This window comes from Thermobia domestica, chromosome 5 (genome assembly GCF_964235325.1).
Source record: "Thermobia domestica chromosome 5, izTheDome1.hap1.1, whole genome shotgun sequence".
NCBI lineage: Eukaryota > Metazoa > Arthropoda > Insecta > Zygentoma > Lepismatidae > Thermobia > Thermobia domestica.
This window is the reverse complement of record NC_137458.1, coordinates 233,357,166-233,429,254: the sequence shown is the minus strand read 5'-3', so window position 1 is coordinate 233,429,254 and position 72,089 is coordinate 233,357,166. Positions and strand designations below refer to the sequence as shown.

Genomic DNA, 72,089 nt, shown 5'->3' with positions numbered 1-72,089 from the left:
AACCACTGTTATGTTTTGTCTGTGTAATTTATGGTGGCTATGGAAGTTCAGTAAATTGTAGGCACTTCTTTTAACCAAAACTAAAGAGCCGTAAAGTAAGGCTCTTTTCAGAAAACACGAAGAAACAAATCTCTGAAGAGGAAGAAAACTTTAGTGTAAAATGATACATGCGATGATCATTCTAATGAGAAGTTTAAAGTTAAGAAATGTTAAACAAGAAAAAAGTAGAAATCGCATGAAATAAGTGAAACTTAGTACCATATTTCCAAATTTACTACCGTATCTCACAATGCGCCTTACGTGTCCCTTCCCGCATCACCCGGAATACCCACTTATTCCATCTTGTCCGTCCTAGGTTGGCTGTTATACAGAGGTCTCTTTTTTATAGAATACCAAACTGTTATAATCAAATAACAACTGATGTGGACATTTTTTCGAGCTACCCAGTGTTTGAAAGAGCAATTAAACGAGCTTTGACGGAATAGTTTTACTTTTACACTCTTTTTTCTATGTTGTTGTTATTGTTGTCTTGTTTTTTTTCTTTCTTTTGTTAGCATGTCCCTGTGTAAAATGGCAAAGTTATGCTGTATCTGGGAATTTGTTCAATAAATAAATAAATAAATAAATAAAGCAGGAACTCGTTGGTTGGTTGAGTAGAACCTCTTTCAGCAGCGAGTTTAAGTTAAACATGTACTTACAACTGAACGTTGGATTCGAACCACATGAACTCCCATTAGGAATTGAGTCCTGATCTTATACACCAGGGAGAAAAACAAACTCATCTCTAATTGAAGGACAGTCATTACTGAATTGAATCTAAAAGAAGTCTATTCTTACAAGCTGAAAAAAGTTAACCTGACTCTTTTGTTGTAAAGCTATCAGTGTCAAGTACCTATGTCTTACTTCTACAAAGTCGAACACACACTATCACAATGAAGCACTTGTGACCATGGAAACAACTGAAAAGGAAATTTTGAAAAAATAACTTTTTTTAAAGAACAGAACAGATAATTCTACCCAATTACAGTGTTCATATCAGAGTTACATAGAATACCTGTAATATATTTGCGAAATCTATTCTGACTCATCCGTGTATATCCCGAACATTTTTACATTTACTTAGTTTGTTGTACACTGCACCCATCCTCCATGTTGGTGACTGTTTTACTGCATTTATTCGAGATTTCTTACAATGAAAGAAATTTCTATTGCCCACACGTAGATTTGCATTGGGTACCCAGAGATGAAAGGCAGATACCAAATCCTTTCTATTAATTTGTTACTTAATATTTTGTACAAGAATATCAAGTCATTTAACATTCTTCTGTGATTGAGAGACATTGTGTTAAAATTTTCATTGAGGGAAGTACTATTTTCATATCTGCAGAAGATGTCTGTTGTATACCAGAAACCACAGAAATTTATTTTGAACTCTTTCTATTCAAATAGAGTCTTTCTTCGTGTGGAAGTCCCATATAAGAGAAGTATATTCTAATTTTGATCTAATAACTGAAAAATATTATTTCAGTAAAGCATTCGACTTATAAAATTTCCTTCCCATTCTCAAAATGAATCCAAGATTTCTGTTTGCGTTTACAATTTGATTTATATGATGCTCAAATGATAGTTTGCTATTATATATTACACCCAAATCTTGACAGTTTGCTCCCCCTTTAATTGTTTACCATCTATCTTATATTGAAATTTAACAACGTTCCGTTTCTTAGTGAAGGACACGGTTTTGCATTTATCTGAATTTATGTTTAACAAGTTGCCTTTGATTCATTTATGGGAATCGTGGATGATTTTAAAAAGTTTATTTCCTGCTCAAACTTGCTTTTACATGCATTATTTACTCTGTGTATATGCGTGTTTACTTTTTTAAAACATTCGTTTGCTTAATAGAACGCACGGAATATTTAATGAAACAATAAAATATGCAGATGATCTAAGTTAATTAGGGAAGAAACCACATTTGTGCCGAAATAACCGTAGTAAAATATAGGGCTCTTTCAATTTTGTCAACCGTTTTCCAAACATAATTGAGTTTAAAATAATTTCTAACGTTTGTGCTGTACATCCTTACACACAACATGTGAAACAGAGAGATAACCAATAGCCAATTTTGTGGACTTATGTAACCATTAAAAGGGAAATCAACGCAAATAAATTCAATCAAAAATATATCAAGAAAATTAAATATTATATGATTTTTCATAATTGCTAACGAGCAGGTAATGACGATATGTTTACCATAATTTGATAATGTTGACCACAGTTGTTGCTGTAATAGAAATAATTATTTACATTTTAATTGATTTTAAGAAATTCTTAATCTTATTTATACAAATTGGAAATTATACTCTAGGCCTACCCGAAGTATGAGTTCAAGTACGCAGTGAGTGATCATCACACAGGCGACCAGAAAAGTCAGCATGAAATCCGAGATGGAGATGTGGTGAAGGGAGAATACAGCCTTGTTGAACCTGATGGCAGTCTTCGCTCTGTGCAATACTACGCTGACGATCACAATGGATTTAATGCTATTGTCAAGAAACATGGACATAACGTGCATCCTGCACATCATGGTGGGATCTAAAATAGAATATAAGACGAATGAGCAGTTGAGCTTTGTATGTGTAATGTGGTTATAGCAAGCAATAAACCCTATTTTTATTTTAATGTATGTTCTTGATTCGGGTTACCATACTCCTGTTATTCCAAACTGAAACACTTTTGGGAAAGCTTTGCTTCATTCCTTCCATCGGTGGAAAGTACGTTACATTCATTTAATTTCATTCCTGTTTAATGTATCAGTTACAATGGTTACGAAGGTATCATACATCTTAGATCCAAAGATTGTATCTATACGAGGATGGCAAAACATATGCCGGCCATCTTCTGGTGTATCATTCTGGTAATTGGTCACACGGATATATATATATATATATATATATATATATATATATATATATATATATATATATATAGATATATATATAGTGGGAAGAGTTGATAATGACTTAATTTAAAACTCCTATTTAGCAGTATATAATGCAGGAATGAAAGTAACCGCTCGCCCACTCGCCCGGGGCGAGTGGTTCATTGCTGCGGGAGAGTATTTAATATCATATCGGAGGTAAGTAAACGACTTCTATTGTGGGATGTGGACTAGTAGCTTTTTCCTTGGGCGAGTAAAATTTCGTTGCTTATTTGCATCCCTGATATAATGTGTATTTTGTTTCCACCAGTGAACTGAAAGTATTTAAAATTTAGTTCAAAATGCTGTTTTGATTAGAAGTCAAATATACTTTCTCAAATATTTATATCATATTTTATCATCCTTGTATGGGTAGGCCTATAATGTCCTTGATATTCAGGAAAAATAATTGAAATTCACGAAAATGAATTCGATGTTGTGTGTTACTAACGTACTAACGGCTTAACTGTTTTAAATGTATTTTTGAGCATAGTTAGTACCTATCTTGAATGTTTTATATATATTTCTACATGAAGAATATTAAACATATGCATTTAATTCATAATGTAGTAATTTGATTTTCAATAAAAATGACGTATCATATTTTGCCATTCTCCTATAGATATGTGAACTGTATGCCGTGCTGAAGAGCGCTTTACAAACGCTCAAATGTACTATAAATTAAGTTTACATATTTGTAAAGATAATTATTGAAAAATAATAACGTAGAATACTTCAATGAGGATAGAACAGATAAGAAAGGAGTGAAAAGACCGTCAGTTCTAAAGACTGAGTCAAAACGTAAGCCGGTGTAGTACAGCAGGACAAGGTCTTAAATCCAGTACTGTTTCCGTGAAACGGATAGGGATGCGCACGAATCGAGACAAGTCTCGAATTTCGGCTCGAATCGACTCGAATTCGAGTCGAGATTCGCGTCGAGACACTCGTTGTAAAATTCAAGACGAGTCGAGACAAACGTATTTCTCGACTCGAATTTTCGAGTCGAGACACGAGTCGACTCAAGATTGCTCGTAAAAATCTCGACTCGACTCGAATGTCTCAAAAATCTTTCTATAATTTTAATATTATTTTGAAAAAAGTATTAACCCAAACAGCCTTGAAACCAAACAAGTGAGCATCCTTGCATAGGTGTAACTTAGGTGGGGCAAGGGGGCGGGTGCCCCCAATTTTTGAAGTTTATTAGGGTAGTCATCCAGTGTTATCTATGGATTGAGCTGAAGCGAACACGACACCGTTTTGCTTAATTTTATGTTTTTGTTTTACTGTATTAAGGTCTTTAGGCGACTAACCAGGGCAAGAGAAGGGAAGACCAAAGAAGCGAAAAGACAGCGACCCTGGCCTGACAAAAGGTGCCAGGTAAAACTTCAGTCACTCAGTCAGGATGTCCGGTCGGAACAGAGTTCGTGGCCGTGCTCCACCTTTGAAATGATGCTCGTTAGGCATGCACACTGCCCAGGGATTCAAGTGGCTTCAGTGAATAGCTGCCTTGCCAGAATGCTTATCCACAGTGATTTGCGAGAAAACAGTTAACAATGAAAGTAAATAATCCCTGATCCATGTTCCTGATCTGGTTTGATAAATCATATTAATAGTCGTTTCATAGACGAAACCAAAATATTAATTAAAAATTAATGCACAATGTTTGTGAAGTTACAAGTGTTACACACGAACTAAATTCCGACAGTAGGCTGACTTGCCGTACTGCAGTGCCAGCGCGTTCCGGTTTACTTTAAGCCCTTGCAATGCCTCTCTACTACTAGCTGGGTAATTGTCACTCACTTTCGATGCATTTGATCTGAATTGGTTCATACTTCACTTTATTGCTTTTTTCGGTTTTAGACATTACATTGTTCCTTTACGACGGTAATAGTAATTTATAAACTGTATTTTCAAATTCAGGATTTCTTTATTTTTCTGTTACATTAGAAATGCTTGTAATTTGAATAAAGATAGGACTTATTCTGAACATTTTTTTTTTGGGAGGGGGATCACAGAGCTAGTGTAAATTGTGATTGAACTATATCTAAAAATAATTTGCTCATTTTCAGAGATGTTCATATACCTTCTCCCTTACTGATTCTGATTGTTTCTTAGGCAATGGACAGTTATTAAAAATTTTGTTTTATCTATGGTGATATTAAAAAATGTTCCACTGTAAACTGTTTTTAAGTCTGAAAAAAGTTCTAGAACGGGAATGGAACTCTGATTTTAACCATAACCAGCTCGTGCCGTGTGGACTTTGTGGTGGACAAACACCGTACTCGTGGGTTTTGTCGGGGATTTACCTTTTCCTCTCACTTTCTTCATTCCACCGTTTCACTTATCTCTCATCATCACCGTCTCCTTTAGCCTAACCGGTAAATACGTGGGACGTAAAACTTCATTTCATTTTTTCTGATTTTAACTATATTTGGTAATGTCTTGCAATAAATGTTTTGCTACATCCATCTTAATAAAGTTCAGTGAACTTTGAGCGTGCTGGAGAAAGGGGATGCGGTGTACTCCCATGCGCAAAAAATATTGCGCATATACTGTAACTCACGATTTTTCGCAATTATTTCATTTTCCATATGTTTATTGGTAAAATTCAGTTATTAGTAGTTGGAGATAATAGAAAGCAATCCATCTAAGGAGATATTTCCAAAAAATATAATAAAATAATAAAAATATGAGCAAAAAACAAAATTATGTTCGGTTTTGTGTATACTGGCAATAATGTTTTCGAGGGAATTTTTGGAGTCGCACAGCACGATTGCAGAGGGAATAACAAGATTAGTAGGAGAAGAGCTGAATGAAGGAACTGGAAATTGGAGTAAAATATTGCATTTTTTGGCTTAAATCTAGGGTGTAAATTGTCTGGCAAATATAAATTAGCTTCTGTAAGCAAGATGTTATAAGGAAATATATAAACAAAGAGAAAAACTGTTGTCTTAAGTTTGGAAGTGACAGCTCTATAGCCATGAGCATTTATTCCTTAAGAAAAAGATAGGCAACAAAAGAAAATGTGTGTGGTCAAGTGGGTGACAGTTCAGCGCTCGCAACGAGGCGAGTAACATCGTCTCTGCCGTCGCTCTAGTTTCGAGTGTTTGTTTACATCGCTATTTTTTTGTGAGAACTTGAAGTTTCAGTGTGACTTATTTTCAGTTTAAACGTTCTAACTTTATAAGCATTTTCAGTGCATATTTATTTGTTCATAGTTTGGTGACGTTTATCGTCGAATTACTGCAATGAGTTGCATACGAGCTAATACATTGCGTATCAACGTTGTTACGGTGAGTCAAACAAAAGAAACTCTTTGTGGTCAAATGGGCAGAGTGACGGACTAGTAATTCTTATACTGTTTTGACACCAGATCGAATCCCATCCGGTCCTGTTCAATTTTTTTCTTTACAAAACATTGTAGAAAGTGTATAATTTTTATGTTAATAAGAAACGAAATAATATAGTAATGAAATAACTTTTTGTTTTTCTGATGACGTATTTATTCAGAATTAGCTTACTATTTATTACTAATAGCGATTGTTTTTAGTTTATGGTATGGTATGCTTAACCGTTCCCTCTCCGTTTTTACACAGCTTCAACTCACTGCGAGTGTCTGTGAGTCAGGAACTGAAAAAAACAAAACAAGAGCAACCTGCAGCTTTACACACAGCGTGAGGAACACAGTCACAGCGATAGCTCGTTGTCATAAAAAAAACTGTTCTAGTGTTTCTTTGTGTGTGTTTCTTTGACTCTCTCTCTGACTCTCTCTCTCTCTCTCTCCTTTTGTTTCATATTCACAAGTGCAACAAATGCAAGTCTGTGTGAAAAAAAAAAATCAAGAGTGCTTTCTATAAACAAAACTAAATTTTACAGCTCTCTTTGTGAGGAACGCGAAAGCTTCCAAAAGATGCCATGAATATTAACTATAATCGTACCGAACTATACAGTAGCGTGAAAACCTGATAATAAAATGATGTAACATGCATAAGCTTTTTTTCCTAGAGTAACCACACATTAAACATAACAAATTAAATTTTTGGGATTACAAATTATCACATTACGTGTCGGTGTAGGCCTATTCGTTTTCACATTCGAGCGACGAAAGAAGAAAGTGTGGTGATAGTTATGAAAACCGAATACCAGATTTCAATAAATTCAAGTTACATGGCTCCTACATATCGAAAAAAAATGATTTTTCGATGTCTGTCCATCTATTTGTCTCTCGGTTCGTCACGCTTTTACACGCACTCAAATAGAGGCCATACTGTTCAACGTATCTGCACCGAATTCTAGACATAACGTTTTAATAACATAATATCTTTCGAATTTTATGTCCTTCGACACCTAAAAGCAATGGTAATTTACTGAAGGATTAAAATTTAAAATAATTCAATTTTCTCAAATAAAAAAAAGCTGTGATGATTTTATTTACTTTTGATAAATATATATTTTATTAACAAATCTCCACCAAATATGAATAATTTTTCTGAAAAAAATATATATGGTGTAATTTACTGTATGGTATGCGTTCTTTTTGCACAATTTTCTCAACCACATTTCATAAATAAACGTATCATTAATTACCTAACAATATGACAACTCGTTCGAAGGAGTAGCTTAATCTTAGGGTGAGCTTTCCCCAGGTGGTTTTCCCATTAACGCCTCAGGCAATTTTGTTCATATTTCGTAAAGAAATATTTCATTAATAAACTAACATAGAGCATAAATAGTTTATTCCGATAACATACAGAAGAAGTGGTTTTCTCAAGGGTTGTTTTTTTGGACAATTGTCTCAGTAATAACTGAGACAAATTTGTTCTAATTTCAGTAAAAATATTTTCTGTAATAATCTTACAATATGGTATAACTCGCTTGTTCCGAAAAGAAAAATCCAAAAGAAATAGTTTACTTTGACAGTGAAATTTTCCCCGACGATTTGCTTACAAATTACTCAATATACTGTCAAAATTACAGATAGAAGAGTTTACCTTTGGGGGTAAGCTTTTCCCGATGACCTTCCTAAAAACAACTCAGGATATGTTTGTTGTTCATATTTTATAAATACGTGTTTCATAAATAACCTAGCTATATGGTATAATTCCCTCATCCGGAAAATCTAGAAATGGTATATTACTTTTGACAGTAAGTTTTACCCTGCGATTTTCTCAAGAACGACTCAGGCGATTGTGTTCGTATTTCATAAATAAATGTTTTATGAAAACACTAACAATATAGCATAGCTCGTTTGTACTGAAAAGATCCACACGGGATAATTTATTCTTGGAGGTGACTTTTTGCATAATTTTCTCAGAAATTACTCAGACGCTTTTGCTTATAGTTCACATACAATTATATCCTTTATAATTCTAATATATGGATCAAGTTATTTCTAACGGAAATATGACCAATGGGTACTTTACTTTTGGGCCTGAAGTTTCTTCTAGCAAAGTTTTCCAAAACATTATTTTATTCGCAATTTCCCAAATAAAAGTTTCAATAACAGTTGCAGCCTAACATAAGTCAGTGTAAAAAATTCGAGCGAGAAAGTACAGTGCGTTTACTCCGTACCCTTTCTTAAATATATTTTTAAATGTTACACCTAATCACAATTTTCCGAACAAAATCGAAACTTCTTTTTAAATGTGCCTTGTTGTGGTCAAATGGTTCAAGTGCATTGGTTCTGGATTAGATTTCCAGTGAGAGCTAGTGTATCTTCATCCAAGAGATGTGACACGTCGGTGCAAAGAAGAAAGTGTTTAAATAAGCCTAACCAACCTAATCAACAAAAGAAAAAATACAATGTTACGAAATTATCGTAGAAACGTTGTTAATATTAGGTAGGTTCTACTGGAATGTCCAAACAATTGTCAATTCCGAAGGTCTTTGTTTTCGTCCGGCGGGAGCTCATGTGGTTCGGATTTCACGTTAATCAGTAGGTCCACGTCTCATATAGCCTCGCTGCTGAAAGGGACGATAAATTCAAAATCACATCACACATCTTTGTTTTCGCCTTTGTTTTAGCTCATAAATGTCTCTGTTCATAAGCTCCTTAGTGGTTAGCGTACGCGCCTTTGGTGTGGAAGACCCGGCTTCGATTCCCGGCGAGAGCTCACGTGGTTCGGAGTCCACGTTAATCAGTAAGCCGACGTCTCATATAGCTTCGTTGCTGAACGAGACGTTAAACTCAAACTCAATGTCTTTGTTCATAAATGTCTTTGTCTATGGTTTTGCATATACGTGGCATGGGCATTAAATTTTGATTTCTACGCCATATGTATCTAATTACATACACACCTATAGAACGAACACAACAAACTTGGAATATCTACATTGTTTGCGTATGGAAAATAATCACGTTCTACTGTACAGGACAGCCGTGTGTATGGAATTCCATACACATGGCAATCAACGTATTAAGAAATGTATAATAATAAGAATTATTATTATTATTATTATTATTATTAATAATAATAACAATAATAATAATAACAATAATAATAATAATAAACAGAAAACGATACGATCACTTACATAATTGATAAATATAAGTTAACATTTAATAAGCATATAACTGCAATGGAATTAAGTTGTTTCTCTCTCTCCCTGAACGCTACAGCCCTTATTGTTCTAAGGCTTAGAAGAGAACTTGTGGCACCCACGATTTGGGGCGGTGTGTGGTCACAACTTCGGATCCCTTTGTTGTTAGTCCTAGCTTTCTAGACGGATGCAGTTATTACCGGTAGAATATACAAGCAACTAGACTTTTGTATTGCTATTAAAGTAAATAATTACACTCATTCCTTCAATGTGACACTTGTGGTTGCTTAACCGTATACAGACAGCTGATTCATGGAAAAATCGTTAATAATAATAATAATAATAATAATAATAATAATAATAATAATAATAATAATAATAATAATAATAATAATAATAATAATAAATACCAGGAACTCGACAAATATTCTTGCAAATAATAGGAAAAAGTTTGCGTCACATTGTTCACTTTGCTGGACACACCAGTGTGGCGCGTTATACCGATTGTGGCACACTGGAATATAGGGTGTTTTTTTTTATTTTTTTCAAAATATTCCAACTGCTTCAATTGAAATGGATCTATAATAATAAGAGAATGAATTTAGTCTTCTTACCCTTCAATTTAGAAATAAGGTTCGCGAGAATTTCATAAAAGAATAATATACTCAGAATTGTATATAGTAGTTTGTTTTATTCGAAATTACATACTTCCTGCAACTGTTTTTTGATTGAAATGATTTGAAATGAAATTTTTAAGTTTTACGTCCCACGATTATGCCGGATAGGCTAAAGGAGACAGTGATGATAAGAAATTAATGAAATGGTGGAATGAAAAACGTGGGATAAAACGGGAGAACCTCGAGAAAACCCACACACAGTGTTTGTCCAGCACAAGGTTCACTTGGCGCGAGCATAGATCGAACCAAGGACTCCATGCACCAAAGGTGAACGCTCTCCCACTGAAACACTGTGGCCTCTGAAATTACTTACGGAACTACCGAGAACTATGCTGTAATATTTGAATGTGTTCCAAGTTTACAATAATTAGTTTAGTTAAATTCATTATTAACAATTAAATAATTGCATTCATTATTAACAGTTAAATGCTGCTGATGCAAAGACTTAAATCTAGCGATCCCGCGAGCGTAAGTATTAAACAGAGGGATTTTAAAGAGCCCCCTGAGCTGGGGGCCCTGGGCTCCATTGGCTCCGCCCTTAATCCGCTAATGCCTATAGATTATAAATTAAAGGGGCCGGGCCGGGTCCGTTCTAAAAAATTCCGGCCCGTGCAGACCTCTAGCTCCTGTGTATATGCTATCTGAAAATACAGTAGAGTTTCGCTTATCCGACATAAAACAGGCAGGCAGAACGAAGAATAATATGGATGTGTTAAGGAAAGACCTATAAAAATACAAACTATGATATAATTTTACACATTACGCATCTAATTATCATCTTTGCAAGAAACAAATATAATGCATTGACTCAGTGACGTATCCAGCGTGAGGTCCTGGAAGCTGTCCCTTACCAAACCTCAAGCACTTTTTTAATAAACCTACTTTTTCCCTTTTGAGTTTTTTTTTATGTCAGATTACTTTGAGTCAGTGTCCAAACTGTGGACAATGCGTTGTTTTTATAATTCTAACAAGTAACACTTCCCAAGTGTAACACTCCGATTTTGATAAAATTTGGCAGGTAGATACTATACATAAAATAAACAAATAAGTGCTTTTTTATTTATTTATTTATTTATTTATTTTTTTTTTGCTGAAAAATGGTTTTAGGGGGCAAAAGCACTCACCCAAAATTTGAAAGTTGACGCTCGAAAGGCAAAAACAAGTGGACCAAAGTGAACGAAATTGTGAACAGATATTGCGGACATAAAATTAGGGAATACGTGTTTTGTATTTTCCTGGAAAACACGGTTAGGTGGGGCACAGATCCCTCCAAACCTTTGATCATGAAATATCAAAAGTGCTAATAACAGTATGTCAGAAGTGCCTAAATTTACATGAAGAATTGGAACAAAACTTTGTGTTAGGACAATAAGCAAAAAATAAACAAATTCGGCTTTTTTATTTCCTGCGAAAAAACTGTTTTAGAGGACAAAAGGTCCCCCAAATGAATTTTGAAATTTGACGCAAGAAAGGCAACAAGAAAAAATGTACCGAACTGAATGAAATTGTTCACAAATGTTGTAGAGGTAAGATGAGGAAATACGTGCTTCGTATTTTCCTGAAAAGAGAAAAAAACCTTTTGAGTGGACCGAGGCGTTGAGTGTCGGAAGGATTGGACCGAAGCGAATGAAATTGTCTGTAAATATTGGATATGAAAAATAAAGCCTCTCGTGTTTCACAAGTGTCTCCATCAGATTTCTTCAAATTTGGCAGATCAACAACAAGCACAAACAGTATAGCGTATTTTGTAGTATTTCACGAGGCAACTTTAACCCTTACAATGTTTTTCCGCATAAACAAAAACACGTGGCGATTAATTTCCTGTTTGCTGTTGATGTGCCAAAATTGATAGGGACATCTTTAAAACACGAAAGTCCTTATTTTACATACAGTCTATACAATATCTACACAGAATTTCATTTGCTTCGGTCTACTCCTTCCTTTTACCGTAATATTAACTTTTTTTTTGGAGGGGCTCTAGGCCCCAACTCTGTTTTTCATACAAATTAAAATGCATTTCATTTATTGTTTTGCAAAGTGTCCCTATACGAAGTTTCGTTGCAATTCTCCATACTCTTTAGGAACTTCTGACGTATACATACTTATTTGCACTTTTGTTATTTCCTAATCAACAGCTTAGAAGGTCCGTGGCCCACTCAATCGCTTTTTTCCAGGAAAATAAGAAACACAATTACCTCAATTTACGTCTAGAATATCTGTGCACGATTTCAAAATTTTGGGTGGGGAATTCTGCCTCCTAAAACCATTTTTTCGCAGAAAATAAACCCGTATTTTTTTATTTTTTTTTTTTTTGTCCTTACACAATGTGTCGTTCCAATTCTTCATGTCCTTTAAGCACTTCTGACATACTGTTATTAGCACTTTTGATATTTCACGATCAAAGTTTTGGAGGGGTCTGTGTCCCACCCAAACGTTTTTCTTTTTTTTCAGGAAAATACGGAACCCATATTCCCTCATTTTTCGTCTACAATATCTGTGCACAATTTCATTCATTTCGGTTCACTTCTTCTTGCCTTTCGGGCGTCAACTTTCATCATTTTGGATGGGGGATTTTGTACCCTAAAACAGGCATTCGTTTAGTTTTTGCGTATTGTCCATACACAAAGTGTCATCGGAATTCTTCGTCCTTTACACACATCAGACATATTGTTACTAGCACTTTTGATATTTCATGATCAAAGGTTTGGAGGAGTCTGCGTCCCACCTAACCGTTTTTTCCAGGAAAATACAAAACACGTATTCCTTCATTTTACGTCTGCCATATCTGTGCACAATTTCGTACACTTTGGTCCACTTGTTTTTGTCTTTCGGGCGTCAACTTTCAAAATTTTGGATGAGTGCTTTTGCCCCTGTAAAACAGTTTTACCGCAGAAAATAAAAAAACATGTATTCGTTTATTTTATGTGTAGTATCTGCCTGTCAAATTTTATCAAAATCAGAGTGTTGCCATTGATACCAGGTGGAATTAAAGAACACTTTTAAATGGGAGTACAATTTCGTTTCCGGTCTGTTTATAACATTACTGTATTAGAACGATACACTCATTGCCATTTGCTATTTTTGTTATGTGATATACGTAGCAGACAGTTTTCCTTACATGTCTCTAGAAAATATTTCTTGATTTCATGTGAGTTAGAATTAAGTTTGACCGGTTCATAAATGACAAGTAAGAAACGTTTAAGAGAAATACAGAACTGTTGCATTATTATTATTGTTATTCTTATTCTTATTCTTATTCTTCTTCTTCTTATTATTATTATTATTATTGTTATTGTTATTATTGATATTTTTGAAACATTAGAATTACGTGCTTACGAGGATTCGTGTTGGGCCCCCTCCGAAAAGAAAAGCTGGATATGTGCCTGCACTGAATGATAGACGTATGAGTCAAGGTATAGACGAGCGTGCTAGGCGATCGAGTCCGGAGCATGAAAAACAGACTAAGACCACAACTTGCAGTTCTTCTTGCCGATTGATGCTGCTTTTTACCTGCTATGATATGTCGGATAATAATGTGAAATAAACGAAGGTTAAGACCATGGCGTATTGGTGTTTCATGCACCTAAACCTGTAAAATATTTGTGCCGAAAACATCTTTCACTCACTAGCTAAATTTGAAGGTATGATCGCTCATCTTGACTTATAAAGTATAGTCTTATAAAGAATATATATAGCATAATAAAAACCTTAAGACCAAATTCAATGATTTTCTATAGTTTTCTTTTTTAATAACGGGAAACTTGTTTATTTCATCACGATAAATCACGTTTGATACTAAGATGTCTGTTTCTGACTATATATATTTTTCATACTTTATTGGAGACATTTTTTTTTCAAGAAAAGAGGATGATAAAGGAAGCTATACAACACCATAAACTGAAAGCAATCGGTATTACTAATAGTACACTAATTCTAAATAAATACGTCATCAGAGGAATCAAAAAGTTATTTCCTAATTGTATTGTTTCAGTTTTATTAACATAAAAATTATACACTTTCTACAATGTTTTGTAAAGAAAAAAAATTGAACAGGACCGGATGGGATTCGATCTGGTGTCAAAACAGTATAAGAATTACTAGTCCGTCACTATACCCACTTTTTTTTTAAACCTTCTTTATTGAGAAGAACAAACAAAGTACATGAACATATTAAGAATTAAAAAAAAGTGAATTAATACATTTGTAAAAAAAATATGGTAAAATAAAAATATGGTAAAATAAAAAAAAAACGAAAAGAAAAAAACTGACATAATGAACAAAGACAAACCAAATATACATAGGTGTCTGCACGGGGCAGGCAGGTTACATTATTATTAGTAGATTTACCACGAGTTATTCCTACATTATCATGGGCTGATGTGATAAAAGTGTGTTACAGATTTGTCATCTTTCTTTTTTTTTTTTTTATAACATTACATACATGGACAAAGACTCTGTAAGAACAGTTAAATAGTTAGCAAAAAATTTCCTTTTTCGTGCAGGTGAGAGAAGGCCGGCCTGATATTGCAAATATTGCTTGTATAATTCTATATGATAAGGCCGATTAGTATGCACAAGAAACATAATTGTCTTTGTAGTTATCCAGATAACAGCATTGTTTTTAAATGTCGGAAAATAATTAAAAGCAGGCCACAAAATAAGTTCTGTTACAGTAAAGCTATGAGGTGAAAGACGACAAATTTTGCTAATTAAAATACAAAAATACGTCCAAATGATTGGTACATTGGAACAGGCATGAAACTTATGTGCTAGTGTATCAAGATTGTTGCAGTATGGGCATATATTACTATTTACATTACCTATATTGTGAAGTTTTTCCAATGTTTCGTATACATTATTGACTATGAAATACCAGGTTGTACGTTGGTGGTGGGTGAGAAAGGAAGCGTTGATGTTTTTCCATATAGCATTCCAATTTTTGTGTGGGTGCTTTGAGACAACAGTCGGTATACTAGTAACCCACAAGCGAACATAGCGCCAGTAAAGGTTGTTGACCGAACCAGTTTCAATTGGATCTTTTGCTAGCAAGGCGTATATCATATCAAGTATGACATCACGTAAATGAGGAAATTTGTAGCTCCAAGGAAACACGTGTGCTGGCGCCTGAAGGTCTAAACAGTGGAAGCAGACATTGATAACAGCAGCCGTAATCGAAGTCTCGTGTTCACAGACCAGCTTACAACTTCTGTGCATAAGAAGGGCACGTGCCTGTGCTTCTATGTGCAAAAACCCTATGCCTCCTTCACGTGAGGGGAGGTAGAGTTAATTCTTAGCCACGCGTAAGATTTTGGAATGCCATAAGAAAAACAAAGCTTGACTGGTTAACTGGTTAGATATTTTAACTGGCATTGGTAAAATCTGTGCAATGTGGCTGAAAATACTAAAAACAGACGTTTTGAGAAATAAGTTTCTACTAAAAATGTTCATGTTTCGCTGTCTATGAATAATAAGAAGACTTCGGATTTTATTTGCTGTAAGATTATATGACTGTTCTACTGTTTGATTGATATTATTGTACCACCATACACCAAGTATTTTGACACTTTGAACCGTATCATAGTAGTTGCTATATGAAGCATTGTATTCTGGATGAATACATAATATTTTTGTTTTTCTGTGATTGAGTTGCGCTCCAGAAGCCTGTTGATATAAGGTTAATAACCGTTGTAGGCAATTCATGTCGGCCGGATTTTGTAAACAATAGTAGTAATCATCTATATAACTTTGTACAGTTAGTTCGGTATTGTAGACAGACACACCAGGGAGTAAACGTTCAGTCGCGTATATAAGTGGTGCAAGGGACAAACTGAATAATAAACTTGACATTGGGTCACCTTGCAAAATACCATTATTAATGTTCATTGGGTTACTTAAGCCACCATTAACTTTAATTTTTGACAATCTATGCGTATAAATTCCTCGTACAAGAGAAATAAAGGAGGACCCAAAACCATATTTCTCAAGTACTTTGAATAAGTAGTCATGGTTAATCCTATCAAAAGCTTGAGAATAATCTGTGGCTAAAACAGCAACGGGTGAAGGAGCAGTGGATTCGTGGTAGGAAATGAAATCTCTAAGATTTGATAAAGCCTTATAGATCGGGTTCTTTTGGCCTATTCCATATTGATGTGCACTTAGCAGTTTGTCACTAAACACTTTTATTCGTGCACTAAGACAGCGTGTTAAAATTTTTAAATCCGTACACAGAAGGGAAATAGGTCTTAAATCATTAACACTGGTAGTGCGAGAATGTTTAGGTACTAAAACTGTAACACCTGTGCGGAGAGATTCACCTAGAACTAGAGTCTGCCTATATTCATTGAAAAGGTTCGTAAGAAAGGGTGCTAAAATATCGATAAAGGTTATATAGAATTCTAGAGGTAGGGAATCAATCCCCGTAGATTTTCCTCGACGGCCGGAAGCAATGGCTGATTTAACCTCTTCTACTGTAAATGGACTAGATAGATATTCTTGATCCTGTTTCTGTAAGACTGTAGGAAGATAGCTGAGAAGCTCGGGACTGTCACAGAAGGAAGTAGGCTTAACATACAGCTGTTTATAATGATTTGTGACACAATGTATTACTTGCTCACCTACATACACGTGACCGGTGGCATCTTTAAGCTGAGATATAAATTTCTGCTTTCCACGCATGAATTCTTTGTTGATTTGTACAATTCCGGGAGTTTCTAAGTTGTCATATTGATGTATTTTACTGCGAGTTGTGAAACCTTGGATGCGGCGTTTGTGCATGGCTAATAGATGGGCTTTAATTTCTTGAATTTGAGGTCGAAAATTGCTACCTTGAAGTTGTTCTTTCATGTAGTCTCTTAAGAGAGTGGTGTAATATTGATACTGAGTACAATATGAAGCATTCCGATTCCGACAATATTGTTGAGTAATCACTCGAAACTTCGGTTTGACTCTCTTTTCCCAGAAATGCATAAGGGATCCTTTGTAATATTGATGACGGTGTAAAAGATCTGCCCATCCTTCGTGAATAAGATGGATGTAGTCAGGCTCCTGTAGGATGGAGGTATTAAAATACCACAAGCCGCTTCGTTTTAAAAATTTTGAGACGGGTAGATCAATGGTCATTGTAACTGCCAGGTGGTCACTAAAGCAGATGGGTGTAATTTGTACATCTCGAACCCCATGAAGAAGATATTTACTGATATAGAATCTGTCCAATCGAGAGGAAGACGATCCAGACGTGAAGAATGTATGTCCTGGTTCATTAGGATGAAAATGGCCCCACACATCCACTAAGTCATAAGTTGTTATTAGTTGACGGAGAGCAGACGAATCACTGAAATGAGGATAAGCATCGAGGGGAAAAAGTGTGCAGTTATAATCCCCGGCAAGAATGCATGGGGAGTGACCATTATAGAAAGCCGGGGGGAGTTCAGTAGCAAAGAAATTATTTCGTTCTCTTTTATACGAAGAACCAGATTTAGCATAGACACTGCACAAACGAATATTTTGTAAATCTCCGGTGGTAATACGCTCACTGGGATGTTGTAAAGGTGCCAAAAAATTGAGATCACTGCGGTAAATAATGGCGGTTCCTGAAGCTGTTTCACTAACACTGGTAACATGAGAATGATTCGGTAGGTAATGGAATTCCGTGACTGCGACTTCCTGAGCGAACAAAACATCGATTTCTTCTTGGTGTATAAAGTCACTTAGGGCATGGTGCTTAACTAAAGAAGTGAACTTATTGAGATTAACAGTCGCTAAACGGAACGTAAACATAAAAACGAGGAGGGACAAGAAATATAAGCGAGCGTTGCAACACATGATAAATAGTAGGTTATATCACTGCAGAAAGAAGAAAGAAAAGTACCACAATGCAGTATTATGATGCCACTACAATTTTAGGTACCCCCTTTTTCGGAATTAACCACTGATTTCAACTTTTTTGTGGAAGCTCGCGTTTGGCGTGCATGATTGACAGAAAGATCGTGTATAGGACGCAGGTCCTTACTACAGACACTACTGAGTACTTTTTCTTTACTAAGTTTGCGTTTGTCACTATGAGTAATTTCTGTATCTGAGTCACTTGTGGAGTCACTACCGCGAGAGCGTGATGTTAAGTTGAGAGTGAATTCTGGTGGAACAGCTAAAGGTACGGTCTGAGAGACGGAACAAGTCTCTTCGACTAAATCAGTATCACTTACCGTAGAAACTGATGTGACGACTGTTGAAACAGCTGGTGCGGTGCTGGGTGTTATGGGTACTGGAATAATTTTAGTATCCTGAGTTTCTTCCACTTCCATGGTATTAGATGGTACAGGCTCTGCAGGAGCCGATTCGGAGTGAATGGGGGGATCTGCAGGCTGGTTGTCTGATTCGTTCGGTGGATTTGAAGAAGGTGATTCCAGAACATTCTTACGAAGCACGGGAAAAACACTGTAACTACCTGTATCAGGAGCTGATGGATCCACTGGTAAATTATGAGGTATTCGCACAATGGGAGAAATGGAACTGGTTGATGAAGATGGCACAGTAAGACGTGAATTCCTCTTCTTGGGACATCCCTGAACAAAATGGTCGGGGGAGTTGTAGATGGCGCAAGTTCGAATTTGACCAGGAAAGCTGGTAAACAAACGTAAACCACAGACCGTGATAAACGAAGGAATGTTTCGTTTAATAATCATTTTAACAAGCTTACGACCCGTTCGGGTAGCATAAACATGTTTCTTTGAATATTGTTCGTCGACAATACTAGTAACATCGCCATATTGGGAGAGCACACGCGTTAATTCTATGTCACTAAGTTCCATGGGGCATAAGGACACCTTGACTATTACCACAGAATTATCCTCCAAATCAATAGGTAACACATGTTCCCCATTATTATCTGAGTAGGTCACTACTCCATTAGTACTAGCTAGGATTTGTTCACATAACAATTTGTTAATTAATTTCAGATATGAGTTCTTACGTAGAAAGTCCATTTCAATGGACAACACCTGATCAAGGGTTAACTTAAATACCTTACGTATCCATTCATGAACAGCAATAGACGTGGGCTTTTGACTCACCGTAACAACGTTGATACGCAATGTATTAGCTCGTATGCAACTCATTGCAGTAATTCGACGATAAACGTCACCAAACTATGAACAAATAAATATGCACTGAAAATGCTTATAAAGTTAGAACGTTTAAACTGAAAATAAGTCACACTGAAACTTCAAGTTCTCACAAAAAAATAGCGATGTAAACAAACACTCGAAACTAGAGCGACGGCAGAGACGATGTTACTCGCCTCGTTGCGAGCGCTGAACTGTCACCCACTTGACCACACACATTTTCTTTTGTTGCCTATCTTTTTCTTAAGAAATAAATGCTCATGGCTATAGAGCATGTCACTTCCAAACTTAAGACAACAGTTTTTCTCTTTGCTTATATATTTCCTTATAACATCTTGCTTACAGAAGCTAATTTATATTTGCCAGACAATTTACACACTAGATTTAAGCCAATAAATGCAATATTTTACTCCAATTTCCAGTTCCTTCATTCAGCTCTTCTCCTACTAATCTTGTTATTCCCTCTGCAATCGTGCTGTGCTACTCCAAAAATTCCCTCGAAAACATTATTGCCGGTATACACAAAACCGAACATAATTTTGTTTTTTGCTTATATTTTTATTATTTTATTATATTGTTTGGAAATACCTCCTTAGATGGATTGCTTTCTATTATCTCCACTTACTAATAACTAAATTTTACCCGTAAACATATGGAAAATGAAATAATTGCGAAAAATCGTGAGTTACAGTATACGCGCAATTTTTTTTTTTTTGCGCATGGGAGTACATTTTTGGTCAAAGCAAGTACAGGTCAGTCTGTTGTCTGGGATACAGGATGTGTTTTATAAGGATAAGCAGAGACATACAGAACTCGGCTCTTTGTCGGAAATCTTGTGGTCCTAAATACAAAAAATATTTTATTGCTTTCCCTATAATTCACAAAAATAACAACATCTGGTATTGTTGTAAAATCAAAAGGGAGAACTGTACGGTTAAAACAACGAGTTATGTTTACTAATAGCCACCCTGGCACCCAAACCAAAATTAATACACTTGATTTATTCTGAAGTTTGTGTTTGCAGTGAACAATTCGTTTGATGTTTTTTTCTTCTGTATATATAGCTGTCACGTGTATCGGTATATAGTGGTTTCATTTTTTATATTTTATCTGTGGTACTTAAGTTAAACATTTCTTAAGTTTCACAAGAAGTTGTTGTGACTAATATGCAGTGCTGAAAAAAATCGAAAACTTTGTTGGAATATTTTAGAAAGAAGCCGAAACTTAGCAGTATTGACAGTGCTAGCTGAGATAATGAAATAGTGACTAAACAATCTATTTCTTGCGTTTCAGAAGATAAGAATTCAAGTGCTAGTGTGAAAATAGGGTCGGAAGATGAAGTTTCAGGAGATCGTGATTCAGTCAAAGGTTGTGAAAAGGCAAAGAAATTTCTGGCAGTAGGTCTTGGTCCCTTTCAACCGCAATTGAAAACGTACCCCAATTAAAATGGCTGCGATCTGAGTGGTATAGGCAATTTAGTTAGTTAGAATATAGCGTTTCTCGAGATAGTGCTTTTTGCTTTTATTGTCACGCATTCTCCGAAAATATCCCGAAATCTGAGGACACCTTTACTAAGGAGGGTTTCCATTACTGGAAGAAGGTCGTAGATAAATTCGGTCTCATGAGGCAAGTAACGCTCACAAGACTTGTATTTCTAAAACTGCGGAAATCCGAAACGCACCCTATTGCACGGATCAGTTGCGTGTAAATTAGATTTGCAGACGAACCAAATAGCTAACGACAATAGAATATATTTGGAAACACTTCTAGATAGTATATTGTATTGTGCTCGCCAATGTGTTCCTCTTAGAGGTTATAGGGAAAATAACGAAAGTGAAAATAAAGGTAATTTACTAGAACTCTTATCACTAACGTAAGATCCAAACACAATGATGTGATTTTTCGATATTATGTTAACAAAGGTTATCGTATAACTTTTAGATATACGTTAGTCCCGAATACCAAACTCAATTTCTAGATTTAATGTGTGTGTGTGTGCTGGGAAAAATAATTGATCGTGGGAAGACTGCAGTTATATATAGTGTCATCATGGATGAAACTCGACGATTTGATTAGATTTGAAGTGACATGAGCGTATCAATTGTTTTGCGATACTGTGATGAACCATTAAAAGTTCACAAAAGTTTTATCGGGTTTTACAAGACAGAAAAAAAAAAACACGGCGAAAGTTTGCCCAAACTGTTAACAAATGTGTTAATATCACTGGGTCTGAGCGTAGATAACATCCGAGGACGATTTAACGATGGTGCAGCCGCTATGCGTGGTCTGTATTCTGGCGTTGCAAAGAGGATCAGAGACGTGAATGATTTAACCATTTATATTCATTGTTACACTCACATTTTGAATTTATGCATCGTTGATGTGTGTGGAGAAGTGTCTGCGATTCGAAACATGTTTGGTGTTGTGAGTAGTTTGCATTCCTTCATAGAAGCGTCGCCAAAAAGGCACCTGTGAAAATATTCAACGTAAAGAAGAAAACTTAAAACATTTGGTAACATTAAAATCTTTGCGCGACACTAGATGGAACCGTAAATTGGAAGCTATTCGTGCAGTTTTAGATCATTTTGGATCTGTAGTTGAAACGTTAGAAGAAATAGCAGATCACTTATCACTATCAAATTTACGGTTCCGTTCCGTGTTAAGAAATGTTCATGACTTTTTATGTCGGTTTTGTCTTAAACTGATTAGACGTATTCTTGAATACACGAATCAAATGTCCATGTACTTACAGAAAACGCGTGCCAATTTTTCTACTGTGAAAAATTTGTCGCAAGCTACTATCTGCAGTTTTCAGTCCTTCCGGAGTGAGAAAAGTTTCAATACGCTGTGGACAGAAGCAGAAGAAATTGCAGAAACCATGGGGTGGAGTACACCGAACGTTCCACGAAGAAGACGAATCCCACGAGCATTGGATGGTGGTGATACATCTTATGAGTATGAGACAGCAGCTGAATATTACAGATGCGAAGTATATTATCCCGCTATTGACATCCTTGTGGCAAATATTGGCAATAAGTTCAAAGAAAATGATATGCAGGTTCTTCATTCCCTCCACGACGTGTTGAATCAACACAAGCCATAAGCAGAAAGTATCACAATTATCAGCAACACCTACAAAATCTCCAAAGTTGAGCTGACATCAGAGTTAACGGTTTTTTCCAATTTGTGTGCAGAGACAGAGACTGAAAATGATTTTTCATCGCGTCTAAATTTGTTTTCAAAGTTGAATCTTTATGAATGCTTTCCAAACTTGAACCAAGTTTATAAGATTTTTCTAACCGTGCCTTTCAGTTCCGCAACCAGTGAACGTTCCTTTTCGTGCCTGAGACGGCTAAAACCATACGTTCGTAGCACTATGGGTCAAGAAAGACTTCGTAGTTTAGCTGTGTTGTGCATAGAAACGTCTTACGACATTAACGTTTCTCATATTATCGACAAATTTCAGAACCAACAGATTCGAGGACTGCAGCTCCATTAACAGGTCAAGTCCAGTTTCCATATCATTGCATTTAGCGGTAAGTGAAATATTAACTTATTAAATCAAAATTACACTGAGAAAAATCCATTATCCGGACAGCGGTATATTGTACAAATACAAGGATTCGTTATGTTTACTAAGGAAATCTGTACGGAGCGTACTTTATCCATATACTACATAGGTACTGCCTTTTACCCGCTTAGATATTACATCATGTCTCTGCAGGATGTCTGATATCTAACAATCTTCTGTATTTTACATACGTATACGTATGTTAAATACTTCAGCTATACGTTATATACGTCCATCTGTGTGTAAGATCCAGACCGCCTATAGACACTCTTTCTTTCGCCATGGCTGACGTCATTGAACTACCGTCTTTTGCTTGCGAAACGAGGTTGTTTACAAACGGAACAGAAGAGAGGAAGGAAACCTGGGAAGCCTGGGTAAGTACAATAGTTAACTATTACTTTAGTTAAATATTCCCATTAATTATATATTCTTTTAGTGTAACTTGCTTTAATATAGTACTAAGTAAGTAATGTAGTTTATGACTACAATTCTTACTATTGTAACTCGTAAATGATTGAGGAGAATGGAATGGGTGAATCTGAATTTTGAAAAAACTTTGAATATTAATGTTTTGAAACATATTATGTTTCAAGGTAGCAAAATGAATGTTATGTGTTTATTCATTCCATTTTATATGTGACGATTTATTACTTGGTGCAGATTTACTACAGGACTGCTTAACATAATTGCTAATAAACCGTTTTCAGCGCGGAAATTTCCTTGTGTAGTGAAGATTTAGAATTTAGATTTCTGGGCTTTCGGCATCAATGGCCTTGTTACCCCATATGAGGGATGACTTTCCTCGGCGAGTACACTATCCGGGGAAAGGAAGGGAAGAAAGGATTGGGGAAGGAAGAAAACGGCCTGGGACCTATATGTTAGGTACCACTCCGGCATTTGCCTGCTGTGAATGAGGAAAACCCAAGGAAACCTCATTCAGGATGGCTGGACTTAAAATCTTTTGATACTTTTTCGACCGAGTTCTCCCCCGGGATCGAACCCGGAACCGTTCGCACCGAAGGCGAGAGCGCTAGCGACTACCCTACGCGGGGCCACTTGTGTAGTCTAGAAAACTCATTTTTACTAGGATATTTGCAATTTTTTTTTTTTTTTTTTTTTTGCTTTTAGTTTAACGCCCCATGATTGTACATCAATGTAAGAGAGAAGGTGACAATGAGATACATGATAATGGTGGAATCAAGAAAATGTAAGGAAACTGGAAAGTCTTAAGAATAACCACACCTACAGTGTTCACCAAAAGGCTATTTGTCGGGAGCAGGAATCGAACCAGGGACCTAACGCGTCAGAGGTAAGCGCTCTACTACAAAGCTTTCTTTTGTTTAAAGAACTTGTTTACATTGAAATATATATATTTTACGAAGATACTAACATATTTTACAGCCTCACTGAAATTAAAAAAAAAAAGTAGTCAGGGAGAGTTTACTTGTCAGATTTTTATTTTTTAATTTAATTTATTTTTATTTTTATTTATTTTTGCTTTGTTATGTTCCCTAGTTAATTAATGTTTGGGTTACTGAAAATTAAAACCTTTTTAGTATTATTGTTATGTCATCACTTTGGAACCAAAAAGTTAGATTTTTTTTCTTGTGTTTTCATATAGGAAGGTGGTAAGTTTGTGCCTTAGCATTGGTTTGGTTTCTAGAACGTAATTGAAGGTCATGTTGAGTTGAGTCTTGGCGGGTTTAGAGTTCGTGAAGTGTCAGGCACTGCTTGTGCCCCTGTCTTCTGTCTGTGATGTTTCCTGGCTTTGGGCTGTGAGGTATTTATGTTGAGGAGTACCAACGCAGGCCGCGTGATATACAGGTAGCTTCAACAGCTACGAGTGCCAGATGTTCATCTTTCGTTACGGCGTGACTAATGCAGTATAGTACTAGGTTCAAATTCTATGGGTGGTAAAAATGGTCGTGGTGTGGTAAGAAATACAACGTAATTGTTATTAGTTTATTAGTGTTTCTTCATAGTATAGTTTCACTATTTCTAGAAGGAATTAAGTATTAACGAAGTAATAAATAAGCAAAAGCACACTTTGATTGGCGTTAACTATTTCTCATACTCCATTGAGAATGTTTTGATCCTCAGTTGCGCAAACATCCAGTGTGCGTTTTTTTGTTTGCTTACACTGCCTTATAGATGAGCTGCCTCGTGGCTAAGTGGTTAGTGAACACGCCTTTGGCGTGGGACACCCGGGTTCGATTCCCGGCCGGGGGCCGCGGTGGCTCAGTGGTAGAAGGTTCACCTCTGGTGCTTGGGGTCCCGGGTTCGATCCCAGCCCCGCCAAGTGAACCTTGTGGTGGACAAACACCGTGTGCGTGGGTTTTCTCGGGGTTCTCCCGTTTCCTCCCACTTTCTTCATTCCACTATTTAATTCATTACTCATCACCGTCTCCATTAGCCTAACCATCATAACCGTAGGACATAAAACTCAAAGATTTCATTTCATTTTTTCGATTCCCGGCCGGAGCTTATGTGGTTCGGATTCCACGTTAATCTGTAGGTCCACGTCTCATACAGCCTTGCTGCTGAAAGGAACGTTAAAATCAAATCAGCACTGTTTTACAGATGCAATTGTTCGATTCCGAGTTCGAATGAAGCTTTTTACGGGCAGGGGGCGACTTTTATATATACAATCCAAGGATTTTAGTTATTAGTCAGTGATGCAATATATAGACCTATATATATTACAAAATTGAAAGTGACTATGTTTGTGACTCTTAATCTCTTAAGAGCTGCGGTGGCTCAGTGGTAGAGCGTTCACCTCCGGTACTTGGGGTCCCGGGTTCGATCCCAGCCCCCGTCAAATGAACTTTGTGATGGACAAACACCTTGTGCGTGGGTTTCCTCGGGGTTCTCCCGTTTCCTTCCACTTTCTTCATTCCACCTTTCATTCATTGCTTATCATCAGCGTCTCCTTTAGCCTAACCGGCATAACTGTGGGACGTAAAACTCAAAGGTTTCATTTCATTTTTTCTTAATCTCTTTGGAATCTTGTACTTAGGTTCACAGCAGAAGCGACGAAATAACTCGACTCATCCATTGTAGCTCTCTTCGCAACCAGTTTCCAAAATGTTGGCAATAAGTTTGCGAAACGGGATATGACGACTCCAATTTTGGGTGAAAAGTCGCTATAAAAAATAATAGAGAAATTCATTGTCTATAAGCATTGTTTTAAAGTTGTAGATGTAAACTAAACAATATGTTCTACTCACTGGCGCAAATCCGTGGAGGGGGGGATGACGGATACATGTCCCCTCCAATCTTGGAACTGAGGGGGACTTCTCCCCAATAATCCGATTTGAAATGTGTTTTTTGGGAGAAATTTGATTATTTTTGTCCGATTGCTACAAAGGAACGTGAGATAAAATAGATGTCCCCCAGATAAGCCTCAAATCTGCAGCCTCCCAACGCTGAAAACAACTCTGATCCTCCACAACATTGTTTTTCAACTTCATAAGTATTTTGGACATCGTCAAAAAAAAGTATGGTAACGGTCTTACCCCCCCCTCCCAATGTTGAAGACAGATTTGCGCCGCTGGTTCTACTCACATCTTTGTAAATAGGGCGCAACCAATCCTTTAATTCAGGGATCATTTTTTTGTAAAAGAAAAAGTGCAGAATAATTAAAAGACCCCAAAGGACAAATATAACAAACATCTTCTTCGCCTTTATTCACGCAATCTATAGCTAATCTTGTTGCTATCGGTAATGATGTATTACGTGTGTTTCTCAACGGAAACTCTGCGAACTAAAGGACATCAAGTTTGTAGTTGTTCTTCGTTAGAGGGCAAGGGTAACATAACAATGCAGGATTGTGGGGCAGTGAGTATGCTGTATTTCCAAACTCTTCATCAGTTGCGCTGATTAAAACAAACAAACAGAAAAAAAGAACGTAAAAACTGTTTTGAACTAATAATGCTTCTCTACAGATGAACATTTTGTTTGGAGCAGAAAGTCGCTAAATGTGTAAGTAGGTAAATCGTCATTTAAAAATCACCCAAAAAAGTCTCCAATCGGAAAAAAATATTTTTTGTCGCTATCGTAGGGCGACCATACGTCCCGTTTTGACCGGGACAGTCCCGTTTTAGTGGCGTGTCCCGGCCGTCCCGTCAGTAGATGGAAAAAGTAGTATTCGTCCCGTTCTATGTAAATGAAAGAAGTAAATAACAAACCCAGTATCTTTACTCCTTTTAAAAGTATTAATAATTAATAATAACAAAGAGGCAAAAATTGAACTGAAATTCCCTATATTAAACATACTCTATAGTTCGCAGTACTGCTCGAAAGGCAGCAGAGGTTTTAGCAGTTGGTTGTGTGTTGAACAAATTTCAACGTGTCTTTCCTTTTTCATAAGTACCCGTTCTGTAACAAAGAGAGAGAGGAGGAAATCTGATATCAAGGCACTGATAAGAACAAAGGTAGATCTAAAAGTCTAGGGTTGCAAGAACCTGTCCCGTTTTTAACTGAAAATTTTATGGCCAACCTACGCTATCGTTGAGGTCGAATTCCCCTTATTTAGCGACTTTACCCAAAATTGGCAACATTGACCCCCACCGAACAACCAGGGTTGAATTCAGGGGGTAGCCCGGGGGGAATCTCCCCCCCCGAAGAAAATTCATCCCCCCCCCGGAGAAACTCCCAAAATTTCAGTCACAAAATGTAGAAATTACTTCACCCAATTATTTGCTTTTCTGTCCGTGTACGTGCAGACGAAATCCGATCTCTCAATATACATATAAATGACGCAGACCCATTCTATATAAATGTTAACATGTAACATCTAAGATAGAATACCAAATAGTGAATAAAACTTGTATTTCTTAACGCTATGACTGAGTTTGGCAGAACATGAAATTGTTAACTGTTGAAGAAAGGTTTGTATTTTAGTAGGTACTATACTCTCGCCCTATATTATATATTAGTAGGTAGCACTAGCACAGGTTGAGATACGAAAGGAAAGATAGGGAAGATCTTTCGATCATTCCATATAATCTCTCATGTCAGCAGACTTCAGTTCTTGAAAATATACAGTTCCTACATTATTTGAAATAGGGCGCCTAAATCCCATTTCTCGCATCGGAAGTAACAGACGTAAATGTGTTTTACGATTGTTAAAGTAAACACATCTTTCTTTAATTAAAAATAATTCAGTTAAAGGGTGAGATTCAGTGGGCGTCATTTAGAGGGATCAGGGAGGAACAGTTATCCCTCCTTGATTAGAGACTTATATAGAATTTATCAATATGATAATAGTATATAAGTGAAAGATTGCTATTGAAGGTGGCCAAGATCCTGCTCAGTGCCGTTCCATGGGGGAGGGGCAAGCGGGGCGACGGCCCCGGGCGCCGAAGTAAGGGGTGAAAAATTCGGGAGGGAAAAAGAAAAAAGAAGGAAAGAAAAACAGAGGAATGAAATACATGTGGACATATATAAAATGAAAGGAAAAAAGTAATGAAAAGTGCTCAAAATCAAGGAAAAGCAGGGTTTACTTTTTAAAATTTTCCCACCTTTGGCGGCTGGTCTGTCGACCTCACTCATATATACGGGGATGCCGTCGTATACTCTCGCGCCAAGCGCTGATTTTCCACGACACGGCACTAATCCTACTGAAGATTTCGTCAACTAAACTATTGATGTATATGCAGTGAAGAAACCAAGGCTAATATGTTTGATTTAGAATCAGAAGTGTGAGAAAGAATGATAACTTTTTATTAAGATATTCCTAAGTATGTTTGTTTTAGGAGAAAAAATATTTCAGTTAATTTAAATCTTTTTAAAAATTTTTACATTAGTAACAAACAGTAATTACTGAATATAGGAAATAATAAAAATAGTTACTGTAAATAGCAGTTAAAGTTTAGTCTAAACTATTTTTGCCAGTCTTTATTTAATGTTTTAGATGAAATCAAACGATTGTTTTCTTAAAATTATAATCTCATTGAATATTTATCAGCAATTAGTCTCAATATTAGGTAAGATGTGTATGTGAATGGAATTGTTAAATATGCTGCTTTCTTGAAAAAAATACAGAAAAATAACCCTCCCCCGAGCAGTTGACATTCCCCCCCGGGTGTAAATGTCTGAATTCAACACTGCGAACAACACCCCGTTATCTTTAGCCTAGCCAGCATAATAGTGGGACGTAAAACTTAAAGATTTCATTTCGAACAACACTCCCAGAAACCTATTGTTATACCATTCCCAAAACACCCTTTTGTACAGTTCTCCCTATTCGAAAAAACAATTGTAAATAGCAGTGTTCATATATAAATATGGAACTCAATTTCCCTGAATTTTCCAGGTTTTCCAGGTATTAATTTTTCAATTTCCAGGTCTAGTGGAAGAAACTAATAGTACGAGAACACATAAATTTTAAGAATACTATATTTATATATTTGAGAATGGCCACCCTTCTCCCCAATGAACGATTGCAATTAAATATTGAGTCACAAGAAAATAAATAATTAAAATAAATAAAATTTAAGTTGAAAAATATGAAGTTGAGAAACCTACTAAGGGAATTATATAATACTTTTGTTCCATACTTGAATACATTCAAAATATACAAAAATATTGGCTTGGGGAAGAAAAAAGGGCCCGCGAGATTTTAACTGATTCTTATAGTACTCGACAACAGAAATAAATTACTGAAAGAATTTTCAAAATCGGCGCAGGTAAACATGCAGAAAATCGCATTTTCATGTACCGGTTCAAAATGGGGAAGAAAAGACGACCGCGAGATTTTAATTGATTCTTGTAGTACTCGTCGAGAGAAATCGATTGGTGAAGGAATTTTCAAAATCGGCGCAGGCAAACATAGAGAAAATCTCATTTTCATTTTCCGGTTCAAAGTGGGGAAGAAAAAAGGGCCGCAAGATTTTAACTGATTCTTGTAATACTCGACGAGAGAAATCGATTAGTGAAGGAATTTTCAAAATCGGCGCAGGCAAACATGGAGAAAATGGCATTTTCATGTACCGGTTCAAAATGGGGAAGGAAAAAGGTTCCGCGAGATTTTAACTGATTCTTGTAGTACTCGTCGAGAGAAATCGATTAGTGAAGGAATTTTCAAAATCGGCGCAGGCAAACATAGAGAAAATCTCATTTTCATTTTCCGGTTCAAAGTGGGGAAGAAAAAAGGGCCGCAAGATTTTAACTGATTCTTGTAATACTCGACGAGAGAAATCGACTAGTGAAGGAATTGTCAAAATCGGCGCAGGCAAGCATGAAGAAAATGGCATTTTCATGTATCAGTTCAAAATGGGGAAGAAAAAAGGGCCCGCGAGATTTTAACTGTTTTTTGTAGTACTCGACGAGAGAAATCGATTAGTGAAGGAATTTTCAAAATCGGCGCAGGCAAACATGGAGAAAATGGCATTTTCATGTACCGGTTCAAAATGGGGAAGGAAAAAGGTTCCGCGAGTTTGAACCGCTACGATGTATGTTCACGAATGTCCCCGTCTTCTCAAATTTAGTTAATTACTGTGACACTGAAACATGTGACACAGAGTCACATTGTGGATGACTGCAATCGGCAACCACTGCACATATACTCCTCCCGCCCCACAGTTTGATTATTTCGATCCATTCCTCACGTGCTAACGGCATGGTTCAACATCTGCAAGAAAGAGGTAAATGTAACGTTCAATTGGCAATAGCTTTTCACCAAATTAAGCTGCATGAAATCTGATTGCATATTTGACATACTGAGAAAATTCTAGTCCGTGGCCATATGTATCACATATCCCATCAATTCATAAAAATTTTGAACACAAAATTACGGTCGTCCGTGTGACGTACTCCCAAAAGGCCTAATGTGTATCACCCACCTCACATTCAATGAAACCACATCCGTGTAGAATTTAGAAAGGAACTTCTTATGATGTATACAGGATGTCTCAAACGTTCCCTGACATAGGATAACTCTGTTATTATCAGAGTTACAACAAAATGTAAGAGGAAAAACATCTCGAAATATGACGTTTTCAATCTAAAGTGAACACTTTTTAAAAAAAATCGGACGAGATGTTTGTGCTGTATACTCTTTATGCACCCAATTTTAAATGAAAATGCAACGTTGTCATTTACCTGGACCCACAACATAAGTGAATGAAGTTACTGTTTGAAACGGGGGCTGGCCATCGACATGTTAGCGTAAAAGACAGTAACTTCACTCACTTACGTTGTGGGTCCAGGTAAATGGCAATGTTGCATTTTCATTTCACATTGGACGCATAGCGAGTGTACAGCGCAAACGGGTCATCCGATTTTAAAAATTCCTTCACTTTAGAATGAAAACATTATATTTGGAGACGCTTTCCAAAGTAGTATAATTTAGTTTGTTTAAATTTACAATTTAATACAAGTAGATTCGGATTTATATGCGTAGGATTTTGTATGCATCTAACTAATGAATTCTTTATTTTCATGCTTAACTTAGTGACTTGGCTTTGGACTGCAACTGATTATTGTAACCCATTATTGCTTGAGAAGAAACAAGATATCCGAATCTTCATTTGGAGAAATCAAACGTCTATTGGAAAGCTGAGGATTACAATCATTAATTTCTACATTTCAAGGTGCGTAAATTATATATTCTGTGTTTGTTGTTAAATTACTATTACTATTATTGGGTTTAGAATCAATCAAGCACTTCATGATATTTTATGGGGATCAAGATGGGTGCCGGATAGATAAGTATTTGAGCGTCAGGCTCTTATTTCTTTTCAATTTAATATTTAATCAATGATTATTTTTCTCCCTCATTATTCCACCAAATCGTATTCCAAGATCATATATCCATTTTTGATCGATATATCCATATTTTTGATCTCTTTCATATTTCTATATTTTCGATTTTTGATATTGTTTATATTTCGATATTGCTGTATTTTTCGATATTTCGAACAAGTTTCGATAGTTTGTCAATATCGATTATCTATATCTAAATTCGGATATCCCAAAGCCCTATCGAACCCCCTCCGAAATGAAGTTTTTGGCTATGGACCTGATTAGGGATGCGCACGAGACAAGACGAGACAGAATTTTTGTTACGAAATTCGAGACGAGATAGAGCTCTTCCAATAGAAACGGATCCAGTTTTCGAGACGAGACATAACTTTCGCGGCACCTTTTCGAGAGGAGACAATCTCAAATCTTTTCTCTTGCGCATCCCTACACTTGATCATGAGGTATCAAAAAAAAAAAAAGTTAATGAGAAATACCGGTAACATGTAAATACAATATAGGTAGCTAAAACATTTTTGTTTTCATTCTTCAGTAATGCATTATTATTAATCTCAGGGGGGCGCGGTGGCTCAGTGGTAGAGTGTTAACCTCCGGTGTTTGGGGTCCCTGGTTCGATCCCAACTCGCGCCGTGTGGACTTTGTAGTGGACAAACACCGTGCTCGTGGGTTTTCTCGGGGTTCTCCCGTTTCCTCCCACTTTCTTCATTCCACCATTTCACTCATTTCTCATTATCTCCGTCTCCTGTAGCCTAACCGGCATAATCGTGGGACGTTAAACTTAAAGATTTCATTTTTTATTAATCTCTGTATTTTATAGTGTATTCTCAAGCTTAAGGTGATGTATAATTAAATTTTGAATTCAGTTAACTTATTTTGTTTCTCAGATTGTTTTTAAAATGTATGTACAAACGTTTATTTTCATTCTTGAGAGTTTAAAGTGACGTATAGTTATTAAACATAGTACTTAATATTGTACTCTTAACGTGGAAGTGATATACAGTTAACTTTTGAATTCAGTTAACATTTTTCTCTCTGAAATTGCTTTAAAAAGTATGTAAAAACGTTTTTATTTTATTTCTTGAGTGCTAAAAGTGATGCAAAGTTATTAAGCTTACTACTTTATATTGTATTCTTAACCCTAAACTGATACACAGTGCGTTTTTGAATAAATTATGTCAAGTTATTTGAGTGACGAACACTGGTAGAAAATCCTGACTACTACTGGAACATTTTGATTTTAAGGTGACGACTACTGGTGCAAGGATTTTAAAATATTGTTTTTCCTCCAACGGCTACTCCTTTTTTAATTCTAACTACATGGTCATTATAGGAAGGATCAGTGAGTCTTTCCAACTATGGTACAGCTCCGACAGATTCACGATGCTCAGAGAAGAGACAAAATAGTATGTTTTCAACCTTAAAGTGAGAACCACTGGCGTTTTTACCCTGCTATGCAAAAGTAAGTGAGTACTCCAATGGAGTTCCAATGCGGTACTTAATTTCTGCGTTTTAGATATATGGAAATACATGTCTCTAAAATGTAAAGAACTGATTTTTTTTTTTTTTTTTTTTACTGAAAACTGCAACTCGGTAAGCCTTATGGATACCGAGGTATGGGAAAATAAACTATAGGTATGTGGGGCTTGCATACTTGACGCTACAATTCGGAAATTGAATTAAAATATGACTAACGGCTATCAAGATGTTGTCAAATAAAGGGAGGACCAACACAGTTAAGGGGTTTTCGTGTTAGATGCTAAAATTTCCGAAATCGGTCATGGAAAGTTAATAAACACCAGTAGCAATTTCATCTTAAAGTAATTAGATATCTTCATGGGGTGTTAGAACATCATGGAGTCTACCAAAATTAAATTTTAAAAGCTTTTGAAAATATAATCTGACATTTGTAAACAGTATTTGAAATATGTATTTACCCAAAACTTCCAGCTAGTACATCTAACATCTGGAGAAACACTGTGAAATAAAAGCTTGAAATTTCGGAAACAATTATTGGTCGCAACAAAATTAAATAAGATGGTACTTCTATGGGTTAAATCAGTACCTCAGTACAATTTCGATCGAAAGATTAGTTCAGTCCTAGGTTTTCTTCAGGCAATTCCAAGGGTTCATCGAGCTGTGCAAAAGAATGAAAATTCGCTGTCAATATCTAAGATAGTAAATAAGATATAAGGAATTATATATTTTATGACGTGAAAATAGAGATCTTTATGGATTTGTACTTTTGGGTCTTTCCTAAAAGAAAAAAATTCAGAAAACTACTGTATATACCTTAATAGACAATTCAGTGGGCGGGGACACAGTAGCTTAGTGGTAGGGTATTTAACTAATCTTTTTTTTTTTTTTTTTGCAGAAACTATTGGAGTATTCACTTAACCCATAGAAATACGATCATACTTAACTCCCTATTTAATTTTAAAATTAAATAAAAGGAAATATTTCAGTGTAGCGACCCACGATTATGCATTTTAGTCTCAGGGAGATTATGATTAAAGCAAGTGAATGTTGTTGACAGAATTGATGGAATGCAAAGGTGGGAGGAGAGTACCCCGAGAAAACCCACGAATACGATGTCCACTACAAACTGACTTGGCCGTGGATCGAACCAAGAACCCAATACACCAGAGGTAAGCACTCTACCACTAAGCCACTGTGCCCCCGCCCATTTAATTGTCTATTAAGGTATATACGGTTGTTTTCTGAAATTTCTTCTTCTTACAGCAAATACTCAAAAGTACAAATCCATGTGGGTCTCTATTTTTACGACGTCATAAAATACATAATTCCTTATATCTCGCTTGCTATATTAGATATTGACAAAAAATGTTCACTTTATTTCAGAGCCCGATGAACGCTTGGAATTGTCCAAAGAAAATTTAGAGCTGAATTAATCTTTCGATCGAAATTGTACTGACGAGTCTGAGGTTCTCACTTAACCCATATAAGTACCATCTTATTTAACTTTTGTTAGGATCAATAATTGTTTTCTGAAATTTCAAGATCTAATACGCTTTTATTGTATGGTGTCTCTCTAGCTGCTAGATGTACTAGCTGGAACTTTTAGGTAAATACATATTTCTAATACTCTTTACAAATGTCAAAATATATTTTACAAAACTTTTAAAATTTAATCTTGGTAGACCCCATGATGTTCTTAAACTCCATGGAAATACCTAATTATTTTAAGATGAAATTGCTACTGATGCTTATTAACTTTACATGATCGGTTTCGGAAATTTTACCACCTAACACGAAAACCCCATAACTATATGGATCCTCCCTTTATTTGACAATATCTTGATAGTCATATTTTAATTAATTTTCTAAATTGTACTGTCTAATATGCAAGCTCCACGTACCTATGGTGTCGCTTTTTATTTCACCATATTTCGGTAACTGTTAGGCGTACCGACTTGCGGTTTCGGTAAACACACACCTCTAACGTTCTTTAAAACGTTATTAAGACATATTTTAGAATATTTAGAAATGAGAGTTCTGGGAATATCATGGTACCCGAAAACCCCCATCAGGGCGTGTGTGTAGTGTATTTAATTGAAACTACTTTTGAGGTTGTTGTAAGCCCTCGTAATTACGTTTCCGAAACTGCACCATCTAGTACGCAAACTCCACAGTTCTGTAGTGTCGCTCTTTATTTTCCCATATCTCGATATCCATAAGGCTTACCGAGTTGAGGTTTTCGGTAAACAGATGTCAGTTCCTTACATTTTAGAGACATATATTTTCATATATCTAAAAAATACAGACATTAGGTACCCCATGGTAGCCCGAACACCATTGAGGTACCCACTTACTTTTGAATGGTAATACATTTTGAGTTGTTGTTCAGCATCAATAAACACTTCATAGTTTTTCTACGTGCAACCCAAAAGTCCATACCTGACCTAACAGATTTTGTCCATTTAATCTCAAAAATGTTAAGATACTTTGTATTGTTAAGTACAACCAAATTAAGCACACTGAATATAACATTTTAAATATTTTCTGATTTTTGTTGCAGGTATTTCGTGCATCAAACCAGGATTCTGCTTGAAAGACAGTCAAAAGAAGCAGTGTAGGTTGTGGCTAAAAGTACGCCCTTTCTGAAGACAGACTCAGTTGTACTTACATTATTTTGTACGAATATATAACCCTAATAAAGATACTGTACTACAAATTATTTCTTTCTTCCATAAATTATAATAAAATATTATCTCTGTTTAAAGAAAATGATTGTTAATGTTAAGTCATTTTAATTCTTTTTCTCTGTAATAAGAACATTATCCCTAGCAATATTTTTTATCTTTGTGCTATTGCGATTGGATGAAGTAAAATTCTATACGAAGCACTATTATTTCAGACATGCATTAATAACTAATGTATTGTTCTGTATGTAAGACAATGTGTATACTGAACATGTCTAGCGAAGGTGTTGTTTTAATACAGAATCTATAACTCAGCTTTTCAGTAGTCAACTTTATTGGGAATCCGAAGAAAGAAGTTAAAAAAAAAAAAAAAATGTTGGACTTACCAGCGTGTGTGTGTTCGAATTCTGGACTAATCCAAATTATCCAGAGAAATCATTATATATTTCTTTGTTGCTATTTCAGATGTATCCTTTATCCAAGTCGTATGAAACGGAGACTTCATACATCGCTATACTTTGTATGAACTATGTTCCGTATTTACTTAATCACTTTGTAACTTTCTCTAGTGTTGACAAGGCCGCAGGTGTCAATCGAATAGTTTAGTGTTTCACTCATGTCACCTTGTGACTAAGGTACGTCCTGTCGGTATATATATGGTACTGGGTTCAATTAGCGATAAAATATATTTTTAGCGTTAAACAAATGCAAAAATCTATACGAAATGAGATACCGTGATCTCTGACTTACGGATAACACCAAGCAACTAATGGTACTGAGTGTGATTGAGTTTACTAATTACTATTTGGCTAAAATCAGTGTTCCTTTATCTATAGTTCTTTTCGTGCTTTGAATTGCAAAGTTTGAAATAACCGTTTTAAATTATTGTGTATATATATCTTCCGAGTAATTCTGAGAATCATTGCTCTTTCTTTAAGCAATGTATGAGACTGTTAAATTGCTCTTTCCTTAAAATGTTGCACTAAGAAGGATGCATCCAGGAAAGTCCAAATTTGCAGAATGTCTATAGCAGGGAAGAATAAATATGTTTAGTCGATGGCTGCACAACGCCTCCGCTGTCACCACGTTGTCACACAGCGAATACAGCGAACGTTTAAGAGTATTCTGCACTTACTATTAGGTATCGGCCTGGGAACTTTGGCGCATCTACCCAGTCTCCTTCTTGGTGTTTCATTTTTAATGGCGAGTACTGAGTAGGAATAATATTGTAAGCGAATGCGTTTCCGGCTGACACCACACTTTTAATTATTGCGACATTTAAAAAAAAAAAAAAAAAAAAAAAACCTGTTAATTAAAATGTACAGAGAAGTTATTTCTGGAAAATTCTATTCAGGCCTCTTGTGGTAACAACTGCACTTTAGTAGAAGATACTATTAAGGAAAAGAATGAGGTAAAATAATCTTTATATCGTACAAGCAATGGATGATAACAGCTTAATAAATGATTGTACGTAAATCTTGTTTGAGTTTGAATATAGGATTGTATAAGGCTGTGCATTTTGCATTATTATTGAGGTGCTGCAACTAACTAACTGCAAACCATATGATAAATTCTTACAGTAATATATCACATATTGATTTACTCTGTATGGAAACGAAAATAGTTTAATATATGGTTAACCTCCTTTGTGCCAGGGGCGGATCCAGAGGGGGGCGATCGGGGCGATCGCCCCCCCCCACAAGAGGAAACTTTCTTATTTTATATATAAATAAACCCATCCATAACAAGTTTGGAGCTCTTAAAAGTAGCAGTATTACCGCCGACCGCCCCCCCCCAGAAGTCCGTCCTGGATCCGCCCCTGCTTTGTGCCCATAATTTTAAAATTAACGCTTGTGTCACTTTTCAACACTTGACTTTGCAGTAGCTTTCCAACGAATTAGCAGGAAGCCCAAACTTATAGGACACCCTGCAGGTAAATACATTTCTTTGGACAGTTTCACTGCTCCAAACTAAGATTTGAAAAGTGTAGTATTGTTAATTTTATTATTATTGGCACAAAGGAGATCAACCATATTTTAAGCTATTTTTGTTTTCATACAGAGTAAAACAATATTTGACAACATTACAGTAAGAATGTATCATGCACTTTGCAGTATGTTGCAGCACTTTAATAATGGTGCACTATACGTACACTCTAGATCCTGCATATGTCCGATCCATACATTACAAGAAGGCAATACGTATTCGATACAGGTAAAATCTGTATATTTCATATGGACAACCTATTAGCTATATACATCCAATCTATACATTACATATGGCCAACCTGTACGCGACATACGTATAATCTATATGCTGCATGCAGACAGTCTGTAAGCTACATATATGCACTCTGTATGGTGCATACGGATATTCTGTATGCTGTATCTGGACAAGCTGTGTGCGACATAAGGAAAATCTGTATAATACATACGTACAATACGTATACTGTATCTAGTCGTACGTATGGGGCACAAGTACAATATAGATGCTGTCTCGGGGTTGAACGCAAGAAACATACGTACAGAACGTATATTGCATACTTCTTGAAATCATGCTCCGTCCTGATAGTCAGTGTATGTCGTCATTATTAACCCACATGCTACATACGACCCTGACGTCACAAAGCTAGATATTACCTCCGTATATACTTGTTACTGCAGATAACGTCACACGAATGACGTCATTGCACTTGTGCAGACAGTACGTATAATACATACTTTTTCAGCTATACGTTTGCTGCAGGATGTTATATACGGTTGTACGTTAAGTCCAGAAACTACAGGAATTACGAATGTAACCTACGTTTTTAAGTATGCCACCTACATTTTTTTTTCTCAGTGTATAAATGTGACATTTACTGGCTAATATTTGGATTTCCTAATATTGTGATTTCCTTGTATTACTGATAATCACTATTTCTTTCAGAGGATGAGCCCCTCCATACACACACACTGAAGTGCAAAATACTCTTCAGGCAAATTTTCAGAGAAAGTCAGGATATCAATAAACATATGTTTAACTATAATACCCCTGTTTACTTTTAAAATACCCTCTTTGGAGATTTTTTTCTGAAAGAAACACTATTAATGAGCAGGGGTAAACGAATATGTGGATATTGTGCTGATAGGTTGTTTCAGGTAATTCCTTAACAACACTTAAGGCTCATGTCAATATGAGGGATTGGGCAAAAATCAGGGAAAGATTGACTAAGCGGGGCTTAAAATGGACCGTAACGCACCAGTCCTGCGTTCCAGTAAGTCAGTGTGGTGTCAGAATTCAGCTGTACTTGTCTCGCTCCAAATTTGTAGTATTTTCAGTTTATTATTGTCATATTTTAAGCAGATTAATATCCTATTAAAGCACGATATTAGAACTAATCTAGAACTTTTCGTTCTGCATCATTGTGTTCCGCCAAATAATTCTAGGGAAAGGCGTTCCAGCTATTGACTAAAACAATTTTTTAGCACAGAGGCAAAGTTTTAATTTTAAGTCTCATCTACAAAAACTGACGTATAGTTAGGCTGGATATCTGCCTGAGTTGTATTTATATTATCCCACACTCCAACTACACAATGGTGATCCAAAATCAGAGAGGGTTTCTCGAAACTACGAAGCTAACTATTTGGTTAAAACATTAGAAGCAAATGTATGGTTGGTTTCAAAAACTAACAATTTAAGGTCGAAGACAACCAGCCTAAGTGGAAATTTGTGAATATATTTTTGTCGAAACAAAGAAACGTTTACACGTGAACAAGTGAGCAATGTATATCATACACTTCTAATTACAGCTTGTGAATCTTACAGTCAACAAATAAAACTTGTTGCCTCTTAATAGTGAATGAAAAGAAGAATGCGGTCATGCCATGTAGCTACCACCGCAAATTCAAACTTTATAATCGATTTTTAAACCAAATGCAATAATTTGAAACATGTTGCTGCTCCCAATCTAAAGTAGGAATTCAAATCTACGCTTGGTTGAATTCATAACTTTCTCTGACCGATAACATTGCGAAAATGAAAGGACTCAAGTGTCAGGGAGCTGGTCATATTGCGAGAAGAACTGATGATAAGTGGACAAAACCAATCCTTGAATGGATCCTAAGGGAACGAAAACGATCCAGAAAACTTTGTAATACAATATTGTGTGACGAAATTGGGAAGCAGTGCGGAGTAATGTGGAAACGATCTGCCGAAAAGAGATACGTGTGAAAAAGAATTGAAGAGACCTTCATCCAGCAGTGAGTCGACAAGGTTGAGAGTTATATATATATATATATATATATATATATATATATATATATATATATATATATATATATATAATATGTGTGTGTGTGTTAACGAATGTTTTGCCCCCCCAATCATATGGGCATCCATGTGTCCAGTGGAGCTCGAGCAAGGCACCATGACGGCCGAGGCGTATCGCACACTGCTTGCAGACTACGTACACCCCTTCATGACGACCATGTTTCACAACGATAATGGCATTTTTCGACAAGATAATGCACCATGTCACAAGGTTAGGAGTGTGATGGAGTGATTCGAAGAACACAGGGGCGCGTTTAAAGTGATGTGTTGGCACCCCTACCTCGCCGGATCTGAACCCAATCGACCACATCTGGGATGTGATTGAACGTGATGTCAGAGCGCATCGCTCCTCTACCCGGAATTTACAGGAATTTGGTGGCCTATGTTTGCACATATGGTGTCAACTCTCTCCAGCGACCTACAAAGGATCATTGCGTCCATGCAAAGTCGCATCGCCGTTGTTATCCGTGCCAAAGGTGGACATACTGACAATTAGGTAAGTAGTCATAATGTTCTGGTTGATGTGTGCGTATATTTTAACTCGTATGTTTTGTCTCGACTCGAATTTCTAGACGTCCCGACTCGAATTCGAGTCGAGTCGAGATAGAGACTGTCGAGTCGAGACAGAAACATATTTTCGAGTCGAGACACGAGTCGAGACAACATTTTCTCGAGACGAGTCGAGACAGGCTTAAATCTCGACTCGACTCGACTCGTGCGCATCCCTAAATACGGACATATGGTAACCTCGTAGTTAATTTATTCAATTATTAAATCCAATAATATATGATTGATTAAATCCAATAATCAATATTAATATTTGATTTTTCAACTACGTTGGTTTCTATTGTTAAGCGTGTTACCAACAATGAGAGAATCGAGACAATTAATTAATTGAACTCATTTACTCTATAATTTGTGTAGGTACTACGATTTCCTAATAAAGTCAATTTGATATTGAAGAACTATCAAATACTGATCAAGAATTTTCAGATTTTTTCTTTCTTTGGGATGTCCGAAGTGTAAACAAAGAATGGGTTGAGATTCACGATTTTTGGTGATTTATTTGTCTATGTTTTTTTATTACAATAGTCAGTCACTCTTAAAGTGTCAATAACCAATTGTTTACAGTTTAACTGCCACTAGAAGGTTACCTGACTTGGTGAAAATAAGTCTGACAGATATAACATTAGTTAAAGAATGAGTGACAGAAAAAAACAACTTAACAACTTTATTTGTTAAACTAAAAAAATGAATCCATTGGTCCATAAACAACAATGTCGTTAAAGATAGAAAACATAATTATGCAAAACATTAAAGTCATATAATTTAGTATTTTGATTACAATGAAAGAATTCCCAGGAAAGATGGAAGAATTATACGAGTAAAGAGGATTACTTGCTTAAGGTAATTAGGATGTATATGAGATATTGTGAGCGATGATATGACGGTGCAGAGTATGCCACGTCACGTCAAGATAGTTAGTAGTAACACATACATGTTAGGCTTCTATCTTGGAGCTACTCAAGCTAGGTGGAAATATGGGGATGAGGGAGTACATTGCAGTGCCGGATCAAATGAGGTACTCATATATCTTAGTGAATGATTTCTCTGTTTCAAGAAAAGCTTCAATTTTGCCTATTTAAAGTATTTCAAATATTTCCACAAGCGTAGGATCCGTAGGAAGCGTAGGATCGATCCCCAGATGTCCAGAATAAAAAACTGGGATACCTCGTGAAAATTTACGCTTAAACTTGGGACTTCCTATGAGCATTTACAGTATAGTCATTGTTATGCCCTTGATTTCTGCTGAAATATTAGTATTAATTAAATAATAAGTCAGTAGTCATAAAAAGAATCAGCAACACGAGAATATATTATTCCTATTTGTTGACTACCGACGAGTAATAAAACCGTATTTTTTTTTTTTTTTAATATCATCAATGGTATTAACTTAGCGGTATGTTTTAGAGACTAAGTTTTGAAAATGTGTCGTTTTTCTGAAGGTGTGCTGCTATTCGCCGCAGCGTTTCGCTAGTGATGTCCTTAATTTAAATCGAAATGTGACCCTTCAACTTGTAAGTACGGGGTTTGTTCTCATTCTTTACCTTGTTCTTCGGTAAACCCCACATCATCACCCCATCTCATTCAAGTAGGAGAATCTTGGGAGCTATGATTCTTTAGAAAAATGAAATGGAATCTTGGAGTTTTATGTCCCACGGTTATGCCGGTTGGGCTAAAGAAGACGGTGATTATGAGAAATGAATGAAATGTTGGAATGAAGAAAGTGGGAGGAAACGGGAGAACCCCGAGAAAACCCACGCACGCGGAGTTTGTCTACCCAAAGTTCGCTTGGCGGGGGCTGGGAACGAACCCGTGACCCCAAGCACCAGACGTGAACGCTCTACCACTGAGCCACCGCGGCCCGCCTATATTTCTTTAGAGTTTAGAGATAACAGTATTAGTGAAGAAGCTCTCAACCAGTTTCATATTCTTGAATTATACTTCCTTCTATTGGTGGAAGTGCTGCTATCTTTTGGGCCATCTGCACAGCATTCGGTTTCAAAAGAACCATGGATCAACTTGCCCTAATTTTGACGGGTTATATGCATTAAATGCAGATTTATTTGCAAATTCGTAGGACTGGTTCTACAAGTACCACTCTTGATGAACAAGCATTGGTGTGATGCACTGATTATTATATCAAGTTGTCTAAAAGTATTAAACATTTGAGGGTCAAATTGAGAACACATTTATTTTGATTTGAAAATAACAGTATGAAACCACTTATGCATCGTTTTGCTTGATGACCTTCTGCCAAGTTTCCTTCTAGTTTCTGGTTTTCACAAGTCCCTTTTAAACTATCTTAACATCATTGAACAAGATCTCGGAGATCAAAAGTAATGATAGTCTGACATTGTCAGTTTCGGCTGTACAATGAATGCATTAAAACCAGCCAGTTAAATTCTCTCAATTTCTGGTGAGTCGTTAAAGATGTATGTGGTCTGGTGATGTCAGCATGATATACGACATCTTTTCTGTTGACTAGTCCCAGCTGTTTCTTTTGACTTGCTACGTGCACTCGCTCTAATTATCGACAGTACAGGTCCGAGTCTATCGTTTTGCCCGTCAGAAGTAGCTCGTGTTACACGATGCCCTTCCAATCCTATTAAATGCACACTATAACCTTCGTGGGTGTTGTGTGCTCTGCCACAGACTGAAGAAATTCGAGTACGACCTTTTCACACAATGTTATCGTAAATATCCATTTTTCTTCAGTGGTGATCAACGGCTTCATAAATGACCCAAGTTCCTTACGTTTCAACAGAGATTCGCAGATGAAGTTTGATCGAGTAAGTGTTCCTTGAGTCAGATCATGTGCCACCCAGATGTCGAGCTTCTTTTAGTAGTTAGTCTTCTTCAAACAATTTTAACACTTTTGGTGATGGATATTAAGGTCATTGCTGATGTCATGATTGTTTACAAGCTGGTCTTACTCGACTTCTACTAGAATATTATCCCCATTTTTTGTGATTCGTTACTCACTGAGAGAAGTATTTTAGACATTAATATTTCCAGAATGAAAGAAAATGAATTATCTTTTGGCTGTTGCTTTTGATAACTTATCTAACCAATAAACAGCACAACCAAGGGCCTGCACAGCATTGGAGCCTTAATCGATATGAAATTGTAAAATATATTACAATTTTACGGAAAGTTTACTCATCTTCAGGCCGCAGTGCCTTGACTGTATCACACCCATAATGAAATTCGGAGGAGGTTGCATCATGGCGTGGTCCTGCTTTTCGTGGTGTGGTCTTAATCTTCTTATCTTAATTTGGGAAAACATGAATGATGAAGCTTATCAAACAATTCGAGACAGTTCTGCGTTACCGCCAACTTGTTATGGGCCTATACCTCTTTCAGTACGACAATGCTCCATATCATACCGCAGGCATTATAAATACATGGTTCGGCCAGATCTCAACTCCTTTAAACACTTTTGGGACGAATTGGAGCGCTGCTTGAGAGCCAATTTATGCCGTATAAAACATACCACTGAACTGTTTGCCGTTTTGCACGTCCGTTAACACGAATCGCAAATTGGTGGAAAGTCTTCCTCGAAGGATTACGGACGTCATTACTGCAAAAGGTTCACTACAAGATACTGACATGGTGCTGAAAGATTGGATTAACGTACTGGTATGAGTGTCCAGTGGCGAATGGCAACAAATTGTATTTTGAGACAAATCATTGTTTTCACATTCAGGAAGGAAAGTATAGAATTAGGGATATGAATTAAATTTCTAGGCTTTCAGTATCTGTGGCCATGTTAGTTCGTCCCTCGACGATCACACTGCCCGGAAAATTGGGGAGGAAGAAAGGAATGAGATAAAAGGAAATAAAAGAAACGAAAAAGTCTAATGGGTGAATCGATACAACTCATGGAGCTGAGCAAAAGATTTGGTAGACTAAGGTGAGAGCAAATCATCATGTATATAGTTTATGAGATAGTCAAGTTGACCAAGTTGATTTCGTAAACTAATAAGGAACAGTGCTACGTGTACATAAAATGAAGGAATTTGGTTTGTACGACGTGATTTTCCGAGTGAATATTAAAACCAGAAATAATAGTAGATACTCTTTATCAGCCACCGATAAAATGGGAAGAGACTTATTTTCTGCTACATCCAGTGTTAATAGAAAGATTAGAGTGGAGATGAAATATAGCCTATCATATTATTTGGACACATAAAGAATTTCCTGACAAAATTAAATAGATTTTTGTTTCGTTGACTTATTGACGATGAGTGCCATGATACTACATTAAAACAGCAATACTAAAGTTCTTTTTAAGATTTAGATTCTTTACAAATGACTCCAATTTTTGGTACCTTTGGCACATCCCGTTAGCTATGATACTCTGCATATCATGCCCATACCTAAAAATACAACGTTGCAAAGAAACGTAACACTTACCGAAGATAAGAACAAGAAAGAAGCTGAAGATATTATATTCCATTTCTCTTGGTGACAAAGGTTAGAACTGATAAAACACAGTTGCAACTTCAAATTCTTCACTTCAATTAAAACTTCAAGAAGTAGAAGAAACATATGGTAGTGTTCAATTCTAAACCTAAGCAACGAATATCAACACTTAGTACTGCCAATACAACAATAATACGTACACATTGTCATTAATCTTGAAAATAAAAGCATAAAATATATTGATATGTCCGAATAAAAGATAGGATCACCGCAGTAAATTTTCTCGCTCCAAGTCTTTAAACTAAATTATGTAGTGAACCAGTTACTAATGAAACATTTTCTTTGAAATACGAACAAAATTATAAATCATTTTCCTAAAACTCCACCGAAAGAAAACTCATCTCTAAAAGTAAAATACACCTTGCAGATTTTTCCATAAGAAATAACTTATGCCATATGTTAGTGTTATCACTCAAATATTTGTTTATAAAATAGTAACAAAATCGTATGAGTAGTGTTATAAAATTATATTAAAAAAAAAAAAAAAAAAAAAACTCATCCCAAGAGTAAACTACCCATTTTAGATATTTTCATGGAAGGGATTTATACAATAGTATAAGAATAATAATGACATTTTTATTTATGAAACATGAACAAAATTGCCTGTCTTATTTCAGAAAATCGTTCGAAAAAAACACACCCCAAGAATAAAATACTCCTTGTAGATATTTAAGAACAAGGGAGTTATCAATGTTGTCAGGTTACTAATGAAATATTTACACTGAGAAAAAAATTGTAGGTGGCGCGCTTAAAAAAGTAGGTTACATGCGTAATTCCTGTAGTTTTTGGACTTAACGTACAGCAGACGTATAACTGTCCATCTATACGTACTTCCCGTATTAAATGATATAGGCGGTCAGGATGTCATATACAAATGGACGTATATAACATATAGCTGAGGAATGTAACATAAGTGTATGCACGTGATATACAGAAAACTGTTAGATGTCACATATCCTGCAACTGCATGTTGTAACATCTAAGGGCAGTGCGTATGTAGCATATGGATAACGTATGCTCCATACTGATTTCTGTAGTAAGCAAGAGGATTACGTATATTTGTACAATTTACCACTGCCCGAAGACGGATTTTTCTCAGTGTATTTGCGAAACATGAAGAAAATCGTCTTAGTTATTTTTGAGAAAAGTCATAAAAATTACAACCAATAATAAACTATCTTTCGTAATCCTTATCAGGTTAAATAAGTTATCCCATATTGTAAGTTATTAATTAAATATTTATTTGTAAAATAGGAAAAAAAGCGCCAGAGTTGTTTCTGAGAATATCATCAGAAAAAACTTGAACTCAAGAATAAACTACCCCTCGTAGATTTTTTTGCAGCACAAATGAAAGTTACACGAAAAGAAGGGGCCAATCGACATTTTACATTTTTGTCAAAAGAAGCAATTTAAAACATTGACGGGCGCGTTCTTTCCTTGTATAGCTATATTTGTGTGTGTGTGTGTGTGTGTGTTTCTCTGCAACGAGTCACTTTTTTCCACAATATTCGTAGTGCATTTAGAAGTACAAACTAGCACCAACAGGTAATGCCCATTTCGGCTTTTTCGCAAATATTGCAATGAGTCTTTTTTCCCATGTACCCTTCTATGAGTTATACTATAATTTCAGGGTATTAACGAATATTTATTTATAAAATATGAATAAAATCATGTGTGTCATTTCTGAGAAAATCGTCAAAGATAAACCAACCTAAAAATAAATTACCCCTAGTACATTTTTTTTTCTGTGTAAATGTGCTATGCCATATTGTCATGTTATTAATGAAATATTTATTTATGTAGTATTAAAAATTTGATTGAACCATTTTTGAAGAAGTCGTGCAAAAGAAAACTCACCCCAAGCATAAACTATCTCTTCTCCATTTATTTAAGAGAAGTGACTTATGCCACATAATGGGGTTGTTTTTGAAACATTCATTTCTGAAATATAAACAAAGTCATTACAATTGTTTTTGAGAAATTGCATTTTTTTACTCACAAGTAAACTACTCATATGTTCAGAGGCAGGGATACTATTCGAAAAACTCCCCTGTAAGACCACATAAAATCCTTAAGTTTAAAATTTGGTTGAGTTATGGAGTACGGTATGGCCTCTAGATGAATGTATATCAAAACAAACAGACGGACAGATGTCCAAAACTATTTTTATGTTATCTGTGGGGTGTGAAAGATGTAAAGTCGTTGAAATCTCGAATTCCATTTTTTTCACAACCACCATACTTTCTTTTCTCCTTTCGTTTCTCAGAAGTAAAAGTCGTAAATTAGATTATTATAGAAATTGCCCTCCTTTCTCCTTTAGGAGCGGAATTTTCAGAAACACTAAAGTTATGAGTTTGCTGATTAGACTTCCAAACTGTGCTAAGTATAAAAATATGATAAATGTAATAAAGCATCAATATTTGTCTGTCAACAAATATCAGCACAAAAACAGTAAGAGAAAGCGAGAAGCATTTTTGTGGAATCGATTGAGAAGCTCAAGATTGTAGGTCTTAGCTCCTATCGCATGCATTCAGTGTTCCAAGAATCAGTTCCATCTAAATTTTTATTATTCTAATGAAACCTGAAATTGTAAAACCTATTCAATTTCCAGTTTTAATATTGATTCCAATACAGTAACAATTGTACCAAACACCAAAGAAACTTGTTTTGGCATGGATGCGGCGACAAGAGAACTCTTCTCGCCTCTGACCTTATCCATCTATTGCAACCTGCAAATTATAGATCTATTGCTTGCGTGTTCAGTTTTGAAAACCTACCCTAGTTTTACAATATGAAAATTAAACTCACTTGCTTTTAGTGACAAGTTTAATTATCGAATTTCACACTTCCATTCATCTTCTAAAAAAAAAAAAAAAAAAAAAATCGAATCGAATCAATAGTTGTAACACGTATTTGTCTCGTATATGTTTATTTATTTATAATGAGAAATTTATATTTCGAGATTCAGTTCACTAACTTTGGGGACTTGTGAGATCATATAAGCTTGAAAATAAAGAAAGAACATCCTTTTATTTACTTACGAGTAAGCACTGCGTTATTGCTAGGAGAAATGAGAGCACAATAAATACAATCTGCTAGATAATGATTCTATGTTTTCTTTTATAGTATATCAATTAACAAAAAGATATTCCAACAGAATAAAAGAGCTGCCAACTTCATAGGATTAGTAACGAACTATTTTAACACCATAAAGATTAGGATTCCTTAATTTTCTCAAAAACTACGCATAATAATTCCCCTACAAGCACAATTAATTTAGATGTGATATATCCAATGATATATGCCCAACATTGTAATATATGCCCAATATGATTTATGCAAAATATATGCTCAATATCTTTACCTTTGCACAATATTGGAATTGTTGGGTATGTAGATAAAAGGGTTGGCGGTTTTTTGGTTCAAATTTGATCATAATGTTTTCCTCACGCCCCAAGTATTGTTTCCAGGAAAGTTCAGAGCAGGTAATTTTCAAAAAAAAACTTGTGACAAATTACGACGAAATTTACCGTCTATGCCCTAGGGAAATAAAATGGCTTCTGGTGTTTTGTTTCAAATTTGATCACAATTTATTTTTTGTGGTCCCAAAAAATGTCTTCAGAAAATTTCAATGAGTTAGTCAAACAACATTGCAATTTAACGTCTATGAGCGAGCCAGAAACAGGGATCAAGGTTTTCAGTTTGCATTTGATCACAATGTGTTCCTGAGATCCCAAATTGGCCCAAAATTACGATGGACATTTCCGTCATGGATAGATTAGATAAAAGAGACCGCCTTTTTTGGTTCAAATTTGACCACAATGTGTACCTGAGGTTCTAAAAAGTGTTTGAAAAAACTTCAAATCATCGAAACTAAAACAAATAAGATATACGGTACAGGCCACCACAAAAAACTTTCTCGGTCCAATTCCATAAACTAAATTATGTAGTGCTGCATTTATTAATGAAACACTTTCTTGTGAAATACGAATAAAAATATAAGGAATTTTCGGAAAACTTCACCGAACGAAAACTCATCCAAATAATTAAACTATCCGTTGCAGATTTTTTCCATAAGAAATAACTTATGCCATATGTTAAGGTTATATACTGAAACATTTGTTTATAAAGTACAAAAAAATTTCATGAGTGGTATTTTACAAAATTATCAAAAAACGTAAACTATCCCTTCTGGATATCCTCTTTGAAGTGATTTATGCAACATTAAAAGAATGATAATGAAATGTTTATTATGAAATATAAACAAAATGGCTTGAGTAATTTAAAAAAAAAAATCGTCCGAAAAATCTCATCCTCAAAAATAAAAAAAATGATAAAACCTTCCTTAGAGCTGTTGAGTACGAACAAGTTGTCCAATATTGTCAGGTTATTAATTAAATATTTATTTATAAAATAAGACACATGAATCGTTTTTGAGAAAATTGTCCGATAGAAAACTCACCCCAAGAATAAACTACGCCTTCTCGATTTCTCGCAAAGAAATGACTTATACACGATGTTTTTTTTTTTGAACATTGATTTCTTTAAGATTAGTTTAAACGGACAAGTTTTGCCGATAGATGTCACTGCAGTCTTTGTATCTTATATATTTTTTACCTTTCACGAAAATTCACGATTTCTCTTACAAATTTCAACCTAGAAATTTCAAATTTTTAGAGAAGAAATTTCATAACCTATCGAAGGCAATAATCTGTGCCGACTTTTTATTTAGAATTTTCTTCATTGTTGAAATGGCTTGTTTATTGAAAGGGATATCCAAACCTTTAACAATATAACTCTTTCAACAATGTAGAAAATTCAAAATAAGAAATCGGCACGGACTGTTGCCTTCGATAGATTATGAAGTTCCTTCTCCAAAAGTTTGAAGTTTCTAGGTCGAAATTTGTAAGAGAAATTGTAAATTTTTGTGAAAGGTAAAAATATATGAGAGAGATACGAAGACTGTAGTGACATCTATTGGCAAAACTTGTCCCTTTACACCAACCTTAATATAAACAAAATCATTGAAGTCTTTTTTTTTTTTAATGCAAGTTTGGATTTTTACCTTTAAGTAAATGACCTTGTTTTCAACGATAGGGAAAAAATCGAAAAAAAAACTTTTGTAGGGTCACATAAGATCTTCAAGTTTAAACTTTAGCTGAGATATATTGAATGATATTATCTAGGTGAGTGTACATCAGGACAATCGTACGAACAGACGGACAGATGTCGAAAAATATATTTGTTTTATTATCTATGGAGGAAGAAACGTCGTTGGCATGTCGAATTCAATCTCTTTCACGATCACCATACTTTCTTTTATTTTCATCACTCGAAAGTAAGAAGAAAAAAGGAGAATGGTAGATGAGCCTTAATTGACCACAGAAACCTGGTTGTAGCTATATGGAACCGTCTTACGTTTATAACTATCAACGTTCAAACTTGATGTGGTTTATTCATTCTACTTCTAGGTTTAGTAGATAAACTAGGGTAAAACGGAATGTATAGTATTATTGTGGCGCTTAATTGATTACAAAAACGGAGTCTTGCTATTTATTACCATTTTTACTCTACAGCGATGAACGTTAACCACTTAACGTGTATTTTTTTTTTTCGTAAAAATGTTCCAAATTTTGTAATGTTTTAATTTGTTACTTTCGTTCTACGTTGAAGGTAAAAGTGAGTGAAAGCAAATATTATTAACATTACACAAAATTTAGACTCAAAATAGGCACTTGAAAATTGCCGATTTTAAAACCACGAGTGTACTCTTTCAAGATATAAATAAACGTGTTTTATTGTTGGTATTACTTTTTAAAGACTCATCGGTGTAAATAAAGCTAAAATGAATGTTTACAACACGTTGCATACAATTTGTTCAATTTGTTGAAATTTAGACTAATGAAAATTTAGGATGAAACTTACCACAAAAAATATTAAAATCCCGAATGTGTAAGTTCTTCAATAAGTATTGCCAAATTATACTAGAATATTATGCAAAAGCGAAGGAAATATATATTCTAATGCAGGTTATTTTTTTTAAATGTTTTAGAATACAATATCATATGCTAGTAATAAAATGACAGATTTGCATTAGAAACTCTCCATACATTTTTTAGGAACAACAGCGTTTAAATATTTATTGCTGTATGATTATGGAAGGCTGTAAAACAGGATAAAATACATAAATCTACTTTCAATGTTCTCTAGTAAGCGTGAGAAACAAGTGCAGTGTAAGTAAACATTCCATTTAATTTATATTGCAGAACTTCGTAATATTATGAATACACGTATTTCGAGTAAAAGAATCAGCAAAGATAATTTTTGATACACTGTACAGGGCCGGATTAAGGAAAGGGCTTAGGGGGACTATAACCTCGGGCCTCCAGGTAGACATGAGCCTCCACTCTGATCAAAATCTCAACTGAATATCTAAAAAGAATCATGAAGATATAATCAACATCATAAAATAAAATATTACCAAAAGTATGAAACATATTCCCTTAACTTTCCAGATGGGTTAATCCAGCCCTGACACAGTACCTGTACTATTTTACTAGGGTGATTACCTTAATAATTAACTCTTGAATCGCTACTTACTAGCTAAGTACATAGGTGTCCACTAGATGCCGAGAGCTTCAATTTCACCACATTCTCATTGTACCAATTCTTCCATCGTTACTCACTTGCCTAAATCATCCGTCTCCCTTAGTCTAACAGTCATAATCGTGGGACGTTAAACTGAAAGATTTCATTTCCATACTGTTGGTATGCAAATATCATTTTTTAAAGTGTGGGACTCATAGCTTGCCCTAAATATCAAATATATTTTTTTAAAAAATAAGTCCACAATTCTGAAGTAATTAGAAACCACTGGCGTAAGGTAAACTAATAATAAGGTTATAATTTTCATAAGTAAGTTCTACATAAGTGGATTGTAATCCTTAACTCTTATGGTATTTTGGAGATTACTTGAATAATTATTCTTCATATTTAAAAGAAACTTATATATTATGCGAAAATATATTCGTAAATTATACTTTGGACTGACTTTAGTAGTCTATGTTCCATAGCCTTTGAACTATAATTTCGCTATATTGAACATATGAGAAGTTAAAATTTTGACATATTTGACATATATTTATAATGAATTATTAGCTTCCTTTGAGGTCCTCTGCATCATTGTAAACTCTGAATGTGATATTTTTCGAACATTACGAATAGAAATTAATACCGTTCTATTTAATGTAACTACTAATACCATTTTATGATATTTTGATATTATCATTTATGATGGTTGAAATAAAAAGTTAACATGAACTTATCCATCATCAGAAACAATTGATTTTGACTACATTCCTTTGTCGGAGATGTTACACATCACTTCATCAAAGTACATGATTTTTATCACTTAAATCTGTTTAGGAAGCTTCACTTTCTCTCTTAGCTTCTATAGCATAGATCTGCAACATATATAAAGTCGATAGAATGCACCTTGATCATCAGTTCGTGAATCTCACAAAACCAAACAAGTAGTATTAGAATGCAGGTCTCAACTGTAAGTATTCAGTTAGATCATCCAATTTTTCTCGGTAAGAACGCTCTTGGCTTACATGTCATGTTGAGCTTTAAATCATTTCATAGAGTTTTGTTACTGGAAAATTAGACAAGCAAGTGCTTTTTTTTTTAGAATTAACCTGCAGCTTTGAAATTTTCCTTCCTTCTTTGAAAATCGCTAAGTTCTAAGATTAAGGTTTATATGCAAGTACTTTGGAAAATGGATAATTTTCATGTAAATTCTGAAATCTTTAGACAAGATATACTACATATTTGTACTTTGATCCGATATAGTTATTTCTTTTACTTATTTCGGTAGTAACACTTCTACTTGCGCGTTCTTACGTTCATGACCTAAATTCATTCTTAGTACTTTTGTAGCTTGCTGTGCAGAATATCCCAGTTTAAATCAGATGTAATTACAGTGTGTGTCTCCCATGGTGCACTTCCATATCATCCTGTTAAACAATGCATTGCCTTTTGACTGTCTGACAAGGGAGGGTTACGAAGTGGCTTTGCTGAGATCCGAACGAAACAATTATGTTTGCATTTGATATGTTATAGCTAGACAAATCCCAAAGTTATAAGTGCCGCCGGGCTGAATGTTGTGAGTTACAACATATTTTGTAATGTAAAAGCTACAAAGCTGACAGAATAGTTTGAACAGGGTCGTTTGTTCGGAAACGGTTAGGTAATTGAAAACTCGGTGAACACATATCCTATCATTTCCAAGGGCACACTTTTTAGGGTAAAAAATTTGCTCTATGGTCCCCCGCAGGGTTCCAGAAGGGGTCCAACTCAAAAGTTTCAAATGGCAATGGGGTTAAGTAGTACATCATTTGAAAGCTATTGTAAAACGAAAGAAAATGGAGCAAGTCTCGACTCTTTACGACAATCCTGTGCTAAATGGTGGTGGGTCAAAACGTAAACAAAAACTTAATTGAAAAGTCCACGGTCACCCATATAAATCGGAAACGATGGGACAAACGTGAAAACAGGAAAGAACGTGTCTCATTATTTTCAAAGTAGAATTATTTAAGTTAAAACGGGTTCCCACAGGGTCCCAAGTGGAGTCCAACACAAAAGTTTCAAATAGCAACGGGGTTAGATAGCACATCGTTTAAAAGCTGTTGTTAAACGAAAGAAGTCAGAGCAAGTCTCGACTCTCTACGACAACCCTGTGCAAAATTGCGGCGGGTCAAAATGTAGACAAAAGTTTAATTGAAAAATCTATGGAATAATAATAATAATAATAATAATAATAATAATAATAATAATAATAATAATAATAATAATAATAATAATAATAATAATAATAATAAAACGGCATCTGTACTATGCATCCTGACACTAAAAGATAAAAACAAGTAGCGGTGTGACAATAAATATCACGTGAAGGAACTTGGTTTCATTTCTCGTAAACGAAACTTCTTAAGAAGTTAAATTTTATCAAGCCTACGCTTAAATTTAACATTTTACCACAAATCAAATAAAGCATAGTTGAAGATTAATTAATATTTGAAAATAATAAAATATTTATGTCTTTATATTTGTCTAGTAGAAAGTTTATTTAGTTGCATTTTTTGGGTTATATTCCAAGGAGAGATTAGTATTTTCATCCTGAGTATTGTACTAACCCGATAATCTCAAGAACATTTAGAATAGTGTATCAAGAAGGGATGCTATCCATAATTTTTCTTATAACAATACTTGAGGAATAGATTTTGATTTGTCCACATCTTCGGATGGGCTGAACGGATTACCTTCATCAACTAACTCAACCTATAACTTTGGATTCTCTACATTCTGGCCACTACATTCTCTACATTATCTACATTCTGGCCATTAAAATTTGATGCCGATCCATCAGCTAGTTTTTGAGATTTTGTGATTTTTCTTCTTGTACTTTAACATCTTTGGGCAGAATGTACTTCAAATTGATTCACAAGGTATTTAAGAAAAGGAAGAAGAAATATATAGAAAAAACAAGGATGTTATAAATAGAGGATCTGCCCATTTGTATCTTCATCCTATTAAATCGATGAAGACAAAAAACAACCGAGCATCGGCACGTCTGATTGGCTACTCTCGTATCTGCCATCATCTGATTGGCTACTTTCGTTTCCGCCATGATTGCTGGCTCAAAACATTGCGATCTTATTTGGTGGAGTGGGCAGAGTAGGGGTGGCGAAACTGTGACGTATGGCTTCAAGATTTTGTTGTAAGGGCAGATCCTCTATTTTATAAGATCCTTGAGAAAAAAGGATATATAAATGTAATTGTTTTGCTCAAGGATGTTATAAATAGAGGATCTGCCCATATGTATCTTCATCCTAATAAATCGGTGAAGCCAAAAAGCAACCGAGCATCGGCACGTCTGATTGGCTACTCTCGTTTCTGCCATCGTCTGATTGGCTATTTTCCTTTCCGCCATGATTGTTGGCTCAAAACATTGCGATCCTATTGGGCGGAGTGGGTAGAGTAGGGGTGACGAAACTGTGACGTATGGCTTCAAGATTTTGTTGTAAGGGAAGATCCTCTATTTTATAAGATACTTGGTTTTGCTGTTGATATACGTCGCTGTTTTATGTTAAAATAGAGATTCGTTGTCATAGCAACGAAATATAAATAACATACGATTCCAGAACCATCTTGTGTAAACTACATGCACAACTTTTAAGGTGTATAAATGTTTAATTTGTTACGCGATATAATAAAAGGTAATATATTGATGCAGTGTACGAAATGGTTTTTAATGAACTAGTAACCTAGTAATTGCAATATAAATTTATATGAACTGTGGGATTTCGTCTTATAAACTTTTGGTGGTCCTCGTCGCAGGATCATCGTTAAAAAACGACTATTTGTAAAGTTAAATCCATAAGAATGACATATATATTGAACCTCTTTATTATTATTTACTGACCGTATTGCAGTAGACAGAAGTTTTCTTTGTTCCTTTCGAAGCAATACATGTCTATGTACCAAACCATACCGTTTACAGATTAATGTAGAGAGCTTTGAAAAATGGAATCTTTCAGTTTAATGTCCTAGATTATGTCCCTTATTCTAAAATAGACGGATGATTAACGCAAGTGAATGATGATAGAAGAGTGAGTGAAATGAGAATGTTAAGAGAAACAGGAGAACCACGAGAAAACGTACCGACACGATGTTGTTTTATAACAAATATACTTGTCCGGGAATCGAACCAGGAACTCTAAGCACAGAGGTAAGTGCTCTATCACTGAGCTACCCTGACTCCAAGAGAGCTTTCAAAACCAAGGCAGATGTTCATGGTTTTTGACCATTATTCTGTACTGACACTATCATGTAAAACATAACACTTAGATACAAAGACACTATTAACTAATTCTTTCCGCAAGCCTGTGGCTTGCTGTACATTATAGGCTTGCTGCTTCTTCTCTCCTAACTCCAGTACAGTGGTAGCGTGTTATCTATTCGGAAAATTGCTTCCTTTAGTATACCCCACATAGAGGCATCTCCACTCATCTCCTGCAGTAAGATGCTGGCTCGCACCGTATGAGCGGAAATAGTGCTCTAAAATAAACACCTTCTCCTCTGTTGTGAGTAACATTATCTTCACTCCAAGTGCATACTCCGCTAGTCCACACACAGCTAAGCACACAATATAGCGCTCACAGCTCATACCACATTGCGTCCGCGCGCCATTTGCACGCAAATTTCAGTACTGTTTATTTTGCCGAATACTGTACGTAGGCTAGTTGGCACCCAATCAGTTCAAATCTAAATATGACTACCGGATGGCCCTCGTCTTAATAATAAACAGCAACGTACGTTCACGTTTACCATTGTCACTGTTCATTTTCAAGTAATTAAATTGTAACAATACAGTTTAGGTTGCAATTAAATCGTTATAATACAGTGTAGGCCTATTACTGTAGAAGTACACATATATATTCTATTAATGCTCTAATCTAAATATAGTTACAGAACTTGTTCAATTGTGAAGTAACTAAATTGAAACAATCTTTAAAGTGTAATTAAATTCACAATAGTTCTAAATGTGCAAATTGCCTGTACATTAGCGGCATGTATTGGTGTGATGCAGGCAGAGCAAGCAGTGACATAACTAGGGGTCAAACGGGGCTTGTGCTCCGGGCGTCAGATTGGAAGGGCGAAAAATTGGGTACATATTTGGGGGAGCGTTTTGGTTTGATTGATCAGGGGTGGTAAGGCGAGTTCTTGTCCCGGGCGACAACTAGCGTAGTTGCATCATTGAAAGTAAGTAGCGAGACCTATTAGTGCGACTGGAAACTTTTAGGAATAAGAATTACTCACACTAAGACATTTCGTTTATATAATAAGGATACGTATGAACAGATTTTTACACAAAAGCTTTTGGAATCACATTTTGAGAAGGAGCGTAATATTGGGTACCTATTACAACATGTTATATATGTACTACAAGATGTAACATAATATATTATAACCCTTCGGAGGTGATTCTACACATGAAAACAAAGAAAAGTCCTTGTGACTCATAGTGAAATGCGACGTCTTAACTGTGGCCCCGTGTAGTCACTAATGCTCTCGCCCTCGGTGTGAGTGGTCCCAGGTTCGATTCCCTTGGGGGCACTTGGTCGAAAAAGAGCAAAACACATTTTGAGGCAAGCCACCCTGAATGATGTTTTCCTGGGTTTTCCTCATTTATACCAGGCAAATGCTGGGGTAGTACCTAAATTATAGGTTCCAGGCAGCTTCATTCCTCCCCAATGCTTTCTTAATTCCATTTCCCCGGATAGTGTGTTCGCCGAGGGACGTCAGGCTACAAACGTGACGGGCTAAATGGGCTTAGATGCCGAAAGCCCAGAAATCTAAATCCTAAAATCCGACGTCTTTACTGAGTTTTAAGCTCTTGCAAATGTTGGAAAATGACATGTGATATCGGATAAGGGACAAAAGGTAAGTGCGATAAGAAGCGGTTCCAAATATTTTGGAGGAACTATTACCAGATGAACAAAAAGAAGGTGGTAGGGAAGAAATTGGGATGCGGTGCGAGGATTTACAATGGAAAGACAGGGATCTGATGTTTGTGTACACTGACATGGGCACACGCAAAATGCAGATAAATGGGGAATTATACATGTGGAGTGTCTAACGACCAGACATGGTCAGTGGTCTTACTACAGAAAGCAAAGAACCTGTAACCTCTGACATGAAACGAATAGTCCAATTTGAAATCATCTCCCAAACTTTGTAACATGTATTCTGATACACCTTATATACTGGTACTAGCTCTCCAAATATCCAACTTTAGAAAGTTTAAATTATGATTTAGACTTACATTCTTCCTTCAACTTGGACTCCCCGTCTTTAATGGTATATTGTTTCACGGTACAGACAATAACATAAAAACAATACATACGTATAATATTGCGAAATTCTTTCTTTTATTAATGCATAAGGCAATCATCTGTAAGTTGCAATGTCTCTTCTAACAAATCATTCTTTGCATTTCAGTTATTCATTCTTGCAACCACTTTGGTATTGTGCAGATCCGAATTTCCTCAGAATAACCACATCGACTACTTTGTAAGTATTACTTATATTTATTTATAATTTTTTAAAAAAAACAATTAGAACCCTATGTTAGAACATTCATAAGCGGCGACGACTTTTGTATAACTTTGGAGGATCCGTTCAAGTATATGAAGCTCTTTCTCAGATATCCAAGGAAGAATACCCAGATCTTGGAAACCCAAGCAAGCATTGTAGGCCCTGGCTCTCTCTGTCTTCAGGATCAGCGTCCGTGGTATTCACTAGGTCATTTTGTCTATACAGGGTGTTAATGAACTACACCGACAAACTGTAAGAGGTGATTCCTTACATCAAAATAAGAGAACAAGTTCATATGGACCTGTGGAGAAAAGTGCATACTTTCAGAGATAGGGCTGTCCAAAATCGCGAAAAAGTCAAATTTCAACAGGCCCTATTTCGAACTCCAGAAACTGTGGATGATGGTTCTTATCAGCGTAAAGGAAGTCACGCATACGCAATCCAATAATGCATGTTTCATTAATTTTCATTGAGTGTACAGAGTATTCCCTGTAGGGTGAAATTCCCAGACATGCCATCGACCAAATTTTGAGATGTGCTCTGACTTTGTGATTGGTCCAAAGTAGGCAAACGATAAGCCTTGATAGCAGTGAACACAGAATCCTTTGGCGCGATGTCGGAAGTGTTAAGGATCGTCAGCAGCAAAGTTTTTCGTACCCTGGAGAAACGCATGCTACAATGTTTTCTTTTATGCTTATAAGTGAAGAAAACGTGAAATTTACCTTGACGAAATACTGTACATTGCATCACACATTATTCCAAATACAAAAAAGCATGGTGCTGCCGGTTCCTAACACTTCCAACTCTACTTCGGAGCATTGGATGTCCATGTTGTCAAGGCTTACCTCCTGCCTACTTTGAACCTTCCTTCAAATTAGGGTATATCTGAAAACTCTATTGAGAGCATATCTGAGAATTACACCCTGTAGGGAATACCCTGTATACCTATTGAAAATTGACGAAATATGCACTTTTGGATTGTTTATACGTGGCTTCCTTTACGTTGATAAAGACCACCATGTACAGTTTTTGGAATTCGAAACAGGGCTAGTTGAAATTTAGCTTTTTCGCGATTTTGGACAGCCCTAGCTCTGAAACTGAAATTGACGAAATATGCACTTTTTGTCATAGGTCCATATGAACTTTTTCTCTTATTTTGAAGTGAGGAATCACCTCTTACAGTTTGTCGGTATAGTTCATTAACACTTTGTATACTACATTTAAACTTTGCCTAACACAGTAAATACTATGCCACTTTCTTCTCAGTTGTTTTGTTAGTTGAATGTTTCTTAGAAAATATTGTATAATGATTACATTAGTATAGGTGGAGCACGATGGTTCAGTGGTAAAGCGCCCATTTCTGGCGCTAGAATCATTGGTTTGATCGTAAATATTGTGAGTGTTGGTTGATGATATCGTGTCTGTGGGTTTCCTCGAAATTCTTTCCCTTCCTTCGACATTCTTGTTCCACCAATTATTTCATAATTATTATCTCCTTTAGCCTATAGGATTTAATTGAGGTACGATCAACTAGAATTTTATTTATTTTTTGTACTAGTAGTATTGTGAATACGTGAATTGTATATATCATTCAGGAATCCAAGTCACTTTACATGAACTTTTGGTATGTTGGAAGGATACTATATAAAACGAGAAATATAACACCAACAGTTACTAAAATTAAAAAAAAAAAAAACAACAACAACAATTTTATTTGTCACTGAAGTTATTATATTTACATAATAGAAATTATCTGAATCCTGCAATTTATTAATTTTAAATAATTATCTTTTCAATTTACCAAAAGCTAGTGGCAAGTGACTTAGCTACTTCTGAAGTGAATCCTTTTAATTATTGTATACTGGATATTTAGATTTAATTACCTTAATTACTATTTCTAGATTTATAACTTCACGGTGTTTGCACATTCTAATATACTCATATTAATTAACACATCCTATGCGAGACCAGCGTTGTATGCACTTAATGATTTATACATACAATTTGCATAATCGACCCTTATTACATCTAGGATTTACATCGTACCCAATGCTCAAATTAGCTTAATATTTAACGCAATTATGAAAGAATTGCTTATCGGCGCTCCACAGACGCTTACGACATGAGGGTCCTTGATCATTCAACAATGAATTGCGGATGTATTTTCTCTTTCTCCCTGGAGAAATCGAATCCACGTATCGCCAATTCACGGGATTCTCATCTGGTGGCTTAACGGAGACAGAAAATAATTAATCCTCGTAATGCATACAACTATATTAGCGTATAGCGAAAAACTTACAAAGATGAGACATGCAACAATCGATAGATATTTTGAGTTGAACAACAAGGAATGACAGATGAAATATTCTCATGCGTAGTTTTTGAGAAAATTCACAAAAATATGGCTCTAAAATACTATTCGTGGCCAATAATAACCAGTTCAATATCAAACTTCTATTAATGTGGAATTGATACTAAAACATACCTAGCAAGCATTTCAGGATTAGGAAATAGATTTTTGGGTTGTCGGGATCTATGGCCACGTTAGCCTGTCAGATATGAGAGATGACGTCCCTCGGCGATCACACTATCCGACGAAGGGAAAGGAAGAAAAGATTGGGGAAGAAAGGAAGCGATCTGGAATCTATATTGTAGGTACCACCTGGCATTTGCCTGTTCTGAATGTGGAGAACTCAGGAAACCTCACTCAGGATGCTTTTGCACTTTTACGACCGCTCACAATCAAGGATTACACTATAACATTAACAAGGGGACAGTACAAACCAGTATTAATGAGATTAAACAGCCAAAAAGTATTAACTATTGGACTTTAATAATTGTGAATATCTTTCAATTATTTTTTTTTTAGAATTACACTATTTCTTACAGTAACATAACGCTATGTAGTGTATTTAAAGTTGACACTTTGAAATATCTAGGATCAACGCTAATGACCAAAATCATATCCACGAAGAAATGAAGTGTAGACTGAAAGGAGGGAGTTATTCAGCAAACACTTTTGGGCCGTAGAGAATTTTGCGGAAGGAATTGAAGCTTAAATATATATAAAACGATAATTATGTCAATTATACTGTATGGCTGCCGAACATGGTGATTTATTTTGAGAGAAGAACGCGGACTAAAATATTTGAGAGGAAAATCATGAAGCGAATGTTTGGACCTCATGACGGACAGAAATTACAAATGGAGGAAACTTCCTTAAGAAGAAATGCATAATTTATATCTTTTCCGAAACTAGTCATTAAGTTTAGGAGGCTCAGGTAGGCAAGTTTCGGAATTGAAGAAAGTAGGAATGCTTCGGAAAGTTTAACTAGAAATTCTATCGCAAATATCAAGATGGTTCTCAGAAATAGTAATACAAAGTAGATACTAGATCCAGTTGGCAAAAAAAAAAAAAAAAAAAAAGCCAATGCAAAACTTTCGTGAATGCACTATTCGAATTATCGCTTCCATAGGCCGTAAATTGAGTTTGTTTCAGTGTTTACATTAAACTGAATCAACTTTACTTTCGAAACATTAAATTTATTTTGCATGATCGGATAGAGCCCTCGACATTTTTCCGGTATGTCTGGAACACCTTAAGTTCTCTAATTCTATTTCAATAACTCAAATGTCTTGAATATTATAAAATATACTTTCTAGGAGTATTGGCAATCATTACTGTTAGATATTTAGATTGAAGTCAAGATATACAAGTTAATATCAATTAATCTTACATATCTCTCATTCATATCTTTTTAAATAAAAAAATAGCCCGACAAAAGCAAACTATTATATTTTGATAACCTATGTTATACTGAGTTATAGTAGCTTCTTAATATATCAATGGGTTCACCAGGTATTATTTCTTTTAATAACTTCTTCATTACCTTAAACTTATTTCGATTCCCACATAATTAAATCTTATAGAACTATTTATCTGTTTTTGTCACCACGTTTTATTGTATCTCTAAGTTTCAGAGTCTATCAGTTTTCCAACTGTCCTAGTTTTAGATGTGTCTCATGATGGCAAGATCCATTGCTGAACTCGTATAACATTGACGAAAAGTTATTAAAATACTGTATACGCTTTCTGCTTTGGTCAAATATCATATTTTCATTTAAGTTATACGTAATTACGATGCTAAAATGAGAATATTCAGCTAACGTTCTAATACTACATTGATAATATTTTATTTTAGGCCTACCCGAAGTATGAGTTCAAGTACGCAGTGAGTGATCATCACACAGGCGACCACAAGAGCCAGCATGAAATCCGGGATGGAGATGTAGTGAAGGGAGAATATAACTTGGTTGAACCTGACGGCAGCCTACGTTCTGTTCAATATTTTGCAGATGACCACAATGGATTCAATGCTATTGTCAAGAAACATGGACACAATTTGCATCCTAGCCATCATGTTGGTCACGGAATACTTGGCTAAACTGACTTTAATTGTATCCCATTAACTTATTTGCACCTTTTTCCTTGGTAAGAGGATAATTTATTTCATGTCATGTTAACAGTTTGCTTGAATAAAGTCATTATGCTCCATAATTTTGTATGAAATATACTTTTGTTTTCTGATCAAAAGGAACTCTCACCTTTCCTCTGATATTTATATACTAAATTTATTTCGAATGTTAAAACAAGAGGTTTAGAAAATAGAGATTACAATCGCAGGTTACTTATATCCTTAAGGTTCTCTTCGAGACAAGAATTGAGGCTGTCTTGTATCGAAAAGATGTCATAAAAGTAAAATCTTGTCTCGGAAATAGTATAAATTTTTCTTGGAAAAGCCCTCTCTCGAATAGTTTCTTCCATATACCTTCTCAGATTTCTAAAAATATCGTACCCTGCAAATAAAATAATGTTCTTATAATATGAGTAGTTATTAATATGATACTTACAGAAATTATTAGTGACGTTTAGTTATTATCGAGAGAACAAAAAGAAGTTGAACATTTTGTATTTATCTCGCCTTGTAGATAATACCTGTTATCCCGTTAGAAATTTGTGCAATACATGTAACTAGTGATATTTTGGGCTTGAATACTGCCTCATATTGTACACTGCAATGTGAGGCCACATGGGGCATCATTTAATATTATTCAATCGAGATAATTTTTCTCATAGGTTACTTTGGTCTGATATGGAACCACTCAAAAAAGAAAAAGAGTATGTGCAACATGTACTCATAAACCAGTATTACAATGTAAGTTGTTGTGAGTGGTGCTCCAAACACAAGGAAAGCTTGGTACATTTACATTTAGCGGTATATTTAATTACAATGACCTGATAAAAACTTTATGTAGTGCAAAATAGAATTAGGCATATGTAAAAGAAAATCCAGTGATTCTTCCTGAAGGTGTATGCGATAAGGAAAGATTACCTTCACTCACTCTCTACCACTCTCCTTTGTTCTGCTTCTGTCTCTCTATGAAAAGTCATATTTATTATAAAAAAATCCTTAGTTCGAGAACTTACTATATCTTTACGATTACTATCTTCAATGCAAGTGGCAAATGGACACAACCTAGGACATGTAGGATTTTCGGAAATATATCTTGTGCAGTACCAGACATTGTGACGGTAACAGAGGTGCCTCAATTAAAATATATAATTTCAATGGTAAATCTCGGGAATTTTCACGAATTTCTCCCGAATTTATGAATCGTTACACATGGTTGTGATATAATTAAGAAAACCTGCATTTTTATAAAAACAAGGACTAACAAAGCATGAACCTCATATGATAAATAGAATTCCACCTTCGCATCTACCAACTGTACTTCCACGAAACTTGGCAACAAAATAGTCCCGAAATATGTAATAATATTGAACTAGATTTGGTGTTCATACAGCTCACTCGGACTCCGCCAGGGATACTCAGATCACTAAAGAAAATGGTTTTCTAGGGAATTTCTCGAACGTTCCAAAATTTCTTCAAAATTATGGATCATAAGGTATGATTACGTAGTATCATTGGACAGTACAAAAATACTGATATTCTAATCATGAATCGAAGATAAATAAGGTAAGAACTAAAGCTTCCTAAGTGATAGTCTAGAATTTTCTTTTTAGAAGGACGAGATTTTTGAAAAAGTTAATAATATTACATATATTATTTTTAAATTAGATGGCGCAGGACCAAAACTATGTTGAGATTTGTTTCCAGAAATTCAAAAATCTTATAACGCAAGGTAGTTTCATGCAAATAGATATCATTGTCGACCAACATCTAAAAGTTTTATAGTATGTAAACTAGCCTTTGGCTAGCAGGCAGCTTCGTTCCGAGAACCTCACATTTGTTCGGCCTATGGCGTCGTATCAAGTTTTTTGGATACCATTTCTACTTAGCGTTAAAGTACTTTCCCTCTTTTCTCTACGAATAATATTAAAATTCTTAGGACGTTGTAAGTTTTACGAGGGCCACCATTTTGGAACAAGATAGCGTATCGGAAAAATGACTGAAACGAAAGGTGTAAATATCCATACGATTATTAAGAAACACTTTTTATTTTCCTCTAGCGTTAATATTTTAAAAAATCACATATCTTTTATATTTTCAAACTTTGGCCATTTTGAATCAATATTATCTAGATAACCTATATATGAAATTAAGTATTCTACCGTTCAAATGCACATGCTTGTATCAGCTTGGTATAATCAAAATTGCCAGAATTATTGTATCGACAAGATTCGTTATACCCATATATATACTGTATATACGGTTATATACAGGATGGAGCTTTTGTAATTTAGAAATTTTGTATCGTGCAAATATTGGCAGGGGACATTATTTGGTAAGGTTATCACATAATTCAAAGCCCCAAAGTGAAGCATTTCATCCATATATTAAGTGGTATTAAACGTAACACGCCAACAGATGGCAGCGCACAGGGAGCACCGACCTTCATGTCAGTGTGCCAAAAGACGTCGTCCTGTGTACATCGGCAGCTGAGCAACTGATGTTATTCTGACCATGTGCGTTACCAAGTCTGCGATTTCACCATAGGGAACAAGTTACAACAATTAGCGAAGGTGAAATTCTGTGTGAAACAGGACAAATACACCACAGAGACGCTTAACATGATTCGTCAACTGTACGACAATGCTGCAGTGATTCGTTTGAGATGGTTTCAGTGGCATGTGTGTTTTAAGAGTGGAAGAAAATCACTTGAAAATGACAAGACATCAGGACGATCTTCAACGAACAGAAGTCCAGAAAATACTGAAATTATTCTGTAACGTGTGCATGGAGATTATCAGAGAATAATCCACAACATTGCTGTCATTGTCGGTGTGTCATACGGAATAGTACAGGCAATCCATGTGTGATTTGAAAATGCGGCATTTTGCTACCAAGTTCGTACCCAGATTGCTGACTAGAAGCAGAAGGAACACCGTGTCAAAGTCTGCCAAGAGCTCCGTCAACGTGCTGTGGATAACCCGTCCTTCATGTCGAGGATCATTATAAGTGACAAAACGGGTGACTATGTGCATTCTCATCATCTTCTTCGACATTCGAGACATTATGCATCATGAATTCGTCTCCAGGTGCCAGATTACCTATAGCGAGTTCTACTGTTAGGTTTTAAGGTGTCTGTGGAAGGTTATTAGGTGAAAGCTATCGGATTTGTGGCCAGTGAGAAATGGCTACGTGACGATGACAATGCATCCTGTCACTGTGCTCTCTTCACACGTGAGTTTCTCATCAGAAACAAGATGATCGCACTTTCGCACCCTCCCTACTCGCCAGATTTGATTCCTTCCGACTTCGCCATTTTTCCGAAGCTGGAGATCCAGCTCAAAGGTTGCCGTTTGGGCACCATTGCGGATATCCAGCGCGAAGCACATAAGGTGATTGACAAGTTTCGAAAAGAAAACTTCCAGGACACATTCTAACTGTAGCAGAAATATTGATTTCACTGTATTGCTGTACAAGGTGAGTATTTTAAAGGTGATAGTGTGTAAACGTACAGTAGATAAATAAAGCACTTTCCTCTAAGCAGAACTAGTCTCGATACTTTTTGATACCACCTGGTATATTACTCACACTAGTATGAGTTCTACAACCTTAGTCTTTCAAATATCTTTCATGTATAAGAATACTAATAGTGAGCATCCATGTTACGTATGTGAAGAAACTCTCAAGTTAGAGTGAATTTTCTCGCCTTTAACTGTTACTTGTAATACTTAATCAATTTCAAACTTAAGTAAATGAGGAGCAACATCTTTTAACATAAGTTAAGTGAAAAAATGGTTAAGATTATTTTTTCAATATACATCGCACCGTTTGTAAGATTTGACCCTACTTCCGATTGGAGTTTCTAATTCATGTATGGTCAGTGTTTTCTTTCTTCTTGCATGCAGTATGTAATAAACAAATACATTATATACACAACTAATTATAATGTCAGTGATATATGGTGTTCATTGGGCAAAACACTCCAAACAATAAAGATTCGTCTTAGCCTGGAGAAATGGTTATCCTTTGTTTTTTATTATAATTTGGGCCTGGCAGACATACTACTCCTCTATACAATTATGTTGTGTTGGAATGTGTAACTCATAGGGTATGATGCTTTACTGTTTTAAAATATCAACACAGCCAGTGTAACCCTAAAAATGTAATAAAGAAATAATTTTCACGTTTTTTAAATATTCAATTAGAACTGGACTATCTAAACAATATTTGAAATCGACCAGCGAAATCGGCACGTTTCTAGCACTTGTGGTTTGCGAGATCTCATTTTCGAAAGGATTGGAGATAAACATATAAATCTAACATTTTAATATATAGATAGAAACATTTTATTCTATCAGTCTTCATGAACACTAGTGCATGTAGTAACTACTCGAGTAGTATGTAACGTAGATAGAATGTTCAGGACTAAGATATTCAATTTGCTTTATCACAAAAAATGATTTTGATTTTATTTTAGTTTAGCGTTCTTTGAGCAGCGAGGCTATATGAGACGTGAACCTACAGTATAACGTGAGACCCGAACCACATAAGCTCCGAACTGCTTAGCGAAGAAGAAACTTCACAAAAGAAGTTCAGTTCATGGTTTTTATTTACCTTAATGTCCTGAAGTAACTGAGCAGTTACCTCAAAATCATACAAACTACTTAAATTTCGTTCTTTAAACACTTAATCCAGTACCTAAACTATGTAAGACATAGGTTATGGTTAAAAGTGGGATAAAAATCATGTAAGCCTCCTCCAGTGATCGGATATTGGTTTGACATATAGACAGTTAAAACGATAAATATCTGGTCACAAAGAGCTCAGAAGGGACAGTGCTGTTCATATGAGTTATTTATACTTGAATAACACATGTGTATGGCTGCATAAATGTCTTTTGAGCAAATTTGAATCTTGTAGTTACAATCTCTCATTAAACTGTATGATTTTTTTTTACCTCTCAATCATTTTGGTGCTGATAGACACATTAAACTCCTAATCAATAATATTTGAACAAGAGCTCCTCCTTGGCTAAGCGGTTAGCGCACGCGTCTTTGGCCTGGGAGACCCGGCTTTGATTCCCGGCAGGAGCTCATATGGTTCGGATTCCACGTTAATCAGTAGGTCCACGTCTCGTATAGCCTCGCTGCTGAACGGGACGTTAAACTCAAAATCAACTGAACTCAATATTTGAACAAAACTCTGAGAAACAAGTTGAAAGTTGAAATTTCAAAATCGCTTTTCACGTTCAAGTAAATACTGAATAACATTCTTGACCACTATTCTCTGGTTCAAGATGTTCGTTATATTTCAGAGAGGAGCTTATATCTATTATCTGTTCAACCTTACTTCTATACGGAGATAAACGACAATATTCGTATCATTCCGCTATTATTAACTAGTGATCTAGTCGTTATCACTCTCACTGTCGCATGGAGGAAGTAAAATACACACCCGAATTTTGACAATTTTTGTTGTGCGGAGCACTTGCAGCAGAAAAATCAGAACTCACTTAATAGTTGAATTGGCGCCATAGGCGCTGTGTATGCTTAAATGTAATATTTCTATTGTTCTATTTAATACTCTCGATTGGCACATTATTAGATAATCTATATTATATTTTTGTCATACTCTTGTATGATTGTTTCGTTGTAAAAATAATAATTAAAAACGTTCAAAAACGTTCAAGAAGTATTAGCATCGGAATGATAACAGCATATCAGCGTGATTCAGTTACACGTGACTTAGTCTATCGCGATATATATATCAAGCGGAACAAATAATAATAGATATGTTGCATTTTAACAACAACAAAAAAAAAAAGTTTAAAGGTAGTTACTATCGCAGTGTACATTAGAGGTTTCTTCTCTATTTGGTGCACAACTGCATATTTTTTTTTTAATCAAGAGAAGTATGTTTTACCCTTTGACTCGCAGGTTTGAGTAATTTCTACCGTGAGCGTATTGTAGGCAGAGTGAATATGGTATCATCCAGAGACAAATTGTACTAATGTTGAAAATTCCGCTGCCCGCCGCTTATTGGTTGGTAATGAAGATTAAAACAGTGAAATCTAAAACTGTTAGGCCATGGTCAAGTGTTGACTGAGTTAAAAAGCACGACAAAGGTCATACTGAGGGGGTGGGCATGATGGTTCAGAGCAGCTCTTCACTCAATAAAATCACAAAGAAATATCACTCATATCGATGGTAAATGTGCTCCCGGTTAAACAAATTTCTGATTTCACTTTTTATATTAGCTTGAGCACAATGAGTCCAATGAAGCTATTTTATGCTGAAATATTGGTCAAAGTTGGGATATTCATATTTATTTATATCTGAACTTTGAGGCCAGCTTTCCATAACCAAAAGAACGGATATGTTGAAAGATTATTTCAATATATTTGGCGTCCTCAAATTAGTATCAAAAGCAGAATTAGAGATTTATTCAAGGCGTGGACACTCATTTGTACCATTGAGATGAGTTACTGTTCTTTACACAATTATCACGTCATAAATTGCCGAATCATAAACTAAGAACCGAGATATCAAATTCTTAACAGAGGGTATGGATACGTTTACTTTCTTATTTAATAACATTCTGCAGATGCTATCCGATTTACTTTCTAAATTTGGTGTTACCATCGTCGACACGGCAAAGCGAATGGCGAAAGAAAAGAAACCGTCGCTCGTTACGAAACATGTTAAAAGACTTGTAATGTAGCTGTAAAACATCTTTTTAAGCTACGACGTTACGGAAGAGCTTCCAGGCAGAAACTACATCTCAGCGAAGGTAGTATTGCGAGATGAAACAGTCTGACAGAGGTGCTGTAGCGGGATTTTGAAATTTGACATTATGCCACCTTATTAGTCAAATATTAATTAATTTATTTCTGATGCTAATGTAGCATAAACGTATAGAATTTATAGTGTGTTAGTTATTAACTGAAAACATGGTAAGCAATCTTATCGCATTTTTAAAAATTACGATACAATGTAGCATTTAGGTTACAGGTCTATAGATATTGTGGAATGGTGTTTAATGTTAGGGATGAAGAATGCGTGACCATATTGTATAAGTGTATTTCATTATTTTCAATTAAGTTGCTGGAAAAAACATCATAGCTGGAAAAAACATCATGGAAACAACTTAAGAAGAAAATAATAATACTTAACATTTATTAGCAACTTTACAAATATTCACCTCTTTCATTGGTATAAAATGATGTAATGATATAAATGACAATGTTGAAATCTTAGGAGCATATATAATTTTGGATTTTCTTTGAAGATTATAGCTGACGGAGAAACCAGGAAAAACTCAACACAGATAATACACATATAAACTAATTTTGAAACATCAATAAGCTCGAAAAATATTTCTTTGGTAAGCAATTTTTGGTAATACAAGCACTCTACTTATACGACAATTCATCATTGAGTGCCTTAGTATTTTTGGTTAATCATATGAGAGGGCTAGAAATCTGTAAAGATTAAGATTCGTCAGTGTCTTTTAACATTATGGAAGAAAGCACAACACACCGGAGAAAGTATTGCTAGATGAAACAGAAAGTAGCACCGAATATTTATCGCTACCTGTGATAGCCTAGTGTTTTCAGTACAAACAAGCAGAGAAGTACTTACGAAGAACTGAAAAGTTGTATTTTTATAACTGTTGTGTTTAAGTTGATGGGTGAAACATAAAACTGAATATAATATTTAATTTTTATTTATGGCAATATCCAAAATTATATGGTCACATATCATCCAATTATTCCATGACCTCCATGATGAGAAGGATGCAAATTATGCCCATGTTTCTTGACAATAGCATTAAATCCGTTGTGGTCGTCAGCGTAGTATTGCACAGAGCGAAGGCTGCCATCAGGTTCAACAAGGCTATATTGTCCCTTCACTACATCTCCATCTCGGATTTCATGCTGACTTTTCTGGTCGCCTGTGTGATGATCACTCACTGCGTACTTGAATTCATACTTCGGATAAGCCTGGAATAAATTGAACACATTGAAAGTTCTTGATATCACATCTAAAATGTACTGTACGTATAATTCATATAATTTAAGAATAATGCATAAATAGCTTGTCACTTTCATAAAGAGAACGTAAGACTAATTAAATTATATATAAGCTTTGCGATGAATTTCTTTTAAAATAACATTGTTGTACAATTGTTATTATCTTGTACGATTGAAGAGGGAAGAATTTTATGTACTAGTTTGATGAAGAGAGGTATGGAAAATTGAACTAAAATTAGTCAAATTAACTTGAAGTTAGTAGAAAAGAAATATCTATGAGGCTGATAAAATTGAATCATTGAGTTTGAAAACCGATCATCTCCATCTAAGATAATTTGAGAGGAGTGACAAACAAAACTAAATTAATGAATATCAGACATATGGGGTAATTTTCATTTCTGGAGAGTAGAAAAATATCAGTTCTACGGTAAGAAAATGAAAACATCCCTATATGTCAGATGCACATTAATTAATTTAGTTTTGTTTGTCACTGCTCTCAAATTAGCTTCAATGGAGATGACCCGTTTTCGAACTTAACGATTCAATTGTTTACTTCTAGTGCATACGTAAGTAATAAAACCAATTGAAGTTCCTTCTCGTCTGATTGTAGATTTTTCTTGTTGGTCTCAGATGAACTTGGAAAGTCTCTAGACACAAGCTGTGTAACATTGTCTCATTTAGCTCTTTTTGTATGTCTAGTTAATTTATTTATCTTATAGTAAAATCACTTAAATTCAAGGTTTTTCTATAGCAGGCTATTACATTTTAGTAAGGTTCTGTTGGGTACAATATTTCAGACAGTTATTAGCAACCATAGTGATAACTTTTTAAATAATTTAAATGCTTTCTTTTGATTTGTATATAACTTAGGTGATCTTTTCTCATGAAACCATACATCGCCATTGGTAATTACTGCAAGGAATGGTGTCAAATTCTGAATTGTAGTTACCCATTTCAACGCAAGAAGTAACTATAATGAAATAATGCCCTGTGATACTTTTGGAGCACGTTAACCATTAATGAAAAAATGAATTTCATTTACATCTTCACATAGAAGGTTATAATTGCTTGTTGTGACTAAACTAAACTAAATTCAGTGACGCTGTAGCGAAATAAGAACTATAGCCAAATAAATGGCGCACGTTTAACTGATAAAAGAGTGTTCTTCAGTATATCGACTCCAAAGCGTCATTATTTCTGGCTCCTTCGAACGGAATTCCATACCTTTCATGAGATGTTTTAATAATTGGCCCACGA

The 72,089-nt window shown here is 35.4% G+C and overlaps 3 protein-coding genes across 4 annotated transcripts in view; 2 read left to right on the top strand and 1 right to left on the bottom strand.

Moving 5' to 3' along the window:
- The window catches only part of LOC145686451 (cuticle protein 19-like), a 14,503-nt gene extending 11,812 nt beyond the window's left edge, over positions 1-2,691 (top strand). Inside the window, exon 4 of the mRNA XM_081759763.1 lies at positions 2,369-2,691. Within this exon, the coding sequence (XP_081615889.1) occupies positions 2,369-2,599 (231 nt within the window). The 3' untranslated portion in view covers positions 2,600-2,691. The remainder of the gene's footprint in view (positions 1-2,368) is intronic.
- Positions 2,692-22,194: 19,503 nt separating this feature from the next.
- LOC145685436 (uncharacterized) lies at positions 22,195-62,836 on the top strand. Its single transcript, XM_081757830.1, has 3 exons — positions 22,195-22,374; positions 58,233-58,304; positions 62,531-62,836. The coding sequence occupies exons 1-3, from the start codon at positions 22,195-22,197 to the stop codon at positions 62,771-62,773; spliced, it is 495 nt and encodes a 164-aa protein (XP_081613956.1). The 3' UTR covers positions 62,774-62,836.
- Positions 62,837-70,008: 7,172 nt separating this feature from the next.
- Positions 70,009-72,089, bottom strand: part of LOC145686450 (cuticle protein 19-like) — an 8,523-nt gene continuing 6,442 nt past the window's right edge. For both annotated transcript variants that reach the window (XM_081759760.1, XM_081759761.1), the window contains exon 3: positions 70,009-70,802. In XM_081759760.1, the coding sequence (XP_081615886.1) occupies positions 70,560-70,802 (243 nt within the window). In that variant the 3' untranslated portion in view covers positions 70,009-70,559. The remainder of the gene's footprint in view (positions 70,803-72,089) is intronic.

What these genes read in the sequence shown, in the direction of transcription:
- LOC145685436 (XM_081757830.1), top strand. Translation starts at nt 22,195, where the DNA reads ATGGGGTGGAGTACACCGAACGTTCCACGAAGAAGACGAATCCCACGA. An exon ending in TCAAAGAAAATGATATGCAG is followed by an intron (nt 22,375 to 58,232) that starts GTTCTTCATTCC and finishes TTTGCATTTCAG; the next exon opens with TTATTCATTCTTGCAACCAC. An exon ending in ATAACCACATCGACTACTTT is followed by an intron (nt 58,305 to 62,530) that starts GTAAGTATTACT and finishes ATTTTATTTTAG; the next exon opens with GCCTACCCGAAGTATGAGTT.